This window comes from Anser brachyrhynchus (genome assembly GCF_964034855.1).
Source record: "Anser brachyrhynchus genome assembly, chromosome: 1".
NCBI classification, from domain to species: domain Eukaryota; kingdom Metazoa; phylum Chordata; class Aves; order Anseriformes; family Anatidae; genus Anser; species Anser brachyrhynchus.
In genome coordinates this window covers 42,024,454-42,086,104 of record NC_137694.1, presented here as the reverse complement: position 1 = coordinate 42,086,104, position 61,651 = coordinate 42,024,454, and the positions used below count along the sequence as shown (strand labels likewise).

At 38.5% G+C, this 61,651-nt stretch overlaps 2 long non-coding RNA genes across 5 annotated transcripts; one reads left to right on the top strand and one right to left on the bottom strand.

The window, feature by feature from the left end:
* Window positions 1-3,716: 3,716 nt before the first annotated feature.
* Window positions 3,717-18,208, bottom strand: LOC308200034. Of its 4 annotated transcripts, XR_013955182.1 has the most exons (4): window positions 17,540-18,208; window positions 16,403-16,537; window positions 9,032-9,221; window positions 3,717-4,063 (listed from the first exon to the last, which is right to left on the bottom strand). It is a non-coding gene; the product is annotated as an uncharacterized lncRNA (long non-coding RNA). The 4 variants fall into 4 exon arrangements; XR_013955183.1 differs by lacking the exon at window positions 9,032-9,221 and having other exon boundaries at window positions 17,540-18,183; XR_013955185.1 differs by lacking the exon at window positions 3,717-4,063 and having other exon boundaries at window positions 8,227-9,221; window positions 17,540-18,179.
* A 21,276-nt stretch (window positions 18,209-39,484) lies between these two features.
* LOC308186761 lies at window positions 39,485-50,034 on the top strand. Its single transcript, XR_013944280.1, has 3 exons — window positions 39,485-41,162; window positions 43,956-44,126; window positions 47,814-50,034. It is a non-coding gene; the product is annotated as an uncharacterized lncRNA (long non-coding RNA).
* Window positions 50,035-61,651: the final 11,617 nt, after the last annotated feature.

The window sequence follows — 61,651 nt, the reverse complement described above, 5'->3', positions numbered from 1 at the left end:
ATCTTATGCTGCACTGAAGCAACTTTTAAAGGACTAAATTTATGTACAGGGAATGCAACTCTCAATTGCTATTAAGCAATGTCATTTGTAAGCACGCTTTGAAGAACTCTAAAGATAGTCTAGTCTCTAATTCTTGGAACCTGTTGAACGTTGTCTTTTTAAAGAGCGAGTTGTAATTTTGTAATTCTATCATTTGTAGAGAATAGTTTACTTAAAGGACAAAATTACATTCAACTGCATTTCTATTAAATAAAAGAAAAGTCATTTTCTGTAAAAGTGCCTGTTTTGAAAACACTGACATTGTAATCTTCATTGTTTGTTCTGGCTGTGCAGAGCTTGACTGAGTGGAGGCTTCCTAGCTCTAATAGCTGTGATTAGACGTGTTGCACACTTTAATCTAGGAAGTCCCCACACCTTTTCCCTTTGCACTGGTTTGAGAAAATGTAGTAGGGAAAAAAGCGTCAAGTGAGGGTTTAGGCTGCATATTTGGGGTGGGAGGTGGTGGAAACTAAGTGTAAGAAGGGGTAAACAACGAAAGAGATTGCTTAGGGAGATTACTGAGCTGTCAGAATTGGAGATTTTTAGTAATTACATATGTGGCTAATCCTAACTTTGGACAGACACACAGATCTGTAAGGATCATGTATCCTCTATTACGCAGGAGCATACTGAACTCAGAATACTGTTATGGTTTACAGATGTGCAGCCTTGATTAATTTTCCAAATATCAGCAATTGAGTATACAGATAAAGCATAATGTTGTAATACACGTAGCCCTCGTGTTACATCTAGAATTAAGCCACATAGCACTTGAAGACACAATCGGTCTTGGATAAACTAAGACTTACCTTGTCTGTGCAGTATCAGAGCTCTCTGCCACACTGAGGAAATGTGTACCTCATGAACCTCTTCTCAACCCCCGTAGATTCTCCTATATCTCAGCACTTAAGAATCGCAACACTTTTTTTAACGTCACAAGTACACACATATAAATGGGTTTGGTATTCTTCTATTTAGAGACTAATGAAACAACAGAAAAATCATTCATCTGGGCCAAAAATTCTATCAGCAAAATTGATGTGCACATCAAAAAATATCTGATACTTATACTTCTTTCAGATGATCTTTTAAGTATGTTCTTGAATTTTGGATCCTGAGCATGCAGGACACATTGCAATATCTTAATAAATACAAAGAACTAACTGACTTCAATGCAATTAGCAAAAAATGACTGTGGCATGTTAAAAGAGCTTTATTAATTTCCATGGATGGGCAAGAAAATGGAAAGTATTGCTTAAATCTAAAAATAAAACAAACACAACAACAACAAACATGATGCAGATGTTAAAATGTAAATAAAGTTTTTAAAATTGTATGAATTTAAAATGCCTGGTAAAGCAAAATACAGAGTGTTTAAACATTCCTACTAAGATCAAAGAAAATATGTGTGCAGAAATGGGGGGTAGGGGGGAAGGTTAGGAATTTAAAAAATCTCATAAAATAGAAGCTATTTCCCCATGATGTGATGATATAAGGCTCTGTGAGATATAAGGCTCTGTGATAATCCTTGAGGAGAGATTGCATTTAATCCTACTTTATGTTACATTATTTATATATTTTCTTGCTTTACCTGCTGTAACAAACATTAATGTTGATAAAAACTATTTTCATGATTCAGTGGATTGTGATCAGAAAAAAAAAAGAACACTTAATGAAGTTCTGGAACTGAAATTGAAATTCTAGCAGATAATATGCTTTCTTCATTTTCCTGCACGAACTGTAGCATAGACTATAATTCTAAATTTCAAAGGTGTTGATGCAGTATGTCTTCTTAACACGTCTTGCTAAGCATATAGTCACTTGAATGATAAGGCACACTTAAACATAACATCTTCCAAGAGATAAAATGTTACATAAAAAGCAACTTCAGAATTCTGAGGATGAAGTTTGACACACAAAAAAGAAAATGGAAAAAAAATAGTTTGTTTCACCACTGGAAAATTCTTGACCTATTTTGAAAAAAAGTCACATTTTTTCACCATCATAATAAATCTTTATGCGATACTTCAGTGTGACCATCAGAAAATTGAGAGTAAATGTGTCTGCTATACTGAAAAATGAAGAGCTAACTGGACTAAGTGATTGGAAAAATCAACTACCAGTTTCTCAATTTAGGGCCTGCATTTTCCATCTCTCCCTGCCTGCCTTGCTAGTTGTTCACTTTTTCTGTTCCAGAGGTCTGAGGACAAAACCCAAACTTGACTCTTGCAAAGTATTTCAGGCAGTTGAATGTGCTTTGAAGATATATGAAGGGAAAGAAAATCCAATGCTCATCACACTGATGTGTTGTGCAATGCAAGTTCCAGCAGAGATTAAGAGATTTCAAAACTACTTTAAAAAAAAATAAAATTATTTTGCTTCTTTGTTCTGACATCTAATGACAGAGGCAAGAAACAAGCTATATTGACAGTGATGTCTTTACATGTCCAAAAATTAGAATTAAAGGTATGCAAATTTACTTAGAAACATAATATAAGAATATAAGATCTTACTCAAATATGCAAAACAATTGAAAATGTTTCCTTTATGTGATTTTGTTGTATAGATCATGTGTTACATGTAAGTTATTCAATAAGGCAGTGTAAGGCATTTTTGGAAAACACAACTATAAAATTTTGTGAATGTATATCTCTTGCTAAACTATACATTTGGTGGAAATTGTGCTTTGTAATAAAATTATGATATAAAAAACTTTTGAGTCCAATCAATATTAAATATAAGCTTTTCATATATCTGCATAGATAAGCAAGATATCAACACAAACAGGTTGAGCATGCGTGTTTTCAGGCCAGGATTTACATCTCCAAGGCAGGTGGTGACCTCATCTTGAACTACGCAAAGGCATCAGTGAGATAAGAGGCTACATGTTATACTCCAGATAGTATTTTTGTACTTTTAATAAGTTAAGACATGTTGTAGCACAGAAACAAGGTTGGCATATGCTAAAAGCCCAGGTAACTAGTTCGTTTCCTTCTTCTTAAATTTTTCTCCATAAAAGGTCGGGTACATAACATTCCTACTTTAATAGTGATACTTTCCTTCCAGAAAATCCTTTCTTTCCAGTGAAATCCTGATACTCAGATACAGACAGGTAAACATTTTACTGAAGGATGCATTAAGGAGTTAACTTGCAACATGGTAAAAATGCACATGATCTACAGTACATCTTACTCTCTAGCAATTTATTGTTAATTTTCCTATTTTCCTCTTTCATTATCAGTTAAGGTCTCCTAGGTCAGCCAGGAGTTGCAGTGTGTAGACTGGCCACTACTGACTTTGTACTGACTTTAGACCACTGTAGGTCTCATGACGTGTGTTTAAATCAGCTTATTCTACAGAGACTTGTTTCTCTGTGTGTGTGCCAGGCACTTACAGGACGCTGTTTAAGTGCTAAAGAGAGTTGCACACATGATATTTGGGACAGTGATCTGCTTGCTATTTATATTTCAAATCAAGTCAAGCTAAATGGATTTTTGAAAGCCTCTTAATGAAGGTTTAAAGAAAGAAGCACAATCCAAGAGTGGAATATACAGTGCAAAAGGTTTTTTATTCCTGAATATTTATGTGCCTCAGTTTACCTATTTTCATTTACATTGGATGGCAGAACAAAATTTAAAAATGGTAAAAGGGAAGGGAGATTAAATTATCTTTTCCTGGGAAATGTTCACTCTCCTGATTCCAACCAGGCTTATGTGGCTATTTTTTCTTAGGTCTATGCCTTAGTATTTCCATCAGCACACACTTGAAAGAAAGATGCTAACTAGCAACAGAAACTGTTAGCTATCAGGTAAATATTATAGGAGTAGTCTTGTGGTTCCACATCAGAAACAAGGAGATCTAAATTGTACTGAACTTACCAAACACATGCAGGGAAAAAGGTCCATGATTTAGCATGACCAAGGATAGCACACACTGCTCCAGACACTGAAATTTGTTTGTCTGTCACATCTTTGTTTTGACAAAGCTGAACACTGTACGCTTCTGGTCACCAGGTAAATTGCTCCTGTTCATGAGAAAGCAAAATGATAGACAGCAGAGCTGAAACCTTAGTACAGCATCAGCTTCATTTGTCACGACAAAAGATGCACTGAGAGTCTGCAAGAGAACAAGACATAGTAAGCTATCTTCCCTTGAAAAGAGAAAACGCTAACCTCAGGAGCTTAAATCTTTAATGTGGCCAGCTAACTATAAACCATCTAAGGACTGTTGAAAAGATGTACAGGTTGTCAGTTTGAAGCAGAAGCTACTGACATGCATATTTTTTCAGCACCCAAGGTTTTATTTTCTAACTGCTTATATAAATATTAAAGCAGCATCTCTTGAAAAATGCTTCTTGAAAATGTTGAGAAGAAAAGTAACTTCATCTACAACTACAATTGTTTGACATTTTCAAGAATTCTGCAAGCTGTACCAATGAACATTTTCATAAACTTTATATCAAATAAAATTCATACATGGTTAAATGCACAGTTATTAAAATATAATCCTGTAATATTTAGTATATCTTAAAAAAAAACTTCAATTTTTTACCTTTAAATAATTATTTTTAACTATCATGAAGCAATTTCTGTGACAGGTAAAACAGGAAATTACACTCAAGTAATATTGATTAAAATACCTGAGCATTCAGGCAAGAATTCCCTAAAAATAAACACATATCACAAGGCCACAGTAACTTAGCAATGACATATAGCATTGCTGTTGCTTTGGTGTCTTTAAGACTGCATATGGTATTCAATTGCCAAGTTGGAAATAATATTTTTTCATTACTTATTCCAGAAGAGTGTCTATAAGCTTTGCTATAACCATTGATTCCTCTGTGTCAATTCCATTTCTTAAAGAGATCCTAGTTGCCTCAGAACACTTAGCTTATTTATATGACGCTTAAGTCTCATCCACCCACAAGTCACCTTTTTTCCTAAATCCTTAGGCAAGCGTGATTTTGAGTTTTTTTTTTCCACTGCTCTTTTTACAGAAGTGGGCAATATGCATTTAACATTATCGTCACTTAGTCTCAGGTTTGCTGAAGCATAGCTTCTGCCTGCTGAAGCGTACACAACCTTTAAAGTTCATCTACCAGCTTTCGGAGACTGTTAAAGAGCCACCCTACTTAGAAACAATTTTGCTTAACATCCTGCATTATTCCTCATTTCTTTCCTTAACACTTCTACTGCTGAATTTCATGGAAATATAATTGTAGAGTCAGAATATCTTGAGTTGGAAGGGATTCATGAGGATCATGGAGTCCAAACCCTGGCTGCACACAGGGCAACGCAGGAGTTACACCATGTATCTAAGAGTGTTGTCCATGCTTCTTGAACACCAATAAACCTCGGTATCCTCAGATGCTCCTCAGAAGTCATGGCCTCTAGTCCTTTCACCATTTTAGCTCTGTATATCAATATTTGAAACAGAATTCTGATCACATAGGCACCATTACAGCGTCAGGTAGAGAATAAGTAGGTAGCAACATGCTTTCTTTCATTAGAGAGAAAAGAGTTGTTGAGCATGCATATTGTTCAAGCAGAAATATTATGAAAAGAATGTTACTTTAAAATAAAAGTAAAACCAGCAGTCAGACGTTTTACAAGATATACTGAAAACACATTGTTTCTGCTGATAGTTCAGGATTTCTGAGTAACGCTCACCCTGTGAACCAAAGAAATAGTTCAGCAACCACTGAAACCAATGATCTGACTTCCTACATGTCAGTGTCTTGTGGCTGATTGTCTTTGGTGTGCTAGGAAGTACAAGATACACCAAAGCATGTGGAGGACATTTCTAATTCCAGAATGAATTCTCCATTGTTTACTGAACTAACAGCAGTCTTTTCCTTACTGGGGCTATGGGAAAGATGCCATGGCTGCATAAGTCTTGACAAAGTTAATTAACCCTGAGACCTTTAGTTTTCTGCCAAATGTGGTTGAAACTGGCCAAAAGAACTAAAAAAAAAAAAAAAAAAAAAAAAGAAAAAAGTTGAGATTTCTTTTCAGTGAGACATTAGGAAAGACAAAGCACAGAATCACATCCAAATTTCCAAAGAAAATTTAGCTCTTCCCCACCCCCAGCCGCACACCAATGGCTTAAACTCTGTCCTGGCCAAACCGTTATTACAGTTAATGCCACTGATTTTAGTACGGTTAATGTACATGAAGATTACAGCCACTCTCTCCACATACTGTTTGATTTCCATTAGCACACTTTTTCATCAGGCTGTTCCTAACAGAAGGTGCTGAAATCTCTGTCAGTAATTCCTCATAATTTTGGCTCATATAGAAATAATAATGCATCTCCCATGTGAAGAGGTATATGCAGTTTCCCATGCATCCTGCTGAACAGTGTATTAATTTTCAGTTGGCCTAAATACTGTACCCTTTCAACTAAAATGCAATTATTTGCAAGTATGTTTGGCAAGTAAATGCTGCAGACTTTTCTATTTATTTCACTACATGGAATGTACTTCATCTTCGTCTGCCCAAATCAAAATATAATCTAACAATATGTTTCCAGCTCTCAAACCAACATTTCATTAATTTTTGTAGACAGCTGAGCATATTTTAAATGCTAGCTTTGTGCATAGTGGATAGGATTTTCAGCTCCTCAGTAATTTTTGTTTATTTGCAACTTTCCACTGTTTGACCATGTAATGTCATGGAGAGATGCACTGCTGAATCATCTTTAATTGTGGAGCACTACTACCATGTTCATATCTTGTAATCTCTGATGGTGGTACACAGCACAAAAAATGCCTTTCCCCACCCCTACCCCAATGTATGAAAATGCACATTTCTGTCAACAAGTACTGACCATATTTTTAATAGGTCAGTAATTAAATGACAAGTGCATAGATTAGGGTCTCAAGACTCAAAAAATGGAGGGAGAAAGACTCCTAGAAAGTACTTACATGGACCTCAAGGAAAAAAAAAAAAAGAACAACAAAGAAAACATATTTATATGAGGTCCTTTGCAGGCACCAAGGTGGAAGGAGAATGGAGGAACAGAGAGAGACCCAACAAGTAGCGCTACACTTGAGGCCATACAGCCCAGAGGGCAGCAACATCTCTGGGCTGGAGCTCTCCTTGCTTGCTGCAATGAGTGCTGCTGCTTGCCTGGCTCGGGCAGCCTGGTCCCACTCCTGATCCAAATAAAAGGAAGTACAGAAGCAGTCAGTCATGGCTGCTGAGGTGGCTCCAGCTGGTGTCTGGTTATGCTTGAGCAACTCAGCCGAGCAGCTGAAGCACTGCTCCACCTTCACATACCCATGGGCAAGGCTCCAGAAATGCCTTGTAAGTGGCAGCAGCCTCTACAAGAAAGAATTAATTTGCTGATGGCAGTGGATATTGCAAGTGATAGTTGTCTTTCTGTACCAAGTGTCTCACTGTACCACCATCCATGTGCCTAGACTGGAGGTGAGGGTTTATGCACTGATATCTTGCTCATTTTTGGGTGGACGTACCAGCTACACTCTGATGGCCCAGTCACCTCTGACATTGGCTTCCTGGCTGACAGGCACAACTCAAGTCACCCAGCAAATGTCATCTCCCATTTGTGGGGCAGGAAAGGTGTGACTTGGTGTTAGGATAGCACAGTGGAAGCAACAAGACTGAGGCCTTTTGCAGAAAATCATGTATCTATGGAAAGTCTTCAGGAGAGAGTTTAGAGAGAGGAATCAATCAGGAGCAAACCTATGTGAGGTGCCTGCCATATAACAGTTCAGAGGGAGCAGCTGGGCACAGAGTGGAGCAGGGAGTTTTCTTCCCCCTGTTTCTCTTTATATCTCCGTTAGAAGTTATACCACTCGGCCAGCACCATGGGCTTTAGCTTAAAACTTGACTCAGCAAGAAAAGTGTTCTTTGAGAATCTGGCAGTAAGCAATGTTTCTCTGCTATAAAAGATCTTATACAAAACATCATCAACAATAATCTCAGCAGTTCTCTGATATATTTCTGTCATTCTCTATTTAAAAATCTAAATTAGTGTTTCTAAAATTCAATAGCAATATTTTGGCAAGGATGCAATGTGAGAATGACAGTTTTCAAAAGCTGATCTTATGCCGTATGCCTATTAAATTGAGGTGCTGTGCTCTGATGGATCCCCTTAGTGCTCACTATACCCACTGAGTTAAGGGTAAAGAAATTCAAGCTCACAATCCAATTTCAATATTTCATCTGACTATACGACATTTTAGTGTGTTTATTATCAGTCTAACTAACTCATTCAACGCTCATTTCTGTAACAAATCAAGAATGAAAATACATTTAATTATATCATGCATCAGAAATTCATTGACTAAATAATTAGAAGTTTGTCACGAAACAGCCCTTATGGGACTTGAGCATGGATTTCCTAGAAGTAGACAGCCTCAGAAATTACATGAAAAATAGACATTTTATCCCAAGGTTTCCAAACTAACATAACAAGAGAACAAATGGTCAAAATATACTGACGCTTTCACAGAATACTAGAGGAATATCTAGCTTATTGTTTAAAAAGCCATAAATTTATTAAAGTAGGTTATACTAGTCCCATATCACTATATTTTTTCAGAGCTCTCTCTCAAAAAAAAAAAGTTGGGGTTAACTTCAAAATAAAATCTCTAAAGATAAAATAAAAATCTTTAAGACTTCCAGCACCTGCTTACCTCTCCTTTTAGGGTATGTTTTAGAAAAAGTTTGAGCAGATATACTTTCAAGGACTGGAAAAGTACTTCAGTGCTGTAAAGATCCAATAAGCCAGCATTGTCTACCAATAAGCACGTATATCTCTACTTAGTACACCTAAATGTGACCTCACCTGATTCAGCTGAGGAAATCTGTGGTACATTTTTCAGTTCTGAGATCAGTCAGGGATGTGAATGCAAACTAGCATACAAATGGCTAGAAGTTTTGGGATGTATGTTGAAATGGACTTTTTTTTTCCCTGTTCTTTTCACATTGATTTCATTATAGAAATGGTAATAAGCTAATCTAACCTTAAACAAGACCAAATTGAAGTATTATGACATTTTCTTCTCATGTGCTCCTTTGCAGGACTGACATACAGATCTTCAAAGGTAATTCAACTGATCTGGAAAGCTTCCTCTTCATGCTGCTGTAATGAATGCTGCCAGTTTCAGGGCCACAGCCTTTCACAGTCACCATTGGTGGACCAGTTTTGACATCCTTAAAATGCAGATTTCTCAGGGTTAGTTTAGTTCTTGGGTCTGCAAAATCCACATATTTTAAAATCCTTCCATATGTTTAGGGAACTTCAAACATATGCACACAACCCTGTCTTTGGCCCTCTTCATTACAACCCTGTTCATGACTTCCTAGTCTGCTGCAACATGAAGTAAAATGGGTTAGCACAAGCTACAACAGGCAACGGCTGTGATGATGGAAGTGCATGTGAATTCAGTGGATGGATATATCCTAAGAAGCAGCATGAACCTCCACTACAGATGGATGTGACTCTCTATATCTTTCCAGAAGCACTCCTCTCATCCTGTCCTACCTAAACATAGTAAAAAATAAACTAGGAGCACAAATACAAATACAAGTTGCCAGTCTCATTTCTGTTGACAGGAAGAGAAAGAGTTACTTAAAAAATATATATTTTTTTTTCTTTTTAAATCATGAATAGCTCACAGACTTGGAGAAGAAGTGAAAACTGGTTTACTATGAAAGCAAAATATGGTTGCAGTACCTTACCACCTACACAATGACAAGAACAGGACAGAGCTGCAAATCTATTCCCAAGGCAAAGTGGATTCTAAGTAGGAGGGGGAGGGAATAAACAACAAAAAAATCTTAATAGGAAGCTGTAAGATACATATAACTTAAACTATAGCTCTTGATGAAGACACTGCTAGTACAAAAGCTTTTAATGTCATTGCATTGTCTGAAATCCTTGCAATACTCAGCATTGAATTTGAATCTCAGAAAATACATTAAGGATGATTGTGTGCAAGCCAGAAAAAGCAAACTGTTCCTTCCTGGCTCTTGATGAATCATGTGAATTATGCGGTGGAACAGATAGTGCACTAATGGTCAATACTTTATGGAAGGCTGCCTTGAGATGACAGCTATACTCCATAATGTGTGTATTACTGTTCAGAAGATTTTTGGGGAGTACAAGGGGGCTTTAAAAAAACAAAACCAAAACATCACAGTGAGCACAAGCTTGTACTTCTAACCTCATTCCCAAACATCTGTGATTCTCAGTCAGAGTGTCACAAAAACACAAATCAAAACAGGAAAAATAAAAGGAGGAAACAATTAAATACATGAGGAAAAATGCAGGTTAGTATCTAAGGAAATGAGGGACCAAATAAACTCACATAATAAAATCACATGGGTGTTTTGCAAGTGAACTGCATGAATGATAACGAAGTCAGAGCAGTTATGTGGAAATATAGCTGATATATCAAACTAATTTATAAAATATTAAATACAATGTAATATTAGCAATTATGTTGACTATAACAGCATATAATAGATAATGATTTACATGTTTGGCTGTTAGCATATTGCTGAGATTTTGCTCTGTATACTCTAGACTAGTTTTATGTATCCTAGTAATGACTTTTTTTTAAAAACATAACCTGAAATTTTACATAATCACTTTCAAGAATATTTTATGGAGATATCTGTTCACCAACTAGGATTAGCCACTGCCTGCCACGGAAAGAATAACTCAAATTGCATTCATTGCTTCTGTAATTATTTTAAGTGACTTCTAATCAAGATTTAAGGACCATGCCCATACTCTCATTTTTAATTACAAACTGAGGTTTGAAGGACTTTAACCTGACTCAAGTGGCCCTGATGTATGCAGCTCAAGACTCATTCATGCTAGCCCACCAATTATTCCATTGTGGCTTGGGAAGAGAAAGCAATCTTTCTATTTAAAGAGAACTCAGTCACTAAAATACATCACTCTTGAAATCACAATATCTTAAAATCTACATTACATAACGTGATGTTTTTAGAACAAGCTAAAATAAAAACCCAACAAATAATTTCAGCTTGATCTGCAAGTCAATGTATCTGATAGAGACAAATTTTATTTAGTGAGCAACATTCTACTGATTAAGAAACCTCTCTTTAACCCAATTTCCCAGATAGTCTGCCTGGCAGAATTATCCGTAAACTAAAGCTCTCCAGGAGCTGTATGATATTGACATTGAATTTGGAAGCCACGATACTGAATCACAGAATCATAGAATTGGAAATGACCTTCAGGATCATCAAGTTCAACCATCAGCCTGACCTGCCATGTCCACCACTAAACCACGATCCTTAGTGCCATGTCCACAGGTCTCCTAAATAACTCTAGGGATAGAGATGCCATAATTTCCCTAGGCAGCCTGTTACAATGCTTGACCGCCCTCACCATGAAGCAATTCTTCCTAATACCTAATCTAAACCTCCCCAGCGTAACTTGAGACCATTTCCTTGCTTCCTGTCATTTGTCACCTAAGAGAGACCAACAGCCTCCTCACTGCAACCTCCTTTCAGGCAGTTGTAGAGTGTGATGAGGTCTCCCTCAGCCTCCTCTTTCCCAGACTAAACCACCCCAGTTCCCTCAGCTGCTCTTCATATGTCCTGTTTTCTAGTCCCTTCACCAGCTACGTTGCTCTTCTCTGCACACACTCAAGCAATTCAATGTCCTTGTAGTGAGGGGTCCAAAACTGAACACAGTACTTGAGGTGAGGTCTCACTGGTGCCAAGTACAAAGGGACAATCACTTCCCTAGTCACATAAATTTTCTAAAGAAAATCTTGGACGGTGGGTAAGTATAGATGGAAGGTAACCGCTTTCAAAACACAATTTATTAATTTTCCATCACTTCAGCGCTCCTGGGCCCTTTGCCCAAACACTGTGGGACCACTCTGTGCTGTCAGAGGTGTCCTGCCCATCCAGGCAGAGTGTGAATGCAGAACATTTCCAATCTTTCTGAAAGTTAGAATATTTAAGACATCTGAAATATACTCCAGTTTCATCTGAAGCAACAATTTGCATGCAGGTCAGTTAATAAAATCTCCAAAGGAGCCCTGTTTTTACTTCTTTCATTCTACAAATATACTTTTTAAGTTATGCCTTTGATCAATCCATCAAGAAATTCAAGAGTTTGGGGATAAACATGATCAAATCTGTGAAACTGACTCAAAATCATGACAAAAAATGCTGTGATCTTGACTTCCCTCCCAACTCATTAGAAAAACTGAATTAAAAAGTCCATATAAAGAAGAGAGTTGTTCCAGGACTTGTCTCCTGCCTGCGAGTGATTAATATATAAAGTCAGCTGAAAAATACTTTTTTCTTGGCAGGTGAAAACAGAGATACCAGGACCAAATTCATCTCCGGTGACAAATCATTAGGCTCAATAGAATTATACTAGAACAGCTTTTAACATTGTTTCAAAAATAAAACATAACTGAAACCTCTCTGTTCTTCAGTGAATAAATATTGAACAGGTATTTGTGTCTTCATTTACCTAGATTGCTTTAAAAGGAAATAATTTGCAAAGCTATGAGACACTTTATGTTTATTCAAACAAACAAGGCTCTTATCCTCACACACCTGTGTCTTCTAACCTAGAAGATTAATCAGCTATGTTCTCCTAAAGAGAAAATAGTATGTTTTTAACTAATTATTCCAAATGCTTTCGCAAAGTGTTTCTGAATAAGAGAGAAAAACACTGTCTCATTTACTATGGTAATCAACAGAAGCATCATTTATTGTCACATGCTGTAGCAAGCCCTTGGAGTACTTCTGCTCTGCAGGACACAGGACTGGGGATCAGGACATGGGCTTTATTTATTTTATTTGTTTATTTATTTTAGTTCTTTGAAAGAACTCCTCTCACATCCTAATCGGATAAAACTGTCTGCTTGAGCTGTTATGAAGCTTAACTAGTAAAAACCTTACTTTGACTCTTTGACAGCCCAGTTGCCTGTGAGCAAACACAAAATGTTAAAAATAAGTTTCAGGTGGGGAGTGGCATGCTTACTACTGTTCTAAAATTATAAATCCTTGACAGTTAATGTGTCTCTGTGTTATGTAGGTTCCCACTGGCTCAGCTTAGCTTTCTTTTGAGACATAGGGGAACCAGAAATTCTAATAATAGGCATCCCAAATGGAGACACAGCATTGTGAACAACCCAAACTCCATTACTCCTAAGAGCACCCAGGGCAGTAGTTCTTTCATCTGCATCAGAAGAAAAATCCTCACTAGTTCTATGCTCTTGGGGTGGGAATAACATGGGATTTTCTCTTCTTCTTTCTTGGAAGCAAACAATTCAATAGAGCAAAGAAACTGATAATGCCTACAAGAATGTCACTCTGCATCAGCCACCCTTCACCATCTAGACACTCTTTTAATACATTAAGAATTCGACAGTTGACGTCAATCTACAGTGGGGACTTCGTAAAGAAAAACTGTAGCATTTTACAAATCTCACTAGTTCACCTTCACTTTCTGAGGAATTCTTGGCAAGACAGACAAAGTTTTTTTTTTGTTTGTTTGTTTTTTTTTTTGGGGGGGGGGGAGGACACAAAACACATCCACATGTAAAACAGTTGAGACTCTCATCTGTTTTTATCTGTTATATAAATGTAAACGTTAACTATTATAAAGTCCTCCTAGACATACACATGGATACAATTCATGGGAAAAATCACAAGTAATTATTTGAGTCTTTTGTTTAGAAAGGGCTCTTCTCTGATGGTAGTAAGTATAAGCAGGCAGGAAAGGCGCAGGACTAAGGAGAGGCTGAGAAGTCCATTTCCCAGCCTGAGGTCCCATAGATGGGGCTCTGTAGAGCGCAATGAGAATGGTCTAAAGCACAATTCTGCACTGACTTTTCCCAGCAGCATTATGTACATATATACTTTACTAAAATGGTTACTTTGATAAAATTTACCAAACTTCAAAACTATAGGCAACCTAAAAACAGAAACATTACAATCTCCTGTGTTTATGGTCTTGTTGGGCTACAATGGTTAGAAACAAGTCGAAGGATGAAGAAGGGGATACAATTTGACAGATAGCTTGTCTATGTTTGCACTAATATATTTATTATGGCCAGTTTTCTCATTGCCACCTCACTAGATTTAATTTATTTCTTTTTTAAGTTACAGACATGTTTTCCTCAAATTTGACAATGCTGGTCAAAATTGTGTTATTAATTATATGCAGCAGCTCCATTGCCCTTCTGGGAAAGTGGGGAAGGCAGGCTTATTTTCCTACTTAACTTCTAAAAATATTGAGCATTTTTAATGTTCATGTAATTATAGGCAATAAAAGGGGGCCTCTTAAAAATAAAAAAGAGAAATGAAATTTGAACTTGTTCCCAATTGTGTTAGTTGGAGAATATATGATTTTATTAGCAACTGCATCAGGCCCAGAGAGTCAATTTTGATCCTTTCCAGTTCAGTCTGGAATTAGAAACAACATTTTAAAACTTCTTTTTCTTTCTATTTTTTTTTTCCCCTGACTGCTCTCATTCAGCTGAACAATTCCCTTCAGCAGTCAGATGAACCTCTCTGAGGTCATACTATCCACCAACTTCCTGGAGCTGAGATACAGCAAGATGAATTTAAGCTGCATGATGTTATTCTGTTCTGTTTCTTCTATCTTTCAGGGACAGATCCCAGCTCAGAAGGGCACTTTAATTCAATTTGGATTCTATACCAGGAATCTTATATATAGCCCTTCCAGCAGTGTTCCTTTATGAAAAAAGCCTCTGCCTCAATGATAACTGGTTGCCATGCAGAAATGAAGTTAAGACAACTTCATATTTTTTCAATTATTATTATTATTTTTGTATATGTCTTAGTTACTAATGCTGTAGTCAGGAAGTAGGGGAGAAAGAAGCAAATGATTCAATTTCTTCATCTGGATATGTATTGCCCTTTTTAGTCTTTTGAAAGAGAAAAATATCTTGTTTTTTTTTGTTTGTTTGTTTTATCAGCATTTTTTTTCCCTGAGTTCTGCAAACTCTGCAATTTGAATAAGATATTTTCTTTCCCACACAACACTAGACTGTAGAATTTACTTCTAAGCACCACCTCCTTTGATGTAAGTATTTTAACGTCTTTTTATACCTCTTACTAATCCTCTTGATTCATATGGCACTACTGTACTCCTTACTGCCCCCATCAGAACACCATCAAACACTGCCCATGATTTCCCCCCGTTCATAAAACACAAAGCTACGCCACTAGTTAAACCTAAACATCTCTTAAGCCCTGCCTAATTCATCCTAAGACTCCTAGCATCATCAATATCCTCCTCTTCTTTGTTTATAGAGTGACACTCTGGAGAAGTCCAGCAGATGAGAAGCTCTATAGAAACTCTCCTAGTCACAGAGGTGGTCATTTTATACACAATTATAATGAACTGTCACTGTGTGAATAACTGATTTGGGAAAAACACAGTTTCAATATATATTTTCTATCCCGCAGCATTATAGGGCTGTACATTTCTAATTTCAGATCATGGATTTTGCCATAATCGTATGATTAAACATAAATTCATGGCCATTCTGTATTATATATATATATATAGATAAAATATATTACAGAAAAATAATATGGCCCCAGCTTTTCTGTGCAAGCCCTAGAGCTTCAGTACCTCCCATCAGTACCTAATCCTTCTGGATGATCAGTGGCAGAGACATTGTGAAACTCTTTCCCTTTAAATGTTTTCTATTCTCTACATTGTTTCATCCCCCTCTGCCCCAAATCTTACAGATCCACATCAATATTCATCTGTATTTATTGATACAGGCTCTGCTAAGTGTTTCCATTTAATTAATTGGTTCAGTTTGTTTCAACGCTGATTGACTCAAGTCCCATCTTCCATTAATCTTCCCTGCTGACCATGACAAAGCTTGCATAAATTTCTACCACTCACACAAGTGGCAGATCATTTTTCAACTTCATTTCATGTTATGCTGTGCAGAAGCAGCTTCTCTTTCCCTTCGCCAAGGGCAGTGCTTGTTATACAACTAAGCAGCATCTAAGAACAAAGCAACAGCTTCTGGTTTTGTTAGAACAGCTATCCTCCAAAACAACGAGATACAAAGTCTGAACTTTGCTGTAGATTGGAAAATAGAAAAAAATATGGAACAATCGCAGAAGCGTGTTTCTCTCCTGTATAAATTTCTTTACTAATAAATAGAGTTTAAAAAATATTTCTCCTATTTTAGCTTTATTTTTTCACAGAAATACTAAATATATAGAAGGTGTATAGACATTTGTCATCTAGATTAAAAACAAGAAGTGAGCTGCTCAAGGCCACACAATACATAATTCCAAAATGAGTTCTGAGAAAGCTGACCATTGGCCAAATTTACCTGATAAACACAATTTTACAAAGCCATCACCAAATGTTGTTTTGATGCCTGCAGAACTGAGTAGTATCAGCCATTATAACACTTCTTCTTATGGTTCATTCAGGGGAAAGAGTTTCCTCTCCTCCCTTCTAGCTCCTGGAAGCCAAAAAAGAAAAGACAGAGCAGATGTATATGCTTGTGCACATGGCAGAGAGATGTTCAGTGGTAAAGGGTGTCTTGGGATAAAGGAACAGTGAAATCCCATAAATTAGCTTTTGCGAAAGACTGTAGAGATGTTCTAGAACAACAAAAGATACTCTTGCACATTAGCTTCATCTTAATACCATATTTGTGGAGACAAGCTTTACATTGTCATAAGTGGGTGGAACACAGTAGTGGAGATGTGGTTAGAAAGACAATCAGAGCTCTGGTATGTCATTATTTATTTAGCAGAGACCTAGTCCTAGCTGTCCCTATGATATTTCTTTTTTAATAGGGAATAGAACAAGAATAAACAGTCTATGCCCATTCAATTAAATATTAGCTGTTAAATTTCACTTTCTCCTTGGGAACCTTCACTCTCCTCACCCCCTGTAACACTCTGTACAGTTCTAGAGTTTCTGGAGTTAGCATCCTTTCAGGAAACTGTTATTATTAGCTTATACAGAGGCTGAAGCAATCGTACTGCTCAGGCTGACATTTCAGTGCATCCCTATTTTATTACAAAAAATAAATCTTTTCCTGACATAACACAAAAAGGAAAAACAAATAGTTTTCTGTAGCATAGGAGGAGTTTATCACTTATTCAGACTGTTTATCTGAGGTGACGATGAAAACTAATCCAGTAGTTGGAAATGATATGCTGTTAAAACTTATATGATTTGATTTTGTTCCATTTTTAATTTTGGAAAAAATATTGGGTTGGGCAGCTTCCAGAAAAAGTTGAAGAATGAAATTTGAATGCTTCAATAAAGCTACAAGCACCTGAGAACAAAATTAGAATGATAAGTGTTTTGCAAACTTAACTGGAGTAGGCATTACACAGATCACTGCAATTTGGAAATACATTATTTCTAGAGCAAATAATCAAAGAAATCGTGTCAAATTTCACAATGCTAGTAGCAATTATATTTGCCAAGATTATCCCTTGTTACTTACCCTGTTCAGACAGCGACACTTTCTTCCTTCAGGCAACTCCAGGCATATCAGGAGGACTGAGAATTGTTCATGCACCAACTTTACTGCCAGCTGGACTGAAACCTGAATGTTCATGGGCTGAGTTTACAGAGGAAAAAATGGTACAGGAAGATGCTAGAGGGAGGCTGCAGCTGAAGGGCAGTACTCTACCTGAAGAGAGAGAAAGACAGAGAGAGAGAAAAAGAGAATAAGTGTGGGAAGGGAAGGGAAGGGAAGGGAGAAATCTAGTCTATATCAGGTGCTCTCAATAACATTGTTTTGCTCCCTTAATAGTAAATTAAAAGCAACAAGTTTTGGGAAGCCTGATTATTTCTGGCTAACCTGTTTTAAGGAAATATTTCAGGAGTAAGGCAGTGAATGTAAATTAAAGGAAGATTTTTCTGTACAGTCATGTTCAGTGTCCTGGGAAAAAAGAATGTGTTTGATTTCAGAAGATAAACATTTTCCTTTTCCCTTTTTCCACATCAGGTAGAGTTTAAAAGTTAATCCTCAAGCTTTTTGCTAAATGTTACCTTGTCTACACCGATCAAGTGTTTCTCCACCCTCACTGATACAACCCTTTTATTAAAGACTGGATGCTTTTCTTCTCTTTACTGGTTAGATAGTATCTCCATAATCCCTAATACTGTCTGTGTTGTACACAGTCCTGCTGATGGTAGCAGAGCTGACTGATTCTGCGCATCACATGTCTTTTGATCACACAACACAGGAACTTCAAATGTGATGCCAGGAGAAAGGGAGGGAGACACAGTCCAAATGAAAATTAATTTATCCTGCCCAAGCCCAGTCTTTCCCTGAGGCAGAGCAGCAGCATAATACAGAGACAAGCTAGCTCTGTTTCCCAGAACCACACAAAGCACAAACAGAACAAGCCCTGTTAAGTCATACAGTCCTCTGACTTATCACTGCTGAGTTGTCCTCTGCAGTACATTGTACACTCTAGTTTGAACTGACACAACCACTGAAGAAATCATTTCCCTTAGGATTTTTTTCTACCATCTACCAGATCTCATTCCGAGGAAATAAAGGGATAATGACTGCAAAAGCTTGCCATCTGTCAGATTTTAAAAGTCATATATAAAGATTACATAAAAACCTACATTGAAAGGTCATGGAGTATAACACCCCAAAGTTTAGAAATGAGGAAATTAACACTAGAGTACTCAACCTTATGTACATCTACACGATGGTATATTCCCCAGTTAAACAACTACATACTACTGGTTTTCCCTACCTGACCCTGTCTCATTCAGACTGGGCAGTACCCACTTAATGAGCTAACCATGGCTGTTTCGCCTTCTCCTCATTTTCCAGTGTTTGGCTTCAGGCACAACAAGACAACTCAAGATTAAACTTCTTCAGGTTTTTCTCTGGTGCTCTTCACAGTACCATTTGGATATTTTACACGCACTGTGCTCAGGGCACCCTTGGGAGCTGACAGGAGTGGTGTTAATTCCATCTGACAGCTGGAGAGTCCAAGCATGTAGCCTTCCCAGCATTTGGGTGCTCAGTCTGAACCGCAAGAGCACTAAATGTTCAATGTGTTCAGAGTTATGCACTACTTTATCCACCCAACGTGCAGCTGTTACTGCATTAATTACAGTCAAGCGTGTGTAGTACTCCAGGAAATCAGAGCACATGTCCCAGGTCGAGCTCCAGAAACCAAGGGATGTAAGCAGTGAGAGCAAGTACAAAGCTCTGGTTTAAACCTGGATAAACCAACACCCCAGACTCCACAGACTGGCCTCAGTCCATTTACAGGCTTCCACAGCCTCAAGTTCCTTGTACAACATCTAAGAGCAAGATTCACAAACTTGCTGATTCACAAACTCTCCAGTGGAACCTTTTTCACATTGCATGAAATAAATACGTATTCACTGAAAGAGAGAAACAGAAAAAGCTTCCAACTTAACAGATGGGCATTCACGGACACGCACTTGTGGATAATAGGTGCAAAATCAAAGGAGCTGATTTCTGATCCTACTTCAGATGAATGGCTTAACTATTTTAGTCAAAATGGAGCAAATTCGGGAGAAACCAGTGAGCTATTTCAGCCAAAGAATGCTCTTCATTAAAGTCATTACAATACATTGACTGGTTAGATAATTTAAGTCAAGTTTCCCACACACAAGTGCATGTTTTAGACACTGGAATTATGGAAAAATACTGGTGGCATAGTTTTTGGCAGTGGCACCTTGCATTGTGCAAGACTCAATCTAGTAGGTAGGCTTTGAAATAGGTACCTAATCAAAAAAGACAGGGAAGAGAATGGCAATTTGTGAATCTCCACAAGACTTAGTTTTAAGATAGGTAGGTGGTTATTCAGCACTGTTAAGACTTAGGAGACTTAGCAAGAGTAGGAAAATTACTGGCACATGTGTAGAGTTCTGGGGACTGGTGGTGAGGCCTCACATGGAGGTCACCCCCAAAGAATGTGGGAAAGAGGCAAGTTCAACATGATATTTGGGTTTACATTAGCCTGTCTCACAGCCTTTAGACCTATGGCACAGTACTCACTTTATGGTTTATTTTATTCATTAAGGTTCTTTTTGTTTGTGTGTTTGTGTTGCTTCCCGATTTCTTGGAATCACATTTTCTAACAATCCCAACTGTTTAGGTGAGAGGTCTTATTCAGCCAAACTGTTAGCTTCTGATATAGTTATGACCATTTTTGCCCGAGAAGTGGGACCATCCATATCAGACAGCAAAATCACTGTGTGTCAGCCATGTACCAGTGTGGAACACCACGTTTATGTATGTTGATGGTAGTGGTAAAATATCTGCATTAACATAATCCTAGTGCGTATTTGGTACCAGTGGTCTTAGCATGACCTAGGCCCTTCCCAGGCCTCTGACAAAGTGAAATCACCTAAAGGAGACCATACTGCCATATCCTTAGTATTACCTAGCCCAAATAGAGTAAACTGGCATAAGTAGCGTATGCTGGAAACAGATGTACACCCAGCCATCTTTGGAAGCAGTAGTACAGAAGGCCAAAAATATCCTGGGGTGCTATAGCTCAGCAGGGCTAGAGAAGTGAAGTCCTCCCACTCCACTCAGCCCTGGTGAGGCCTCACCTGGAGTACTGTGTCCAGTTCTGGGCTCCCCAGTACAGGAGGGACATGGAGCTCCTGGAGTGCATCCAGCAGAGGGCTACAAAGATCATGAGGGGACTCAAGCACCTCTCTTAGGAGGCGAGGCTAAGAGAGCTGGGCCTGTTTAGCCTGGAGAAGGGAAAGATCTTTCTTTTCCGGGGGAATCTTATCAATGTATACAAAAATCTTGAGACAGAGTGTCAAGACAACAGAGGCAGATTCTTTTCCATGGTGCCCAGTGATAGGATGAGAAGCAATGGGCACAAACTGAAACACAGGAAGTACCATCTGAATATGAGGAAAAACTTCTTTACTGTGGGGGTGACTGAGCACTGGAACAGGTTGCCCAGAGAAGTTGTGGAGTCTTCTTCCCTGGAGATATTCAAAATTCACCTGGATATGATCCTGGGCAATGCACACTAGGGGACCCTGCTTGGCAGGAGTTTGGACCAAATGATCTTCAGAGGCCCCTTACAACCATTCTGTGATTCTGTGATACAGCCAGAGACCCTGGAGTCTTAGGTCCAGCACCAGACGCTATAGAAGAGTGATCTTTAATGGGAACAGACTTTGACAATTTGATCACCACCAACTCCAAACTTCATTCACTGTGCCCATCCTCCTCAAACTGTCTCTGCCCTGGGACTGGCTGCTCCTAAGACACATTTCCTCTCTTTGCTAGTCCCAGAAGTGCTCAAGCTTCTTATTCCATTAATGACCTCTTTGCATGGCCAACCCTCATCTACTGTTTCTGCACTGCTGCCTTCTACCACATCCCCTTCTCCAAACTTGTTATCTATCTTTCTGTGGCTCAGTGATGTTTTCATTCTCCTCCACCCCAGGTTTCCAGTTGTCTTCTGAATTTTGTGTCTGTTCCAGTTATCTCCTTCAACCTCAGTCTTGCTTCCTGAGCAGCTGTTGCTTTCCTACTGGCATTGAAATTTGTTTTTTTTTTTTTTTTCAGACTTATTTTTTCTTCTTCTTCTCCCCCCTCCCCCCTTTTATTTTTTATTTTTCTCCCCAATTTCACCAGATAATAAACCACTCTCCAAGCTCCTTGACAGACCAAGTACACTGACTGCTCTCTGTTGTTCCTGGTTTTGCTCAGACACTTCAGTGTCTCTGACAGGGGCTTCTTGCTAAACTCTCCAGATTTTGCTCCCCACTATAACTTACAGTCCCAGCTCCCCACTTTGTTTGCCAATCACCTTTCCAGTGTGTTTGTCCCAGATCTACCTTGGCCCCTGTGCATTTGAGATGGGTAGCTTAGTCCTGCAATTAGCCAGACTGAGTGGCAGGAAGAGAACTAGAGAAACACACAAACCATTCAGTGTGGGTGTGTGGACCGTGCACAATCACAGCAGTCCAGAGCTGCAATGGCAGGAATAAATTCTGCTCAGCTCCAAATTCAGAGAAAATGACACTTTCAGGGCAATTATATGCTGGAATTTCTAGGCATGTGTGAATTATCTACATTGACTTATGAAGCATGTGTGGGTTTTCATATAGAAAGAAGTTACTCCTCACTAAATGCCAAATCCAACTCCAAGCCAGGAACTGCTGGGGTTTCTAAGGAAAAAGACAGTTCTGATAATGTATATTCACTTCAAACTTCATCTGCACTTCTCTCTCTTGAAAAAAAAAAAAAATGAGGTTATTGGCTTATAAGAATCTTAAACATTCAGCATTCTGCTAAATCCATCCACAAAAAAAAAAAAAAAAGTGAAAGGAAAAAAACATACAAGTATGTGTTAATGTCTCCCACAGAGAACAATCATCTGAAGATTGAAACTTGATGACCAAACCAGAGAGCCAGACAACCAGATATAAGCAGAAACCTCCCCTAATGCCTGTGGGAGTAGCCTCTTATTTTTTAAATTGACCAGACCATGATATGGAAGTGTAATGAATGCTCAAACAATGAAAAACAATCCAACACTTAAACACTGGAAAAGTAAAAATCAAATCAATATTGTCCTTTACTTGTTTTACACCATTTATGTAAATTCAGCACAAAAATGACTGCAGATCCTAATGCTGTACTTGAATAGACTAAACTGCATGCAGATGGCAATATAGATGGCAATGTGTATAGTCTTACATCCACAGACATGTTTATCTAACATTCTACCTCTTTAAGAGAAAAACCAGACTATTGAAAAAAAAAACAAAAACAACATGAATTCTGCTTGTTTCCCTTGCAAATATTTTCTCACAAGTTTTAATTAAATATAACAAGAAAAATAGCAATTTGGTTAAATAACATGCTGTGAAAATAAAACTACCCAGTCGTCAAAGATAAATAATAATGTAAGACCTAAAATGCTAATGACATACTATGAGTGTAATGATCAGCTGATTAGCCATTTAATTTCTCGTTTGAACTCAAATTTACATATGTAACTTATCAATTCAGATGTGACAGTAACATTAAAATTAAATATGTGGTTTGGTATTTCAGTAAATGACAGACATTGGTTAAATAGCAATAATACTAGCCTTTGGAACAAACATCGAGAGCACATTGCCTAACTCATTTCATTTTCAAATGAACAAAGCCTGTCTCTAAATGCCCTGCTTTTCTACAAATATGCCTGGAAGGACTTGTTGCTAACTCTGGAGACTGAAAGACGGTGGCTACAAAAATGACCCCCATTTATTACGTCAAAAAACAAGCTCTCAAGCAGAAAAGTACAGTCCAGACATCCCAGCATCTCCTCCGAGTGGATAGATGCTTCGGATGTGTTCAATAAAGAGCTGCCCAAAAGGCAAGTTAGACCTGCATGCCTCAGTCTTTTTAGCAACAAATCATACGATTACACCCTTAAAAAGAAAATATGAGATTTTAAAGCCTTTTTTTTTTTTTTTTTTTTTTTTAGTGAGAAACAAACCCGCCTCCCTGAAAATTGATGGCTTAAGCAATGTTCAGTTCATTATTTTTTCAGAAAAAATGCCCACTATGGATCACACATCCATGAAACTTGGGTTAATGTCTGCTTTGCTGCTTATCCTGTAGAGTGATTTCAGGGACTTCAAGAGCAAAATTTTGGGAAAAAAATGAAGATATCTCTTCTGATGCATTTTTCAGTACTGCTAATTAATGCATTGTTGATTAGAACCATGTGTCTGAGATAACTGTACTTTACAACAACTTTTCCATTATAAATTCCTATTTATAAATCTGGGAACATAGACACATTGCCATCTATCGTGGATGGATTATCACTCTGCTTTTTTAATCTGGTTAAGAAATAGTAAGGAAAAGTAAAACCTTTATTATTATTGTATATATATATGTGTGTGTATATATGTGTGTATATATACATATATATATATATATATATAAAAGGAGCCTCCTTACAGAGAGGTTACCTTTTCTTTTTCTTTTTGTGACAAAGACGCTTGCCTTGAATGCTAATTCACACAGAAGAGAGAGAAAAAAACACTGGTAGATTGGGACTATATCTGCAATTGCACATTTGGAATGGTGGAAACACAGCCTAAGGAGATGCAGAAAAAAGTCATAGTGCAAGCTGTGTAGTGAAACTTGCTTGTAGCAATTACATAGCTATACAGATTGTCATATAGGGCTGTGATTTATCACATGACTGTCATTGCTAGCAGGTTGTTTATATATACAGTGTCCAGGTATATGCAAGGATGGAGAAAATATTATTTGCCCCGTGATGTTTAGTGACTTCTGTTGTTATTTACTGTGGTTATTTATCCCAACTTGTGAAAACTATAGATCACCACCTATGTAAAAGAGATTGTAAACGGGAACATTTATGGACTGTAAAACTAGTCTGAAATGCTGCATTAGTTTTTCCTTTATTCCTTACTGAATTTCACATACCTGTTTTCCCAGAATTTACAGTCATTCAGCATACAGCATTACAGTCAGTTAACACCTTTCTCTGATGTCAGTTTCCCAAGCAGCATTCAGTTTCAGAGACGAGTTTTGGTGTAAGCTTAAATACTTTCACTACTTAAGTTCTTAACTAAGAAACATCTTTTCTATCTGTCAAATATTGCCATGCCATGATAATTAACCTAGATAGACATGAGCATTAGAGTGCTTCAGTTTTTCTAGCACGTATTTATGTCAAAATAATGCATATAGATTCCATTTGCAGTAAAAGAGAAAACCTTGCTTTGCACAGGTATGGAGGATTAAAGAAAACATTGCATAATAGAAGGTGAGGCTGCCCTGAGTGTACAGAGGATCCTGCCTTGTGGGTTCTGCACCACACCGCTAATAGCAGACCTCTGATTTTGGCAGCAATTAAGAGGAAAATTTCATTAAGAAGAGTGCTGTCAGAGAACTGCAAGACCAATATATTTAGAACTGCACATTGCTCTTGGAGAATATTACACAACAGAGGCTGATTTCCTTGACACTCCCTCTGAACAAAGTAGGGTGGAAAGAATTGAAGCAACCTGATCTAGTGAAGATATCCCTGACTATGGCAGGGGGATTGGAACTAGATGATCTTTAAGGTCCCTTCCAACCGGAGCCATTCTGTGGTTCCAAGATTTCAAAGAACTCAGACTCTGACCATCAGCCACTAACTTAACGGTCCCAATCGGCATGCAATTAGCAAATCTGAAGACTATAGTGACAGAGTGTATATTGGTGACATATTTCATCACAAAACAGCCAAATCTTCCAGCTATGTTATCCTTTCATCAAAAGAAAAGGGAAAATCATGCATTTTGTACCTCAGGACTATTCTTATTGTGAAAGAATCAGAACACTAGTCTTGTTAAATTGCAATTACCCATTGAGTGCATTAGACACTGACAGCCAGATGACGAGCCTCTGTTTCCAGTTTTTACAGGCTTAATAAGCAACCAAATTGTCACCAAGGCATAAAAGAGCCATGGTAACTCCTATGCCATGCCTCCACTCCAATGCTAAGTCACCAAAAATTGCTGAAGAATCACTCCATTCATCTTCTTCCCAACAGCCCTAATGGCACTTTTGGAGCAGGCAGAAGTGTGAGCGACAGCAGCCCTGAAGCTGCTTTAATGTGTTTCACAGACACAGGCTGGCATTTGTTACCTGAGGTTCAGGGGTATACGTCAGTGTCTTAAAGCCTCTTCATTCTACTTCAAACGTGCTTTAAGCACTGCTCCACTGTCCCAGAAAGTCAAGGCCAAACTGCAAGCTATTAGTTGCTGCCTAGAGCAGAAGCTAGCCACAAGCAGTGCAGAGGGAAGAATTTAGCCTTTTTAGCCTTATGATTATTTGATATAGCTCTGTAGTTAATTTTTTTTTGCACCAAAAGGCCTCGCTTTTCTCTATTTGTTAACTAAATTTTGGCTATATAGATCTGCAAATACAGCTTTTATAAGAAACAAAAAGTTCATGATGAGTATTAAAACAGAAACTGATATGATTCTGTCCCAGAGAACTTGTATTTCTTGCAATGACAAAAAAAAAAAAATCACACCTTCATTATTACTAATAATAATGGGTAGCATTACCATTCCCAGTCAATGATATCAGATGATTTGCAAAGAGATAAACATAAGTGTTGATGAATCCTACAACGAATAGAGTTATAAACCAGAATCCAGAAGGTGACTGATTTCTTTACGTACCATAATGAATCAATGTCATTACTCGGCTATATTTCTGGATCCCTAGCACCCAGGACTGAGCAACCTGGTAGTAGTTACTTTTTATTCCATAGCAGGATCAGAAATGTTGCAGTAATTTCAGGTTGAAGGCCAGAACTGTTCCTTCATAATGCTTGGATTTTCAGCATTCCTAGAATAGCCATATTTGTATTGTTTAAAATCCTCATCAGAGTTGTAGCACTATCCAACCTCTTTCATTTTATATATTCATTCAATAGCAAGGTTAGAAATAGTTACCTTCTTTGGCCATTGATTCTTCCGCACACATCTCTATGACTGCAAGATTCGTGTTCCCTCATTTCCTGTTTTAATTCTATTGCCTTTTATTTTGAAAGCATTTCAATGGCTACTCTCTGTTTTCTTTCTTTTTTTTTTTCTTTTTTTTTTTTTTTGTAATTTTGTCCCTGGGTTTTGGCAGTCTTTGTCTGTCTTGTGTTGACACCTGTCATTGCTGATACCTCACTGAACGTGCATTATGACAGAGAGAGAGTCTGCCTCAGACTCAGTGAAAGTGGTCAGGGTTGCATTTCCTAAATGAGCTGATATTACTGATAGAGATGACTTGCAAAGTGATTTCTGTGCTTTTCGCAATGTAACTACATCTGCTGCAGACTCACAGGAGGAGGAAGCAGCTCAGGAGATAACGCTGATGGATTACTGGAATGAGAAACTTTTCCTAAAGACAGCTTTGCTGTTGATCTTGTTTGTCACACCTGAATGAAAAGGAGGTGGGAAAACATTATCCTTCATCACTGCTGCTACAGGTGGGCACATCATGGACTAGGTTTGGGAGGCTATAATCTAGTCCCCAATCAAATATCACTATAATTCTCTTATCATTACCTGCATGCTCCTCAGTTTCTGTTTCTTCGTTTTACCTAATCCATCTTATTTTTGCCCTTTCTTCTAGCTCAGTCGAAACTCCTCTTTCTAATTTGCAGCCATTCTCTTTGCCATTCAAACTGCATGTCAGATGGAAGACTGCAGGAAGAATGAGGAACCAAAATGTTGGGGAACTGCAACTATCCCCCATGCCTTCAGCACTCCACCACTCCACGGTTTGGTGACAGTGACTACAATAACTGCCTTCTTGCACTTTCCTCTGACTCATGATTTCTTTTTTATAACCACAATAAGGAACACCCATACAGAGCCATCAGTGAGTCCAGCGATGGCACTGGCAAGCAATTTCTTTATTTCTTATGAAATTTTACATTTTTTGAAAAAAAAACCAACAACAACAAAACAAACAATCAAACAAAAACCCAATACCTGACACAGGCTTAATCATTCAATATTATGTTTTCAAGGACTATTTAAATTCATTTTGGAGAAAACTTCTCTTGCATAGCCTATTGAACAGTTAGGAGATATTCTGAAAGAATGCAAAAGATTTTGTATTAAGGAATTACTGAGTCCTTACAAATTTTAGGGTACCAAATTCATTATAATATGTTGATGGCAGATTTATACAGAAAAAGAAAGACTGAGTATCACAATAGCTAGATAATTGGCATCTCCCCTATGCCAAACACTTTACTGCCTTCCCTAGCACTCATTATCTTGGATGAAGTCCAAATAAATTCATAAAAATATAATTACTGAAGGAACTCTAAGTAATATATATATATATATATATAACTTACTGAGACAACAGCATGACTTGCAACCAGGCTGCAAAAAACGGAAGTGCAATTGCCGGGTTTGAAATCTGTTGTCTTGGTCTTTTGGTTTTCTAACTGTAAGACATATATGAAACTCTTCTGCATAAAGACTATGAACTCTCAGTGACCAAACTATTTTCTTTTAGTGTGGGAAGAACATACTTTTTTGCTTTCTACTGAAGTCAGGAAATACATGTGAAAACTAAAGGTTTAGATCACAGCTTTGTGATACATTGCTGTATTCCTTTGAAATGAGATCAGTACTTTAAAAACAGAACTTTATCTTCAGTCAGTAGCTCAGGGACAAGAGGGCAAAGTTAATATGATTTCTCCTGTGTCCTTCACTTCACTTTATTTAAAGAGGTAGTTGATATACAACGGAAGTGACAAGCTTTTAAGAAATAGGGAATATTTTATTTTTTTGCTAATTTGCTTTAACTTCTAAGCAATTTCATACAGAGATGTGAAATTGCATGATAAAGCACTTAAATACAGCATATAGAACACACTTTTCTCTACTTTACTACTTATTTGAAAACAAATTCAGTTTTCCTTTCTGTTTTCAAAAAAATAATAATGAAATGCATTCATTCCCTGGACTGACTGATACACTAAAGGCTGCAAGTTCCAGTTTAATTTACTTGATAATAAACTTTAGCAGGGGCACAGTATATAATACTCAAAGAGGAAATTAGCATGTCACTGAACAAGATAGTAATCACTAGATGTGTAGGTATCCTCTTTATTCTTCTCATTCTTTGACTTTCACCTCTATTCTCAGCCCTTTATACTGAGAGAGAAACATGTATGCTTATCCATGAACATACCTTCGTAGTTCTCATTTCCCATATAAATCAACAGCCTGTAGCAAGTGACAGAGCTGGCAATATTTTTCATGATCCATACCATCAATTAACCCTATTCCAGTGTCATCCATGCTAGAAAGGATTTCTTCCTGTATTTCCCTTAATGGGACCCAGAGTCACAAACTCAGGGCACACAAAACTACACAATATTTCCCCACAATTTTTATTCAGCCCTTCAATGACACTCTCCAAAAATCTCTATTAGTATTTCATATTTTTTATCCCTTGCAGGGATATTCTCAAAGAGGGAGAAGGAAGTTCTTAGGGTTGCTGGTTAGAAACAACCAATTTTTTGGCGGTTCCCAAGATTGTTCTGTTAACATGGGCAGACTTGAAACGTAGTGTTTTCACAACCCAGCCTGCTACTGCTTGTTGAGTTCTCTGTGTGGATATCCCCCATACTATCAGTGAAGCCAAAGGATCAAGAATGAACAGTTCAGTGCCTGCACTACATGAAGCCTCTGGTGTGCCAAAAGGTCTTCATGGTGTATGAACTACAAAACTGCAGACCCCCAGCAGCTGAGGTGCTTCCAGATACAACTGCCTCTTAACAAAATTATCTTCAAATATTTTCCTAAAACATCTTTTAAAAGGCTTTTGTAGGTTCAGAACTTTATGGCTCTGTGACTGTTTTCAAGTAGAGCATTGATTGCTGTGGCTGAAATCTGAATTGTCATCTTTGAATTAATGCTTAGCAATAGTTAACAAAAACATCCATGGTGTGTGACTTCACTTATGGAATGGTTTTGCTGGCTTGATGATGACCATTCTGAATAGGCAAAACAAATTTTTCTAAACACAGCCTCAGCCGCAGAGGTCATGTGCTTCTTCACAGAGAGGACGGAACTGAATTGTGTTTCTTATTCCCAAGTACCTCTGAAACCTTTTCAGGCTAAACTGGCAATTAATTTGTTGAACTGAAATTCATTAAGAGCTCAAATTGCAAACATTCAGCTGAGCATTCACAGTATATGAATCATATTTTGCTGGTTTATGCAACAAAATAAATTTCCAGTTGAACTCAATAGGACTAAGTCACACTGCCTGAAGGAGTGATTCCTTAATTCAGGGTACTGAGTTAGATTCCTTTATAACCAATATTCCCTCAAGACAGCAAAACAGTGAGAATTAAGTTGAGTTACAATGCTGATTGAACTGTGAGTTCTGCATTATCTTCTGGAGGAATTACTCTGTATGTGGTGACCTGTTCTGTTAATTCAGATGTCTAAGCTAGAGGCCTAAAGCTAATATGACTGCACACAAATGACACAATCAGCTGGGATAAATACCTGTGCACATATGGGCATGGCCTGGCATGAGATTCGCATTAGCTTCTACAGGTTTTCAAGGACCAGCAAGTGCTCACTGGATGCTTCCAGGACCATGATGCTTTCCCAGGTTCAGACCCTTCTGCCAGGAAAACCATTTCCAGGATACCTTGTCCTTCACAGAGAAAACACAATTTTCCCTGGGGCTCCCATCTGCTTTCCCTGGATGGTATGCATAACAGCACTGGGTACCAACTCTAAGAAGTCAGGAGGAGAGATCTGGGGATTTATAGGCCAGACAGCCTTACCTCAGTGCCTGTAAAGATCACAATCTCTGTCTTTTGGGGGTACATTTCTAAATATATGAAGGGTAGAATGTTTAAACTATTTATCAGTGTGGATTTTGGTGGAGCAAATGATGTTCAACCAATGTGATTGCCTCCTACAACAAAATGTCTGTGTCTATGAGCAAGGGGAGACTTGTGGATGTGATATACTTCAGCTTTAGGAAATCTTTTAACTTTGTCTCTCACAGCATTCACTGTTACCGTCTGAGGAAGTGTGGACTGTAAGAAATGATGATAAGATAGACTGAAAATTGCTTGTATCTCTGGGCTCAAAGAGCGGCAATCAGTAGCTCAGCATGTGCTTGCTACAAGTAGGGTACCAGAAGGGCCAAACTTTTGCTCATATTGTTCAACATCTTAATCAATGACCTGGTTGATAATCCAAGATCTACCATCTGCAAATTTATGAATGATGCTAGAGGGAGACTTGCACAATGAATGACAGAACTAGAATCCACAGGGGCCTTGATAATCTTGAGAATTGGGCCAACAGAAACCTTATGACATTCTACAAGGAGAAAAACAAACTTCTGCACCTGGGACAGTGTAAACCCACACATAATCAAAGGATAGGCAGCAGCCCTGCTGAAAATAAGATGTACGATGGATGACATACTGAATATTCTTTCTCACTGTGAATAAACTAGGCTACAGATCAGGCTATGCTAAAAGAAGTTGGCCTAAAGATTTGGGGAAGTTGTTATCCCCCTCTGCTCAGTGTTTGTGAAGCTGCATGTAGCAAAGCAAATCTAATTTGGGACTACCTACTGGAGAGACTTTCATGGGGAACTGTGAAGATGTTCATAGGCCTGGGGCCACAAGGAAAGGTTGAGAGGTCTTTCATCTGCTGAAACGGTTAAAGGTTGGTCTAATAGCAGGCAACAGCTACATGAATGGCAGTTAAAAAAAAAATAAAATCATGAAATCAAGTCTTTCTGGTTGTTGCAATTAAAATTGTTGTCAGTAGCCATAAATTGTAATTAGGGAATTTAAGAGTGGGTACTAGGAAAAACTTTTTGCTAAGGGGAAAAACTTTGCAGTTTAGTACTGCATCAAGCTGTGCAGGGAAGCTGAAATCTCCATCTTTGGGAGGTTTTAAGATGTAAGAAAACAAAACCACAGCTGACCTGAGTGTTAGCAACTGTTCTCTCCTACTTTTCAGGAGAGAAGTTGGACTTAATGGCCTCCAAAGGTCTCTTTGAAAACCTGTGATGAACACTTTGGTGTTCGAAATCCAGTATATCTCACTCTGACTAGAAATTTCTGAATATACACTATGAATTCTGTCTGCTCCACAGGATTTGAAAATTAATAGCTTGGAAAATACCTTTTCCATGGTTGTCTAGGATTCTTTAGCTCTATCTCCTTTGCATGCAGAATGTATTTGTTACCAAGACCTGGCTCCTGTGGTGATAGCAGTGTGAACTGTACCTGTCCACGCATTTGTGTATGTAAATTAAGATTACACAGACAGCCTCATTACTGGAACATCCTATATTTCAGAAGTTGGCCTTTCAGCTTAAGTATGGTGTGTCTTCATATAACAAACCTAACATTAAACAACAGGGATATATGAACTACATACCTCTAGAACAGTTAGCTCACAACATACTTACTCATAAGCAGCTGATAAAGGAGATCACTGTTTCTCCAAGTGATGACACTAAAGAATCAAGTCCAACAAATAGTTGTTATAAGTGTGCAAGGGGTGACCCAGATGAGATGAAATAGCAGTTTTGATTTGGAGAGATGGTAGGACACAATATATATTTGTATTTTTTCCTTCATAATCCCTTCCACAATAACTACTTCTGCAAGAAGCAAGCCAGGCACTGATGATGCAGCTGGTTGCTAAAGACACTGATCAAGCTAGTGAGCCAGCCTCTGCAGAACATTTCTAGACAATCACTAATTTTAACACACTGCAGAATCTTCCCAACTAACTCACATTGCTGAAGGCAATTAGTTATTTTAAATAATTATCACCTCAGCCAAATCAGAATCTAATTTCTCTGGAAAACAATAAAATATATCCCTACCCAAGGATTTCCTACTTTCAAGTTCTACAATTTGGGGGGGGGGGGGGGGGGGGGGCATACAAAAAAGGAAAAAGGAAGAAAATACTATAACACCTAACATAACACCTAAACATAACATTACTAAAAAGTCCTTTCCTAATTCAGGTTGCAATATTTTTAAGATAATACATTACTTTTTTTTTTTTTTTAAATTAGAAACAGGTGTTTCCTTGTTATGCAAATGCCAGAAAAATTGCAGGAATTGGAACAAAAGTAATAGAAATACAGTCAAAGAGAAAATATGCTTTAATTACTTTACCACCTTAACGACTGTATTTTTGAGCTGCCAGGAAGCCTTCTTATGGATTTGCTTGCTTTTCTTTTATTTGGTGAGCCCTGGCCCATCCTGCTTTGTTATTCTCACTCCTAAAACCTACACCTGAGATAACTAGAAAATTAACTGCCTACATGCCTGTAGATCTTCACCTAGTGCCTTTACAACTTACCTCATACAATTTCTCTCAGCATTGCAGAGACCATTGTAAAAGTGCCCATTAAGGTTGCATAGTGAAGCACAAGAAAGTTAGAGCAAAGTAGCACTGATATTTTAACTAGAGAGTCTGTCATGCTGTGTGTGTGCATGGTAAAGGCAAGAGAGAGAGATGAGTGGTTGGAAAGGTGGCAGACATCAGCACAGTCTGCCTGTCTCTTTCCCTCTCTTCTCCCACCAGTGTACTGGCTCCCAGCCCTGTCCCCCCAACTCCATCTCTAGGCTGCTGCTCCCATCTCCCATTCTCCTCCCAAGAACACCTTCTTTGCTTTTCTGCCTGCTGACACCTCCAGACGTTACATGTATCTGATTGCTATCAAGTGGGAGTTTTGGAATATGGCTCATCTAAAGCCACTTTCTGAGCACCACTGACTGGGACTCAGCTTGTGGGCTATGGGTGCACGGCTGTGGATGATGGTAGCCGCGCTCATTACCACACAACACACAAGCACAGGAGCAGGCCCTTGTCCATCTCTTTCTCCACTTCTTCTGCCACATGCTCTTCATGCACTCCCTCAGATCTCATTTTGCCCCATTTCTCACGTCCCCCTGCCCCACATTACCTGAGGAACAGAGGATTGTATGCAAAGTGGTTCTGTGACATTCATCTGTAAGAGAAGTGATCCTGTGCCTGTGATTCTCAGTTCAAAGGAAGTTAAGGGAAAGCTGTAACCAGCATTGTGAGGTACTGCTGACAGTGAAGCAAGAAGACAGTATGTAGTAGTGTGTCACCAACTTGCATAAAGAATGATTAATGTTATCAGGTTTCTACCCCAGGTGTCCCTGTCCAGAATCCTTTTTTCACTTCTTGGACTCCCCCTCCTCATGTTTCATCACTTGGCATTCCTTGCACTCACTTGAATCTCTGTGGTCCTATTAATCTACCTTGCTGATCCAGCAGGCCTCAGACCACCCCTAAAAACTTTTTGAGTTGGGTAAAAATATAAGATTTTTCTTGTACCCCCCATAGTTAGAAATCCCAACCCAAATCCTCAAAGACACTCAAAGACAACAAGAGGCATATCTGGGATAATGGTCTCAAGAGGGTTAATATCACAGTGTTACTGTTCACAGACATTTATACATATTGCAATCCACATTGTTCGAGAACTAATATGAACTTTAGCATTCGCATTCCTAAAAGCATTTTGCTTAAATGGATACTTCATTTTCCCAAGTATCAGGCAAGCTGAGGCTTTATTGTTAAGTTCCACTCTCTTCAATGAATCCTAAGGTAGGAATTATGAATCTTCACTTTCTTTTCTCCTGAACAAAGCTGTTGCAATATTATTTATAGAGTGAGACACTGAATAGAACTACGGCTAATAGCCAATATGTTCCCAACACCCTACACAATTGTGTCAGACTCCTCAGGGATAAAATTTCCACTTCTTGATGTTATTTGGAAGAGCTGGGTTTTCTGTGCCATAGAAATTGCTAGTCTCAATTTACTTTGAGTGAACCTAACCATGAACTTTCTTTAGACAGCCCTATTTTTCTGAAAATCACTCCAGCATTCTCCCCTTGTTCATCCTCTAAAATGTGGTAATACTGGTCAGAATGGTTGAAATCTTAATTTGATGCTCTTAGTGGAAAACATCTGAAGTGACATAATGAATGTATTGTCTTTTCCAAGCATGTATTTTATTTGCTTGTTTGCAGCACACTGGCCTGTGTAAAGCTCAGCCAGAACCATTAAGTAATGTTCTAGCTCTCCTCTACTATTTCTTGTAACGTCTGAATTCTCTGCTGTTTCCTACCTTATAGCTGAAAGAGCTTAGGAAAGTCTGGCAGGTTCCTTGACATTCAGCTAGTTTTTTTTGTTTTTAATTCTTCATTACAGTGTAAAATTCCCTACTGGGTAATGAATTTTCTGATCATTCAAAGTCAAGCAAGTCAAGGAGTCTATTATATTACTGGCATCTTTCATTGCTTTAAAATTCAAAAGAAGCAATGTATGACACGATTTAAAAATAATGGGGGAATAAGAAGCCCAGCAGCCAAGCTAATGCACGACACAGTTTTCTGCAGAGTGCAGTTTCAATCTGGATCACTGTAAATTCCTGTGGTTTAAACTGCTGCCACAGCTGAAATTATTATTATTGTTATTATCATTATTATTATTATTTTATTTCTTTATTTTTTTAAAAGACCTTGTCTTGTCCAAAGCTGACAGTATCTGCTTAATAGAAGAAATGACAGGTTCTGGGGGTACCTACTTTTGACCAGCTTTCATTTTGTCATTATTATTGTGCAGCTGCAGAATAGGTTAGGTAAATTTTCCAGACATCAAAAGGAAATGAGTAGGGAGAAAAAAGTTGGGGGATACTGTTAGGAGACCTCTCCCCCTTCTAAACATATACTCTCAAGTAATAATTATGCTTTCCAATAAGGTAAGTTACATCAATCAGAGACTAAACTATAGTCATAAAGATTGCAATAAAGTAGTGAATACCACGTGAAATGATTCATAGAAATTGCAATCACTTAAATTTTATCTAAATTGTGTAAACACACAGTAGTAGCCAAAAAAAAAAAAAAAAAAAAAAAGCCTTCAACCCTAGAATCAGAAACATACACAGAAAAATCCCTAAACATTCTGTGATTTTCCACTGCACTGGAGACTGAGGAATCTGTCTATGCAATCTTAATTAATTTTGTTTGATTTTATGAACTCTATTTATTACTCTGACCTCTGGTTTGCTTTAAAACTGCCTTTTTATGGCAGAAAAAAGCAGTATCTTTGAATCTGAAACAGGAACATCAAAGTCTGTCATCAAAGAGACAGGCTCTTCAAGAAGAACAAAAAGAGACGAATCACCAATCACATCAGAAGGCTGAGCTGAGCAAGTGAAGGACTGGAAAGACATGTTCTCCCTCAGGATGCTGAAAGGCATCCCAGCAATGGTGATGATACAAGAAGGAGGAGTCTGCTGTCAGATATGGTTGTTTTTTATGCATCTATAAATCTCATCAGTTGCCTGCAAGTAGAGCTACACCATGATTAAGAAGGGCTTTGGCAAAGCAGACCAGTTTCTGGCTTTTATTTGGTCAAACAATTAAATGAGGGACCCCACTTTAGTAAGATTTGACTTGTACATGCAAGGGTTTGCAGTTATCCTGCAGTAGTATCAGGTCCAGCACTATTATAGGGAGCCAGGGAAATGGTCTGTAATCAACCAGAAAGGTGTCACTTGGACATCCACATTTATTGCATTCAAGGGACAGTGGATGAGAGATGTTCCCTGAAGAAGGAGCTGGGATGTCAAGTTCAGGCCATTGGCAGGAACAGTTCAGGAATTTGTGAGAATTTTGTTACCATGACAGGAGTTACTACTGAACATAAACGTGGCATTTGGGCCAGATGTAGATGATTTTAAAAAATAAATAAATAACAAGAGCCCCTATTCTTGCAAACAACCTAATAGCCTGAGAAGTTACAATTTGTTGCTCCATGGCTTGGGAATGATAGAAGTCAAATGCCTGTTATAATTTTACCTTTTGTTTTAACATGGGAAAATCATTTTTTTTTTTTTTAATCAGTAATCTCAGTTCTGGAAACAGCTTAAACTTTCACAAACAAGTAAATTATCCACTGGAGCAGGAAAAATACTATTCTGAACAGGTTAAGATGTAAAATATTATAGGCAGTTAATATCAGGATCTCAAGGTACAGAGTGTAGCGCCATCCTAGTCATTTAGAGGCACTTTTTACACTGTTAATGATTGCCTGGTATAGTAGGGAGCTGAACACAGACTTTGTAAATTTAGTACAATATTTCAAATGTGTTTTCTGAAAGCACAAGTCCTTGGTTGTTGTAGGCTGTACATTTCACCACATTGTGTTCTCGTCATGTCAAATTCTTCAAGTTAAGTGACATTACACCGAGTCTGCACTAAGCAGTGCTGGTGATTCACTACTCTGCAGTTTTCCTTTTAAGACTGTACTGAGCCAATAAGAGTTTATTAAAGAGCACCCTGATGATACAGGTCTAATCCTTTGATGGGACCTACCATTGGGATGTGACCCCTTTTTGATCATTTAATGCTCATAGCAATTTTTCTGAAAGCCATGGTATGCCTCTTAACCTGGATGTCCTGGACAAATTCCAGCTCAGGAACAGCATGCTGAAAACTCAAATCCCCAGACAGTTTCAGTGTTAGAAACCAAGTTACTGTTTAAAATGTTTGTTATTGATGAAGGCTTTAAGAAGCAGTTGTCCAGACTTAATCATCTCCTGTGATTCCATCCTGTACTCGGTGCTCATTACATATCTGTTCTCCATGTCTTAGGGGTGTTATGAAAAATTATTATTTAAGTCATTGTAAAGGTGCAGCAGACCTTCATGTAAAAAGTGCTATGCAAGTTTAAGCATTACTATGTAGTTTGCAGTGCTATTATTACATTGCCTCCGCCCCCTCCACCCCATGGTAGAACCTCCAGCTAGAACCACACCAGCTTAAAAATACAGCTCACAGGAACATAAAAAGGAATCCTTTCCATGGAATAGGAAAAGAGGATGCTAAAATATCTTTATTTGTGAACTCGGCATATAAATTCATGATACCTCGACTAGTTAGAATGCATCATTAAAAGAAGCTTGTTACGTTTCCTAGTTTGTATGCAATAAACAGTAACTACAAATCCTATTTAGAAGATTGAGTTGCAAAATGCCTTTTGAATAAAAAAATAAATAAAAATAAAAATAAAGAGAACAGAGCTTGCTAGAATCTTTAAAGGAGACCAGTCTGCCCAAATGAGAATGAGTCATCTATAATCACACATCACATTCTCTCAGCAGTCCTTTGTCAGGTGTATATGTTTAATTTCCTGCTGGGTTTTTAATTCTTCCAGATAACGTGGGGGGAGAAAGGAAAAATGCTTGAGTCATGAGAGGTTTTTTGTTGCTTTCTCCTCCCTCCTCACTTCTCTAAAACTGTCATTTGGATGGTTTGAATTCTGCTCTGCTGCAGTGCCAAACAGAAAGAGGCAGCTCACATTTGCAGCAATAGATGCAAACTGCTTTCAGTATTTTAATGTTTCCTTTGCTGTAATTCTAAAATATTTTTTTATTTGTTTATTTGTTTTAACTGCTGTCCTAAAAATCAATCAAACAGTTCTCTTGCAGCAGGGCTCCACTGCAAGCCATACATCTACCAAAGCCTCTGGTCATTTTAAAACTCCAAACCATAGTGCAGAAAAAAACTGCAAATAAGTGTGTGACTACAGAAGGCTGGAGAGTTTTCTAGCCGCTAGAAAGGCACAGAGGAAATGTAAATTTGGAGGGGGACTGGTGAGAGACTGTTCACAACAAGCAAGTATGGGAAAAAGAAAGGAAAGGTGAGTTGTTTCCCTTCCTCGTGCAGTAATACTGAGGTTGTCAAGAAGTGTTACACATCTCTTGGACCTTTGTATCTCCTACTTATTAATAAAAATTTCTCTATAAAAAGGAAGTAATTTAGTTATTTGTGCTGCTAGTGAATCTTCCTTTGATCCCACAAACATTTAGAATTTGCTTAACTGTCAGAAATGATTCACAGTATGAATAGTTATCTTTCGTCTGGTTGCACCTGCACCACAACTGGAGTTTTCCATATTCCTTGTCTGTCAGAGAGTCTGACTGTATCTGCTGGGGCAGTCCTGAGGAAAGAGTATCTACTTTATAACAACCTTTTCAATAACTTCAGTTGCGATTCTACAAATGGAGGTATTTTGGAATTGCTCTGTCATTTTTGCCCTTAATTACAATTTTATAGATCCAAAAGGGATGTCTGGAATCTGGATCTCTCCCACGGTGCACAAATGGGGAACCATACTGCAGCCTGCATGGATTTAAAACCACTCTTCTAAATACTCCTAAGGCATCCAGATCCCCTCACTGTGCCTAAACAGAACATTAGGGTGTATAATCCTCCTGTAAGTGCTAAGTAGGCTGCTATTTTTCCAAGGGAAAAGAGCTATTCTTTTCTCTCTCCCACATTGCCCTCCAAGAAACGTGGTTTTCATAAGAGCAAAATGGAGACTCTATTTCAAGTCTCTATAAAAGCACACACAGAGAATGAAAAAAAAAAAATCAATATGAGCCCCTTTGGCAGCTGAAATTAGATGCTTCATAATGCTGTGCCAATCTCACTGAGCATCATGTACTTTACCTTCTGTGCCTTTTCACTTCTTTTTGTCCCTTTACCTGTGGGAATAAAATGCAGTTCTGGGTTTTTCTTTTTATGTGTGTGTGTTTTGGTTTTGGTCAACTTTTCATATGCCTTAGAGTTTTTTATTTTTATTTTTTTCTATTCAGTAAAAAAAGACCACATCCCAGATCACTGGTTGTTATCCGTTTTTAATGAAATGTTCCCTTGTCAGGTGTTCCTAGTTCAATTAGGTTGTCAGGGAGCATGTTTTGGTTGTATCCCAAACATAGTAAATCAGTGGCTTTCATGAAAGCTCACTGCTAAGGAAGATGCACAGAGAAGGTAAAGAGTGTGCCTGACAAGGTGCTCTGAGATTAGCTGAGAGAACGTGATTTTCAAATTTCCTGAATTTATTAGCATCATACTGGTGAAATCCCTCCAAAAGGACTACTGAAGGTGGAGTGGCTGTGTAAAAGTACTTTTGGGTGGTCAGCTAGAAAGAGCAATGTCAGGCATGATTTTTGAGTACGCTGCTTAAAATACCATATATAGCAATTCTTCAGAGCCGCATGTAAACTGCAACTTTCTAGTAATAACCAGCAAGAGACAATACTGTTGAACAACCCGGGAAGAAAAGATGCATGTCTCTGCTATCTGTTTATGCCATTTACTGACCTTTGCAACCCTGGTTAAATTAAGAGGCCACATACTCTGTCTTGTTCAACATGCTGCTCGACTGAGGCAGCACTGAGCAGCAGAAAAAAATACTCCGAGGACACCTCAAGGTTTTATGTCAGAGAAACAGAGGATGGTGCAGAGGCTGGGGAGAAGGGCAGGGGAACCCAGCTCAGCCTTCCTGGAACAGGGCCGCTTCTGCAGAACAGAGCAGGTGGGGAGTGGTTAATGCTGGCCACCCTGCCCACTCCAGGAGTGAGATGCAGAAAAAGCCTTTCTTGATCAGAGTGGAATTTTATGTACTCTTTTATGTACCGAAACCCGTGATCCTTGCCTTAACTTAACTTTCTGTTCTTTTTTTTTTTTTTTTAATTATTATTATTTTTATTTTTTATTTTGCTAAAGAGACAAAACAGCCATTGACAGAGATTCAGAAAAGAAGAATGTGATGCTTCTGGTTACTGTAGCTACCAAAATAAAACCTAAGCAGAAATTGATTCTAGCATTTTAACTTTTTTTTTTGTTGTTAATATCAGCAATTGAAGTGTTTAATGACATCTAAGTTTATTAACTGATGTTACTAACATCAACATAAGGTAGAAATCAATACCTGTATTTTAGTCAAATATTGGATGACAGCATTCTGAACTGTGGGCAAAGCAACAGGTGTACTCCCTGTATAGCCTGTACCTATGCCAGGGGTTACAAAATGTTGAATTCTGCATCTGTGACCTTTATGTAATGAAGAAGGTCATTTTAATGCTAGGACATCTGCACCAAGCCATATGGTGAGCTAGAAATGGTGTGATCACCACTCAAAATATGCTGCAGAGATATTATTCTGGTGCCACATGCCCTCTGGTATCTTCAGGCAGAATCTTATTTATCACACAGTAAAAGCATAATCATTTGAAGAAAAATGACCTGGAGTACTTACAAAAAAAAAGTTAAATACTTAAACAGAAATATTGCCTGCTGGATCTGAAGATCATCTCATGGACATTGCTCTCTTACATGCCCTCACCTTTGGCTTGGGATACACATTGCACTTGCTGTAATCTATCACACAATCAGTGAAGCTAGGAACTCTCACAAGTAATGAATTAATGAGGCTAATTAGAGAACTATGGGTTATTTCTGCTACTGCTTGCATGGCATCACAACATAAGCCCACAGTATAGTCCAGGTGCTAGTTAACTGGTTGGGAAGACTCCAGGCAGTATGCAACCCAGAAGATGAAAGTTCCTTCAAATGGCTGGTGTCCAGAGCACTGAACATTGCATTAACATGGAAGGAACTGGCCTAAGGATTTTATTTTTCCAGGTACGTGTCACTGTTTCCATACAGCAGGAATTGTTCAGCCCAGTGATGCGTTATAAGAACCTCCTGCACAGATGGAGTTGGCTTTTGGATGAAATGAGTGCTGGAACAGGGATTCAAATCCCAATTAAATAGTGCTTGTGTAAGAACACGGTCCAAAATAACTGGGAGAGCCAGTTTGCCTGTTCTCAAAAGCTGCCCTACTATTGTTAAGCGTATTAAGAGGATTAGAATCAGGATGTGCTGAACACATGTGAAACACCTGTGATAAATGCTCCTAAAATAACTCAGCAGTGCAGAGCCCTTACTAGGGCACAAATTACTTGATTAAAGCTGGAAAAGCCAAGGTTGTTTTTGTTTTTCTTTATCAAAGCCCTGATTTTTTTTCCAGCAAACAATGCTTTAATGTTGAGTTTTAGTGGGATTCTTAGTATTCAGATGCAGAATATAACATTTTAGTGATTGTCCTGCTTTTTTCTAACTGTTATTCCACTGTTACATTTGAAAAGCTTGATGAATGGATAAAATGAAAGAAAATGTGAAGTATTTCGCAGAAACAAAGAAAGCCCATTTCTGTGAGGATTCTTTGATTTCAGAAAAAGTTGTCATTCCTTATTATAAAAAAAAAAAACAAAAACAAAAACAAAAAAACAAGACAAAACATTCCCCCCCCCCCCCCCCAACGAAACAAAACTGAGCTTTTTATTAATCTCCATAGCTTCTTCAGGGCAAGAGATTGATAGCTTTGTGTCAGTAAGGTAATTTGTACTTGCCTCTGAAATGGGCAAGAAAAACTCCAATACTTTCTTTTTTTTTTTTTAAAAGAATCAGAGGTAATGAAGAATATTACAAACAAGGGCACGTAGTTATGGTGGGTGGCTTTTCATTTCCCCAAAAGCTCAGTTCCTGGGAGATAAGTAATAATTAAGAGAAACTTGGACTTGGTGCACACAAATAAGGCTTTCAGCATCCTGCTGAAAGATCAAATTGAGTATTTTTAGATGAATAGTTTAGAAACATGAATAATCAACTAGCAAAACTTCTAATCTACTAATTGGATTTCCAGTGAGTTCTCTAAAGCTTTACCTCTTAACTAAGGACAGGGTGTCATCCTGTGAGCTTGAATGTCTGAGGGCAATAAAAGTTATCCACAGTCTTTCTACTTGTGATGCCTGCCTTTACACTGGAGGCATGTGGAAGATAGCCTGAGCACTACTGAGACAGGCAGGGCTGAGTTCAAAATCTTGGTTTTAACAGTTCTGCCTGAGCCTACAAAAACAAACTCCCCGTGGCTATTTTTTCCAACGGAGAAATCCATCTAGAATACTCTGCAGTCGCAGCATGAGCCCAGCAGCTGCAGAAGGAAATCGGGGAGCTTGCTACTTCCACCAGCTCCTTCCCTTGCAGAGTGCTGTTTCTCCGTAAGCACTAATAAACTCCCGGCAGCGTATGTAGACTTTTGGACAATAAGAGCATACTGCGGGGAATCTGTGCTCCGATATTTCCCCTGAATTCTGAGCAAAGTCTCCCAGCACACTGGTTTAACTACAGGATAGTATTTTCAGCATCTGTGCAGTTGGTCTCCAGTGAAATGCTGTGTTTGAGACACCCACTAATTTATTTCTGCTCCTGCCAAATGACTTACCCTGCATATTAATATTAACAATCATGTTTTTACAAATGGGCCCATTAATTCAAATTTCATTTCCTTTTCAATGGGTAATATATGTAAAGAACAATAACCAATGCAGCATAATTTTACCCATGGCTGTTATAAGTGGGTACACAATATCATATTTATTTCCTTCTAAAAGCGTTGCTTCTAAATGAGCAAAGGATATTACAACAATGTTAGCTTTCCTCCTTCCCTCAATGTATCGTGAAGATGTGGGAGGGTTGTTGAAGGAAAAGCCTTTTAAACTCAAACTGGACCTGGATGTTATCTGGGGTCTTGAACCAGTCAGATGTTGCCAAGAGGAATATTTCTTTTCACTTTGTTCGAGTTTTCTGTAGATCCATAATAGCAAATTAGCATTAGCAAAACGTAACCAAGTCATGAGAGAAAAAAGGAAGAAATGTATTACAAAGCATGACTGGAAAACGTTGTGAATTTCAACAACAGAAAAACCCTAATTCTCAATCCAAATCTCCCGTGCCAAGAAAAAATGAACAAACATTCTTTTACAAATTAAATTAGGATTATTTTTCAGATTAGGAGCACAGAAGTGGGTCAACTGATAGTTGCAATCATACTTCAGTGTTAGATTGTACAGCAGGGAAGGCAATCAAGAAAGTTAAAACTGCCTTTGGGAAACTCAAGCCGTAACACTTAAGGAGACAGAATGGGATTGTACTAGCTCTTGAGTTTCTAATAGGCAAGACCCTGAATAATGATGAAAAACAGTTAGATTCTTCAGTAAATGCAAAATTCTAAGAGGATTGGTTGATCTTGTTTCCCTGTGAAACACAGGCAGTTTCTGAAGAATTCCTGGTGGTATGGCTAGAGTTTCAAAGCAAGGAAAACATTGATGCCCCCATAGAAAATCCCCTTCCCCAAAAGGACTTCAGTCCAACACCAATACTGTCAGTTTGCACAGTTAATACCTGTAAAACCAAACTCACAACTTACAACTTATTGCAGCTGCTCCCATCAATTTGAAATATTAATTGTTTCTCAATTGGATTTGCTAAACACTGTCTATATTTTAAAACTTTCCCAAGATGGGCCAAAAAATGGGTTTCTAAAAAGAAGTTTTACCAGTTTCTATGGGACACATTTTTACTACTCCTACCCAGGCTATCCTAAGATCTTACCAAAACGGGATAAAGCTTCACAGACTGTGGGACAAAGGAATTTCCCAGAGGAGTAAGCATATTTAAACAACTGAGCTTGCCTCAGTGAGTGAAAATAACTGGTACCACAAAGAGATCTCTCTGGCATCTACTCCAGAAAGAAGCATCTCAAAGGTAAGAGGAGTGAGTTATTGATCACTTTCCAGTGCAGTCTATTTATTTTACTTTTCCATATTATTTAGTGGTTTATTAAATCGCTTATGAGGAAAAGATGCCAAGTAGCTCGTAGTTCAATAGTGACTTTGTTAGTCAGTACCAAAATGTGATCATCTTTGAAGTTATCTTTTTTTCTTTTTTTTTTCCTCTTTGGACTTGACCAGTTATGCCTATTTACTTTCATCTACAACTTAAATGGAGATAAATACTTGCTCTTGTTGTATGGTATGAAGTCCCGGGGATATGAGTTCTGCCTGAAGGCACATCCAGTGTCCCATATGAAATTTCATGGCAAACTTGTGTGTGTGATGGCATTAGGTGCCATCTCCCTCACTGGCACAGACAGACACAATAAAAATTTTGTTCAGAGAAATTTATGAGACTTTATGTCATAAACATCTCTACAAAATAACTTGAAGTACCTTTTGTGAACCTCTCAGGTTTAAGGGCTTTACTGTTAAACAGTAAAAGCTGTAGCTACGATGTGTTACAGAACAGAGCAGAAGACATCAGGGTCCCTGCAATAGGAAGGAATTTGTTAACTGAAATTCCTGCATTATTGTTACTAATGTCAAGAAATGACAAGAAAAAAAGAAATAGGCCAATCTCAAATATGTGCCCTGTAGAAATATTCTTTCCTTCCCATAAATGAGTCTGTTTAAACCTTTGTGAGCTACTAATCAAGCCCCTGAGAAATTTTAGAAGCAGAAGGAGTACTGCTGTAGCACTCCCAACAACCTGTCTCCAGTCTCCAATACTTTAAATGAAAAGAAAAACAAATCATCCCTCTTCTTTTCTGCTTCCCATCCTCTGTTTTGCACCAACCAAATTATGCATCCAGGGAAAAACTCCCCATGCAGCTTTTCTTTCTCATTCTCCCTCCTTCACCTTCCCTTTCAGTATCTCTTCATAATAATTCTTTCTGGAAACACCCTCTGCATTTTGATGTAAGTTCCAGAACAAAAAAACAGTGAGTGAAAACTGACTTTAGCATAAAGTTGGCAGACTTTCTCCTTTACTGATAACAGGCATTTGGGCATGTTGTCAGCTGTTACTTTGATAACAGTCACACTATCTTACTGACAATTAATGTAGGCTTTCCTGTTAGACTGGTAATTAGGCCTTCAAAATGTCAGAATCTGGTCCAGGTTGAATATTCTGGGTAGTAATTGTGAATAAATAAATCAAAAATTAAAGCTAATAAGAACTGACAGTATCTGGCTGAAATGCAATCTGTGTGCAAGAATGGTTGCACTCCTTGGTAGGGACCCTGGGGCCAGGCTGGTGCCCTCACCATTGCTGAAGAAGGCCTAACTCAAGCTCTACCTCAAGCTCATCCAGTGAAATCAGTGCGGTTGCTCACTGGCTGAATCAGTTATTTTTCACATAAGTAAACAAAATCTGGCACTGTGCAAGACAGAACAAGATCTCTGAAGCACAAAGTGCCACTGCGGTGGTTCATGTTTATTAGTAGTCTTGATGAACACTGCAATTAAAATGGCCAGAATGAAACTTGTCCTCCAGCTGTATAGTAGTTGACAGAAAAAGGCAAAACCAGGAGCAGGAAGGCTTTCAGTTCTGTCTAACTGCGGAAGAGGAGCTATAGCAAATTCCTGCTTTCTCACCCCAGGAAAATTTGATAAGGGACACCTACTCTTTGCCCTTTGTCTTAATATTATGCATATTTACAACAGATGCCACTGAATCAAAATACCTGTTTTCCTTATAGGCTTGCTTTTCCTGAGAGGATTTGGAGAGGAAAGTAACTGACGGCTGTTGAGGTGCACAGCCTGACTGCCTCGTGCATCTCTGAGTCACCTCTGCTTTTAAAAATACTGATTTGTCAGGAGACATACATTTAACCAAGTTCTGCCAGCTAAGCTGTAAAACACTGCTGCCCTTTTTGACCCAAGCAGTTAGACAGAGGATTTAGGTTCAAATTAAAATATAAGATTAGACAGACATTTCTCCTATGCAACCTGTGTATTTCTAATTAAGGTTCCCTATCCAAAACAAGAACAGAACTTGGGCATGAAGATCTCTGCAGAAAGTTCAGAGCCCTGTTTAGTTTAGTGCTCTCTCCTAAAATACTTCATCTTTTTGTTTTCTTCTAACAACTTCTTTTGCTTAGCTGTATTTTTTTTGTTTTGTTTTTCACACAGAGACAGAAAAATATACATATTTCCCTTCAAAAGAAGGAGAAATCCTCAACCGTATCCCTTCATCCACATATGTCTTGCAAGTATCCCAGGGATGGATGTATCCCAGATGGTGTAGTACCACCTCTGTCTTGAGTAGAAGATACCAGTGTTTTTTTTCTTGTTTTATTTTTATAATGTTCTATTAATAATGAAGGATGCATAATATTAATGTCAGGGTGATTTAATACAACTGTAGCAACATGTTCTTTTTCTGTCTTCTATGTTTTTTATTATTTTTGTAAGGAAATAAAAGGGAGATTTTATTTCTAAGCTGTGTTAAACCTTTTTTTTTATTTTTTTGTACACATAATGGAAATCATACAAAGCACTTACAAGCTTTCTCTCTAATTTAGATGGAAAAGACTGTTCTGGGTCTTTATATTCCAGATAAAATGTCTCTGTTTTCAGTAAACTTTACATATTTCACTTTTGAATGTAAAATATGTTTTAGCCACAGAAAAATCATCAGTTTGGCAGCAAACCTTTTCTAAAAGATGGAAGGATCTTTATTCTCAAGCAGCAGAAATATTGTTTCTATTTTGTGTTGGTTTTCTTCTGAACTGAACAATCTGGTTACTTAAAAAAATAAACCAAGATTATGTTTCAGTCTGCCATATTCTGCAGGCAAAAAAATATCAGAATTGCAAAGTGCTGTAATCACTGGAAATGGGAAACTGGAGTTGATAAGCTTGGTTTCCCATATAATGATTTCAGGTGAGTTGGTGACAGCTGAAATCAAATTCTGGGGATGAGCAGATGTGTCTTTAAATGGCTGAGTTCCTTCTCCCTCTTCAGTGTATGTAGATTTGGGGGGGTACGGGGAGGTGGAAGATATTTTAGGGGCTTGATGAGTACAGCTTTTAAACCAAACTGTCTTTTTCATCTTTGCTAATATGTTTAGAAGGAGAGGGTTTTTGACTGAGAAAACAGTGTAAAATCCAGACCACATTTGGAAGGACAGCTTCTTCCCCCTGTTTCAAATGCCATCTCTGTTGCTTTTTATTAACAATTTTTTATTTTTTGGACTATGTGTGTGTTAGTGTGATAAGGAAGTCCTGGACTTGTGGTAGGCTAAAGGGCTGAGTGCTCCCACTAGAAAAAAAAAATATTGCTTGTGGGTTTGATTTTATTTATTTTTAGTTTGTTTTGATTTTTCCATAAGCTTCTCTGCAGCTAGCAGAGAACAGAAGAGAAATTCCAGCTGTGGCAGAGCTGAGATTGCATGATTTATGTTTGATAGCTCTTTGTTTTAGGTGAGGTGAATTAGTAATTCCTGAGGTCAGTGGAAGAGGTGGTCATGAGGGTGTGGGGTTAGAAAGCATGACTCTGGATGAGACAGAAATTTGGGGTGAGGAGGGGAAAATTACAGAAAGCTGTTAAGCAAAGAGAAACATTTCCCTCCTGAAAATAAGATGTACATTTTTTTATTTTATTTTTTTTCCAGGTAGAATTACAAAGGAAATAAAAGAGGATAAAGGAGGGCTTGAAGATGGGAGCCGTGACCCAAGCACCATTAGCAACACAGTAGCTGCTCTGAACTAAATCTGCATTTCTCTTATCCTATTAACCGGGAAGACCAGGTTATATTTACTGCCTGCTCCAATTAAAGAGCAGCACAGAGAAGCAGCAGCTCCAGTAGAGACTGGGGATGAAGCCTTTGTCTTTGTCACAGACTCCCTGTGCACTTCCTGCCCTCCTCCCCACCTTCATCCACTGCCACCCCCTACCTGGGGAGCCTCATTTCAACACGGGCCCTGCATCCTGGGGCTTGGCATGGAATGGGCAATGTGTGTCGGGGCTCTGCTTGCGTTTAACCTTTCATCACAGGCTCTGTCACCAGAGCAGAAAAGGTGGGGAAAAAAGAAAAAGCCTCTCCTTACTGAATTGCAAACCACAAAATGGGAGGCCAGGGTAAGGGGGTTATCTTTAAGAGCAGTTCTTTGCCACCTGTGATTTTGGATGTTCAAGAAGTAGAACTGGAGAGGGCATGACACACACAAACATCTCCAGTGAAGGAAAGGAACAGGATGCAAACACCACTACGAAGTCCTAGTTCTTTTTCTTCCCCGCCAGCCACAAAACAAGCTGTAATGAGAATTAAGATCCTTGAAAAAGATCACACCCTCCCAACCCCGATGGCCCTTTCTCATTATTTTCAAAATAGAAGAGAACATGCCAGACCATTCGATTGGATTCTCAATTGCTAAAAAGCTTCACTTTCTGCGACAACTGGGCTTATTCTCCCAGGACCTCTTGTGGGGCTGAGTGCTCCTCATTCCCTTTTCAGTGTGCCACTGGAGCTGGCAGCCACTTTCACAAACCACATTTCTCATATTCCATTACATCCATTATTTTGCACCTAGAGTTAATTAATTCCTATTAAAGATTACCCACTTAAAGGTGCAGTGTGTGTGGGTGTAACTGAGCTCAGTTCTTGTTCAGGCCTCTGAGGAGATTGCACAAACGCACAGAGAGATCAAGTGAGTATCTCACCCTGCAAGCCAGTGGGAGATTTATCAGACTAACAAGGTATCTGCAACACCTCTCAGCGCCCACCCTGCTGAGGACCTCAAGGGTTGTTCTGGTAAGGCAAATGGAGGCAGGATTAGGCTCAGTGCCAAAGATCTGTGGACTGACACTAGCACACACATTCTTCTTTTGCAGATCCTTTAAGAGCCAAGTTGGCCATCTCACCTATTTCCTCTCTAGTGCACCTAGATGATACCAGAAACTGCACATTTAAAATAAATTTTGGTAGAAATTCCAACTCACGTTTGCAGACATCGTTTATTACAAATGGTCTGTGAGCTGGTGGGTGCCCCTAACAGAAGGCGGCTGCTGTGTCGGACAAGCAAACCCGTCCTGATTACCCTAGCCTTGTTACGTGAGAATTTGTTATCATATTTCCTCTGAAACAAAGGAACATGGCACATAAGCCAGACAGAGACTGGCACACATTTCTCTCCCAGAGCTAGGGAGCCTTATTATCTTGGAAGGCAGCACTGCCATCTGGGGGATGGAAAAGCAATATTTCAGCCACAGTTCAGCTATGGTATTAGGGGGTGTGGTATGGGGGGTGGGACACATGACACACAGAAAAATAAATAGAAGCCTGTAGTAGCTCACAATGATTTTCTTGCAGTATACATGAATCAACAATACCCTCTTGGATTATTGCTTTCAAATTGGGTAACATTATTTTTCACTTTAATACAAAGGTTCTACCATTCCAGAAGCATAAGTGGGGTCTTGCCTTTTTAATGTTTATATCATTTAGTAACTGGCTAGGTGGTGTGAATGCTCTGTAACAAATTTGCTGTAATTCCTTGAATTACAGTATTATTCCCTTTTTACTCACTAATACCAGTAAACAAGGGCAGAGGTGATTTGCTGAGCCCAGATAATAAACCGTTCTGGAGTCCAGTCTGCAGTCTTTGAAATTCGTAACAAATAATAATGCAGACATTATCATACCCATATCTTTTGATATCCTACTGAGTCTACTGTCATATTCTTTACACACAGCATTTATTCTGAAATGTGTGTCTTATTCCTGGGAAAACTGTGTCCTTTCATCCCTCCTATCTAGGTCTGTCAGGATTTCCTTCTGTTTCACTAACAGAGAAATTGCTGCACACACTTACATAGATAATTATTCCTCTGATTTATCCTAAAGTCCTTGTAGAATATAAAGCCATCAGTCTTAAAATAATAATAATAATAAAAAAAAAATCCAAAACCCAGCAGCATGATTTATCAACAAATGTGATATTCTGGCATACAGTCATCTGCTTCTGATGTCCTAAATTGACTGCATGTTCTCTGCATAGGTGTGTTCATACTGACTCAGAGGGTGATGGCACAGGGAGCACAAGCTGACCTGAGACCACACTGAGGCCAGAAGGGTGATTCCAGATCCTGCTTTGCCCTGAGCTTTGTGCTTCCATCCTTTCATCATGTTGGCACAGCCGAGCTAGTGAGCTCACTCTGCTGAAAACTTTGTGTTATCTTCTTTTTTTTATCTCAAAAAAGGTTAGTCTGCAGCCAGGTCTATGGCCTGCTAACACTGGCACAAGGCAAAGCTGGGATTCTGCAGTCAAGACTGCTATTTTGAGAGGTGGTACAAGCTATGTATCTGCTTACACTGAGCATGAAACCATGTCCTTCGTATGCAGTTTGCAAACCTAATAATTGAATCATATTTGAGGTAGCATGTGTAAGTCCAGCAGAAGATAACGCATGAAAATTCAGATAGTGCATGAGTTGTTTTTTATTAAAGAACAAACCCATTATTTTATGTATGTAAAGCATACAGAAAGGACCTTTCTTATAAATCTAAAACAACATAAAACATTTGAATAAGACTCTTCCGACTGAACGGACAGAGATTTTTATGTAGATTCTTATATAAATGGATTATATAAGCACACCCAAATGGATTACCACAAACAATATTATTTGAACTGACTTGCTACTTATTTTTTATTTGCCATTTAAGTGCAAATGACTGTCCTCTGCATGAAACCATTTTCTTTTTATATCATTTACTATTTTAGTGAACCTATCTATCCTACCTCTGCTGAAAGGATTCTCCTGCAGCAGATAGAAAACATTTTTAATTCTGTCTTACAAACCTCCATTTTTTGCACAATTTTTATTGAGCAATGCTTCATACTAAATTCTGAAGACCACCTTGTGCAGACATTCATGAAATTCATTGGCCATCAGGCAGACTTTACTCACACAACGGAATAGACGTTGGTGCAGCTTTTCTGTTCTTGAGCTATTTGGCAGTTGGCTTAAGGATAAAGTAACCAGAGGGTGGCTCCTGAGTCATAAGCAATTTGATTGTGACATACCTCACAGCTGGATCCAGATGTTCCAGCTGTGGAAGCCCCCTAAGCCCTCAGCTGCAAGAAGTGATACAGGAAGGACACTTAAGGTCTTCAGCTGAAACCTAGCCTTCAGGAAACAGCTACCTGCTCTCTTTCCTCACCTCTGCCACAAATATGGAAGAGGTTTTGTTGATTGTAACTGTGTGAAGCTTTTGGGACCTGACATTAAGGTTGGTCACTCTTGGCCCACAGCATCATGAAGTAAATTATTGGATATTTGTCATACCACAGACCTGCTGCTACCGACAGCTGCCAGAATTTTATGTACTTTTATGAGTACCAAATTTTGTTCTAATCTAAGACATTAAAAATGTTGCATTGATACTGAGAAACAAACAGTACCATTCCAGCCTTCTAATTAACTGTTACGAATAAAAATTAAATGTAATTGGTAAGATCTTCAACAGGTTTGTTCACTGTTAACTAAGACAACAACATTCCCCTTCAGATACCACAGAGCAAGCTTTAACCACTTTATACTTTACAATGTGTCTAGCATCAAGACTGCATAGTATCCTATCATCTCGAGTCAACTTAATGTATTTTGTTGTTGTTGCTGTTGTTTTTTCTTTTGAAAGTCTCAAAGCACTTGTGAACCCAAGAAGATGCAGGTGATGTATTCAGAGTTGCCCAGGGGTTTTGGACACCCAAATCTCATTAATTATAATGGAAAAACAGGCTTTCAACCCCCAGAGGCAAGTCTCAAAACCTCAGCCAGATGGTATTGTTATTAAAGCACAGAACTGGGAGTTAAGAGCTGATGTGAAGAGCTTCACAAAGAAAACAGTGCTGTGCATAAGAACAATTAGTAATACTAGATTTACCAAGAAAATACAGGTGCGTGGGTACATATCTAAATGTCATCTAGTCCACATTTAGAAAAAAATTAAGAACATCAGCACATAAATCTATATTTTTTGGTTTTCTTGTGTCCTGTTACATCCCTCTAAGCCAATTCTTTCTTGCCTGCTGAAGTTATTTTGCTACTGCAGTAGCCCATATGGAAGTGGCTGATGTGTGTCTCATTTTTTATATTCATATTTTAAAACAGATTTAACCATCATTATCTACTGAGGGGAATCCAAACAGAAAGAGATAATATATTTTTTTCCTCTAGTACTTTTGAATTATAGCTTCAACCTAGTGAGTATGGCTTATAATAAGAAAGCTCTACATGGGAATCACTTCAGAATGAACTGCAAGCCAATGGATACGAAGGCTTTTAACAGCCAAGAAGAGGAAATACTACTAATAAAACAAAAACAAAAACATGCACACACAAAAACACAACAACCCACCTTTTTTCATTTTAAAGGGGAGGCATCAACAATAAGACGGCCTCGTGTTCTCTAATATGGGGGAATCAGGAAATCAAAAGAAATAGAAACATTTTGTCTAGACATAAAGCTGGGCAAGGAAGAAATCAGAGTTTGCTTTCAAATCTAGATTTTCCTTTAAATTGCACAGGCCTTCCAAAAAATATGGTGGACTGACCAGCCAGAGACAGATGGAGCCATGTTCTAATCAGCACTGGAAGAACTGCTTGCTGTAAACACAGATATTAAATTTGCCTGTGATAGCATTCATTTTCGTTTGACAACATTCTGGCCCTTTAACCAGAATAAAAGCTTGCAGACAGACAGTGACAGCACAGCTCTTGAGACTGCAGTTTTGCAGAGTGGAAGACATTTCCTGCTGGGGACTAAAAGCAAACACTGGGAGTGTAAGGGGTTGTGTTATTCATAGTCCATACAACTGTTGTTCCCTTATAACCACTATAAAAGAATAACCTGAGTTATGACTCAAAAACCTATTAGCTGTCTGCTTCCTTATCATTTTATAGCAGAGGACCTGTTCTCTCTTTTGCTCCATATTATTGTACTTTCAAACAATCAAAGCCAGAGGAAGCTGTCTATTTCAAAGTATGGTTACATTACATTTCAGGAAGATTTTGTTTTAGTTCAGGGTGAAAGCATTCTTAATCTATTAGCTCTGTACATCCTCCACCCTCTCCGGTCCTTTGCTTTTGCATCTGAGTCCCAGCCATGGCAGACAGCACCTTGTAGGACATTGTGGCTTCCAGGAGAAGTGAGAAAGGAAGGAAGATGGACTTCGGTTTTGTCCTGAGAGGGGTGAGGAAATGCGTGGAGACCGGAGAGTGGCAGAGTATTAGCATCTCTAATACTCTGTGTTAGCATCTGATTGGCCACTGACAATGGTCAGGGTCAGTATATGGGCTTTGACAGGCCCTTGTCCTGACCTTATACAGCTGCTCTTTTCCCATTTACTGTTGCACCAAGATCTGCACATTTGTACAAGTTAGTGAGAACAAAGAGGATGAATCTACTTATGTTCACCTTGGAGGGTCTTTAAAGAATTCAGAGAAGCCAGTACTCTGAGCAGTAAGGGACTTGATCTAAATACAAAATGTAGGGTCAGTTCTTGAGAAACCAGGAAAGTCAATTGACTTGTCTTAGAAAAGAGTTAGAGAGCATTACCCTCTGGTCTACCCCAGGAAGTACATCAGGAAGGCCACGAAAGAAGTCAGCTCTGCAGACTGTTCAGACCAAGCAAGACCCGAAAGCGCTGATGCCAGAACACTGATGTTTGCAGCCAGTAATTTGGTCAACAGGGGACCTACAACTGGTATCAGTGAGACACCAGGTGGAAAGAAATGTTACAGCTTCTCTGATTATTTTTGTTTGTTTTCATTTGTTTGTTTTGTTTGTGTTCCAAATCAAAAGTTTTCTTTTCTCCACATTGATAAACTATGTTATATTCTCTTAAAGATATTGTACAAAATAGATGGGATGTTTCACACAAAAAGGTTTATAGTGGACACACTGATACTGCCTGAACTGTAACAGGGGATAGCTGTAAAGAGGTAAAAAAAAACAGATCACAGAGGAAAAAAAATCCTCTACCTTTCCCTTATCTTGAAAGGTAGCAAGAGAAACTTTTTTTCCCTTCTCATAAGGAGCCTGGCCTGAGGTAATTCTTCTAGTCACACTGGAGGGGAAGAGCCTTAAGGAGCCATCACATGTCCCAGCCTGCCCTTTCTAATATATATCCTTTTTTTGTTAAGGAGGCAGCTTTAATTGAAAATATGTCTGCTTGAGAAAGAACAAGGGTCATGAACTTGCTCCACGGTGGGAGCCTGCAGGAAAGAACTGGCCCAGCTTTGTTAAAATGCCGTTCTCCACCAGCCAGATGCAGTCTGCAGAATTCAATTCTGTTCACACGCATGTCACCCCTCCACCTCCTGCTCCCAGACGCTCAATTTTTTTGTGTGGCTGGTCCAGCAGAAATAAATCCAAACAGCATATCTTCTAAAGACAGATGAAGGAGAGACAAGATATGAACCCAGGCACAGACCCTACATGCAGGGGTGCACGTCATCCAGGGTGTATTGCATCCACGATGCACAGCCAGGTCAATTTTTCCCAGCCACTCCGAGCAACTTGCAGATGCCTGTACCACAACTGTTTATAAAACTGTCCTAGCTTATGCTGTCACAGTAGTTTTCAGTCATATTGTGGCATTTTGCCCAAATAAAATAAACAAATGAAAAAATCCAACTTACTCTGTTGCAAATCATAAGCTAAGGATTACCTTGGACTGTGAATTTTACAAAAGCTGCTGAAGAAAAGAGGAGTAAAATTCACAGTACCATTACTAAATCTTGTGCCAATTGTACTGGCTACAGCAAAGCTGAAATCTGAAGCAAAGATAATCTTGGAAAAACCATTTAGTCTTCCATTAGATTGGCTTCCTCCATTCTGTTGATTAAGTAAGCTGACCTGCCAGCTTTATTCTTTTGAAGCCTAAGTTGTAATTATTAAACTTATAAATTATTATAAGTAAATTATTTCTTTTACCCTAAATCTTTCTTCAGTGGTAGGAGCTGAACAGATTTCTTCCAGGTCCCCAGCAGTTTCATAACTTGTCCGTCATTCCATCACACTGCTCCCAACACCCCTCACTGATGGCAGAGGCAGCTCCATGTACCCATGTACCTTTTTGTTTGGTTTGGTTTGGTTTTCCCTGACAGAGAAACCATGACAAATATAAGGTTAGCATCAGGAAAATAGGAACATTGGTCCTAAAATACAGCTGTTCTGAAAAAATTTATTGTCCCCCAGTGCTAACATTGGAGGGTCAGCTTGTTAAGAGGCGTAAATCAGCAGTCACATCCTCACCAAAGTTTCTAAAAAAAGGGTTTCACTGCCACTGTGGATAGATGCCTGGCCTCCATCAGGTGAATATTTACACGTATCACCCTTGTAAATCATCACCAATAGAGAGAGCACAGTATAAATTTCAGTGATGAAAAGTTTCATGTAAACAGAATGACTGGCAACACGGCATCCACCTTGCTCAATCAAAAGTGAATATGATGTATTCAGCATAACCCAAAGTTACTGCGAAAAGCAAACACATTTGTAACTCATCTGTTAGAACAGCAACAGAAGCAATTAACTGACTGCTACCATCTGAGAAATAGGATAGAAACATTTTTGCTGGAAGCAAAGTTCACACAAAATTCACCTCATATTCTGGTTATTCATTTTTATTGTCTGAATTGGAGAGGTCCTGATTCAACAGTGAATTCAAGTGCATTCTTAAACTTTGCTAAGGCAAACAAAACCTGCATAAAGCCTTTGGGCTGCCAATCTGCAAGCCAGTAAGGCAGCCTTTCCATCAAAATTCAGTGGTGATATCTACCCCGTCCTTTAAGGGCTGCCTCCACCTGACTCTCAAGATGATGCTCAGTCTGTTCTTACTGTGAATTTGCCCCTTTTGAAGTGTCTGACACCCCAGGTGCCTGAAAGTGTCTTAGGCTTAAGTGGCTTAGGATGCCATGAGCTGTCTTCTGATGTTGCCAGGGACTCCCAAAGAGGCTCTGTGCTCACAGCTGCTGAGATAACTACATGCACAGAGATCTGGGGGAGGCAGAGAGCAGGCAAAGCTGCCCTTAGAAATACCCACAGAGGGCTATGCTAGCAAACCCAAACAGCCTCAGAACAGAGCCCTGTTGAAAAGGGCTGGGCTGTAATAATTTAAACCTAAATTAGGAAAGCAGCTATCAAATTAAATAAAGACATGATTCAAGTTAATCAGGTCTGTGGTTGGTTAAAAATTCAAGGCAAGCATTTTCCCCCTGTAGTTTTGCAATCTAATTTGAAAGACATTTATTCCCTCCCTGCTCCACTTCACCCAACCGTGACGATCATCAAACAGAAGTTGTTCAGCCTCATTGCATGAGATGAGCTGTCTGGCTCACAAGCAGGCAAACCCTCAACTCTCCTCCAAATTCTTTTTAACTGAGCTATTGATCACACTTTTTGTTGCAATCATTTAAAGCTGCAGAACAGTAGTGTGGAGCTGTAGCAATTTCCTGGTGACTCTGTCATGGAGGCAAATTCTGAAATGCAGATTAATCATAATTGTTATTTTAACAGAAAATTTCCATCTGTGCTTGTATGTAGATCTCATTTTATGTTCCTGTTGTTATCACTCCCTTCAGCTAGGAAAGGAAGAGCCCTGGGTTTTGATTCAGGCTTCTAATGAGAGAAGAACAGAAACCTGCTGAAAAGAGCAGAAGGTATCCATATGGGTGAGAGCAGAAGCCAGATAGATAGTGGTGTAAATTAAACAGCTACGGCTAATCATTCAAGGAAAGTGGGTCTGGGAGGGCTCCTAGGGTACTATTGCAAGGAGTAACTCTAGCCACGGGTTTAGAAATTTGCTATTACAGTGATAAATGAAACCTGGCGAGAAACACACCTACCAAAGGATACACGTTCCAGGAAATAAAAAAAAATCAAGGTGAAGGTGCTCATATAACCTGCCTTTATAATGTAATGAGATGTGAAGAATGAGTAACACAGGTGAAGAAGGTTTTTGTTTGAGTCATAACCCCTTTAGGGAAGGACAGTAAGAATCTCTGAGGCAGCCTTTCTTCCTAGGAGAAACCCTTACAGATGCCTAGAGGGAGATCTGGAGGGCATGGAAGTGAAAGCATCAGATACGAGGTGGAAGCAAAGTGTATGAATTGATAATTCTGCAATGAAGACCTGCAAAACAAGTCAAAAATGACAAACATGACCCATGGTCTCACATTAAGAAGGCAGTGAGCTGGTCCTCAAGGAATGCTCCATCATCTCTAGAACCAAAGAACAAGAGTTCTGTCCTTAGTATCACTCACTGCTTGTTCTGTATGTATGAAGTGAAGAATTAACGTTAATAAAATTATGATGAAATGAATAGATGATAATTGGCAAAGAAAAATCCCCTATTAAAATAAAGCTGTCACAATGAGATCAGAAAATTATAACCTATAATTTACACAGCCACTAAACCCATAGGTTGGATATCCTGGGGGGAGTGAGGGGCACACAACAAACAACCTCCACCTCAAACAACCAAAGCAAAGCAAAGCAAAGCAAAGCAAAGCAAAGCAAACCAAACCAAACCAAACCAAACCAAACCAACCAATTACCCCAAACAAACAAACAAAACCCCACAGCAGGACCAAGATAACTTATACATTTTGACTTTTCTGTATGCTTCACATACATTTTCCTAACAGGACCTCATGTGCAAGGCAGACATTTTGTCTCTGCATGTTCAAGATACCTGACTCGCAATAGAAATGCTGCAGATCACACAGATGTAGTATATTTCTCCTAGACTGGCAGAGACATCAAAAAAATGAGCTATTGGAAGAGACTCGAAGAACTTGGCTTGTTAAGCTAAACTAAAAGAAGACCGAGGGTGGATAAGACTCCTATCTATTAATACATAGGTTGGGGGAAGAAAGAATAAATGCAGAGACACAGGAACTTTTTAAACTCAAAGGCAGTACTGGCACAAGAATAAATGAGTATAAAGCAGTCACGAATACATTTAGGTTGAAAATGAGAAAATGTTTCTAACCATAACAGGAGTGAAGCAGTTTTATAATAGGAAGAAAGAGGTTAGAAATTTGACTAGTGTTTAAGACAGACCTTAAGAGCTATTGTTTAATGAACAAAATTGAATGTGGCAGTGATGAGAATGAACTTAATATGAAAGATTCCTTCTAGTTCATTTTTTTTTGCTATAAAAATCCTTTTTTTTAAATTATTATTATTATTTTCCCTAGAGCCCTAGATAGGGATTGAATAAACATATTGTCTTTAATTATCACCTGTAAGTTATTTTCTAAATTACAATAATAGGAACACTAAGGAACACTAATTAGAATGCAAATGTCATATTGATAGTCACCTTTCTCTCTTATCTTTTCATTTGCTGTAGCTCTCAGCTGGTATATGTGACACCAAAGACAGAGATCTAATGAGAGTCTATGTAAGATCCAACAGCTTTATTTTCTTACCATTTGCTGGATAGCAACAAAGTCTTCCAAGAGGAGACAAATTATATCATTTATTTGATGAAGAAGGGATAGAACGTACTTTCAACATGTGTGGTATCATTGCCCTGTTAAAGGGATTGCTGTCCCTGGATATGTGATAAATATGAGTCAAGGTGTTTTTTTTTTTGTTTGTTTGTTTGTTTTGTTTTTTTCTTTACCTTTATGAATCACATCTTGTGGTACCACAAGGAATGTTATGGTAACAAAAGACCTCTTATTTGCTTTTACTGCTCTGATGGACTCATGTATGGTATTACCAGGATAAAAAAAAAAAACACAAAACAAACAAACAAAAAAGTAGGGGTTTGCCTTAAGTGCTTTATACTTAATTCTATTGACCCAGGTTAATTTCTGTTAGCTTATGTACACACCAAAAAAATGACATTAACCCATTGCTATCGGGCCCTCTCTCGTGCCTTGCCTTCTCACTGTATTTCACTGCTTCCAGTTGTAGGAAAGCGTTTGTACGAAGAATCTCCTCTTGACCAGGCAGTTTCATTCAACCTCCTCTTCACATAACAGAGGTCCTGGGACAGTACAGAAACTTTCCTTAGAGAGGAAGCATACACATCTGGGCATAACATGCAAACTACTTACAGCCAGTGAATATTGATATGACCTCCACCTTCTAAAATAAATATTTCTTAATCTCTTCTTTCAGTATAGAGTCCACCAAGGACTAATGGAACATTGTTATTTCAAACAAAAATGATGTGGTTAAATACCGCTGAAATCCAGTCAACGTCTGTAATTGTCTTTACAAAGCCAATTGTCTTATCTTGTTCTGTACATTCGTGTAATTGTTTGTGTCATTACAGCACATTACACAATTATATGGGTATAACTGCAATACTCTTTTAGACTATTTTAAACTATATTGAGAATCTATTTATGTTGCTTGATGCAGAAAGCTGGAAACTATGTAAGATGAGGGTTTGAACAAGCTCCATCAAATCCTAAGAGGCATATTAGGGAGTTAAGAGTACAGCCTAACAAAATATCATAACAAGAAAACCAATAACTTTATCCATAATGTCGATATTACTTTCATAGTGTTTAGTTTAAGTGTTTCCACAACTTTTTTTATTACCTTCTCCATGTATTACAATCTCAATGTTCACTGGACCATTTTTGTCAATGTATCTATGGAACGACTGATGCAACAGTTGCATCTACCATTAATAAACAAAACTGAGTCTCAAGCAAATGGAAAATCCTGGGGTTAAGTCAGGAAGTGTTAATGGAGCCTTCTGCCCTTTCTTGATAGGAGCACAACATAATAATCATGATCTTCAGAGAACTAAAAGACTGCTACACAAAACAACATTTAAGAACAGGCAAATTCAAAACCTGGTGCTACCTACCAAGAATGAAAGGTACACAGAAGAGAAAAACTTTAAAACAGAAGCACTGGAAGACCCAGAGAAGAATGGCACATGAGATGGCTAAATTTTAAACAAAACATGGGCCAGCCTTCTCCTTTTCAGCCCTTTCTTCATGCAGCAGAAAGTGGCTGGAAGAAAACCTGAAAGCCTGGAAAGAATTCCTGAAAAATCTGTAAGAAGACTGTAGAAGAAAATGGCAGTGGTCCTACTGTAGTAAACATTGTAATCACATAATTGATGCATGAAGAAGAAGGGGTTTAAGAAATTGTTGACTCCTGTGGGAGCTGGAAAAGTCCCTCGGCCTCCAAGTTTACAGCAAACAGGCGAATATGCCCTCAAGGTTAGTGGTGGGGAGGAAGGTGAGGGGAGCACTCCAGGGAAACCATTAGAAGAAAGAGTGGGCACTGATGCAAAAACCCTGAGCAGTGCCTTGGGCCATAGGTACCTTGATGACGGTTGCTGTATCTGAGACAAGGACCTAGAAAAAGTTATACTGAGACTCAGAGGTTAACAAGATTGTATCAGGTCACATTAAGCCCCCTCTCCTGGGGAGGAGGAAGTTCAGTGCTGCACCTTCACAGAAAAGTTAACCTTTATTCTCATTGCCATGGTCTTTATGACTACTACTGCATAAAATGCAGCTAATGGGATAAACGTGGCTCATATGATCTGTTGGGAGCATCAAATTGTTTTTGTCTGTGTGTTTTACAGCTTTGCAGCCTGTTTTCTCCTCTTTGGTTGATGTCTTCTCAGATAACACTATTGAATTTCCTCTAACTGCCTGTAATGCTCATCCCTCTTCTTTACTCAAACACTTTTGGTTGGGTTTTACCTTCCTGTGTTGTTCTTTTTAAAAATCAAGCCAATGTTTTTCATCCACCCAGCAAGAGAAACACTTTGAATAAGCTGTCAGTTAGCTGTCTCATTCTCTTATCATAGGACCACAAACTCCAGTTTGATTTGCGTATAACAGATTTGCAGATTTAGTTACAAGTATTTCTCTGCTAGAATGGGCAAAAGTCAAACAACTGCTTTGAAGTAGTTGCTACTATGAATGGTACAGTTTACGGGAATACAGAAGTCAGAACAGTCATTCAAGTGACTAATGATTTGGTATACAGAAAAAATAATTTTCCAGGACATCCACATGAGCATTTTTATATGATGACCATAGAAATTGCTTTCTTTCTCTTACCAAACTCCTTTTATACTGCTAGAAGACCATTAATAGAGCTCCCTTTGGTACCCAAGAAGCAATGTGATTCAAGGTAAACCTGAACCACAACTATGACAGAAATTACTATTACTAAAAAGTATCACTTTACAGAAATATAACTGAATCCTGTATGTAGCAAAGGAATAAAGAAACAAGAAATAGATAGCAATTTATTATTTCTTGCTAAACCTTTTTACAGGAAAAAAAAAATCACCCAAATGAAACCTTGGCAGCTCTCCTTGGGCCAATAAATATCCTGATGAGACAAAATATAAATGCATCAGAATTTCCTGAAAGAAACAGACATGTTGTTTTCATTTGGCCTTCCTTCTAAATGAAATCTATTCATAATTTCACACTGATGTT